Source organism: Hypomesus nipponensis, chromosome 13 (genome assembly GCF_054491055.1).
Source record: "Hypomesus nipponensis isolate SF chromosome 13, ASM5449105v1, whole genome shotgun sequence".
NCBI lineage: Eukaryota > Metazoa > Chordata > Actinopteri > Osmeriformes > Osmeridae > Hypomesus > Hypomesus nipponensis.
Genome location: NC_140373.1, coordinates 16238609 through 16299556, shown reverse-complemented (window position 1 = coordinate 16299556; position 60948 = coordinate 16238609). Strand labels below are relative to the sequence as shown.

Sequence of the window (60948 nt, the reverse complement as noted above, 5' to 3'; positions counted from 1 at the left end):
CTGCTCTGCTCAGACACACACAGACAACATGTAACTCTACATAAGGCCTACACTACACTAAATAATGCACCCCAAGTCCACAAATATGGAACCAATGTGACAGAGCTACTGTCATTTACACAGGAAGAAGAGTCGTCAGAGCAAGAAAGGGCTTGTAGTCAGCAAATGATTGGCTTTCTCGTGGCGGCTGTCAATCCCTCCCGATAACACCTGTGTCCAGACATCCTCTGAAATTAGGTGATAAGTGTTGGATGTGAAAAAAACCAACTTGTCTGTGTTTGCCACACCCAGAGATGAAATCCTGTATGTGCAGACCTTGTTTTCTTCAATTTTGATGAATTGCTCTGTAAATGTCTAACCATTTGGTGTGTAATCACAGAAAAACAGGAAAAAAATAATACAAAATGAGTACTTATATTGGTTAATGAGGTAATGCCTAATTTGCGAATATGCTAATACCATTTCAAAAACTTGTAATTCAAAAAAGGCTTGTATGTATGCATACTTTAAACTTGTAAAGTTTCATTGTGATATGAGTAAACTTTTAGGAAAAAAGCCTATTCGACTGTGGTGTCTAATGCTGTGTTCACTCCAAACACGAATTCACCTAATTCACGCGAATGAAGCGAATTTTCGCTTTGCGTTCATTTGCATGAATTACTAGGAGCCAACCATGTTTTTTCTTCGTCAACCATGTCCGAAATTACTACTATAAACCAATAAGAAGGAGTGTCGTATAGCAGAGGGTGCCCACAGACAGCTATACTCTTGCCTTCCATTTATTCTAAAACGTCAGTTACATCTCAACATTGATAAACTTTTGTGACACAGCGTTACGCGAATAGGGAAAATTCGCCTCATTAGCTCGAATTTGCATGTTGGTGTTTGGTGTGAACCCAGCAGTGTGTGTGAAATACCAGAGCGAACCTGCATCAGTAAGCTGTGTTGAAAACAGTGACCGATAACAATAGGATTGCTAGACACTTTGACGTTGTCTATGAAGTGAGTTGTGGTTATAATATACACCGTAAATAACTCTAGTTAAAAAAGCTGTTTGTTACACCATTGACATAAAACTACCAGTAGTTTCTTGGCCAAAAATAATTGTCACGCTCGCAGGAGTGATGCGCTATTGAGTTTGTTTGAGCTGGCTAAACCAATGTTTCACTTTGTGGCTAGCATTTAAATTTATTAGACAATAAAATGTATTATTATATGGCAAAGACAGTACGAGCGTTCTGATTGGCTAAAGGGTAGTCAAGCCAGCCGCGTATTGACCTCATCGCTGGTCTTCAAAATGAGCGATAGAGGAGTCAGAGTTTTACTATCCAGATGATAATGAAGACATCAACAGCGACAAGGAAATTCTTAACTTTCTAAAAGTTTAGTTATTTTGTGTTGGAATTAAAGCCATTTTAGCACAACCGTGTGGTCCGCTTTCTATCAAAAGTAATTGGTTACTAGGCAACACCTAAAACACACTGTGAGAAGCCTTGAGAGCTGAAGAAAACTACATGTTTACTATTTACAATATGAAAAGAGCTAAAAATGGCTTATAAAAACAACTTACTAACCTCGGTGGAGGTGTGGAAGAAATTTAGATTTCCTGTGTGCTTACATTATTCACTAATCAAGAGAACTAGTCATTGGATACTAGTTAGTATGTTCTCATGTAAGCTTGCTATTAATAAGAGTAGATTGTGTCTATGTGTCAGGGTTAATAGATGTTTGAGATCAGGAGAAAGTACTGGCTAAATGGTCCTTGTCATGACTACGAGGAGAGCTCCCAACTATGAACTCTGTAGTTTGAGTGGTCATGTGTTGGGAGCTGTGAATCTCTTTCTCTGAGACTGTTGTAACGTCATTACTGCCTGACTGTCACTATTTATGTTTACATTCTTGTGCCCTATAAAAGATGGTCCTCCGGCCTTCAGAGTGGAGAGAGACTTGATTGAGACCTAAGCCTGGTGTTGTGTTGTCATTTATTATTGTCAGAGGTCTGGTTTTCTCTCCCAATCTGCAGATTGATAAATACTTATTAAAATCCAAAACTCAACTGAACTTAGTCACTCCGTTTATGAAGAGACGGACAAAACACTTTCTTCATCAGAGGCCATGAGTTCCCTTAGCCTGCCTTTGGTCCCCCAGTGGCTAGACATTTCAATAGGTGTAAACCAAGCCCTGGGTACACTTCTCCGCCTTTTAGAAAGTGAGAGCACCAACGCTCGGTTTTTAAAATCTCCTATTGTGACGTCACAATAGGGAAGGTTACCTTCGCTTTCTCTGCGTTGCCCGCACAGAGAATTTGGCCCACCAATGAAAAAACGAGCTGCGAACGTGCGAGCGCGACATTGGTTTTTCCTCGAGACATCATGGCTAGCAAACAACCGAAGCAATGCAGTTAGCCCCACCTCTTTCTTCCTCGCAGCATTTAAAGCTACAGACACAGAAACAGTGTGTCCTGAGGAAAGCTCATTGTGGGACTGCTCGTAGTGCTGTAATTCTGCACCAAGACTACATTTCGGGAAATAACTTCAGATACAGTATTAGGGGACCACTAAGGCCTATATAAAAGCATTCAAAAACAGCATGTCATGGGATCTTTAAAGCCTCAGTTTGATATTTCCTGGCATGACCTCAGTAGGTAGTTTTGCTCGAGTAAGCAAACGGTTACATGAACCGGAATACCTCGATAAATTACATCTGCTCAGTTCCAAAGTCTCAACAATCAGTTGTCACAGCAAAAGTCCCCCCCAAAAATTTAGCCTACATAATCACACCCGTATTTTTTGACAAAACTGTGGGAAAACAAATATTTAAATGCTTTGAGAACACATCATAGCAGATGTGCTTCAACGTATAAGACAACAATCGTACATCCCTATGGATGACAAATTACCTTCTTTTCAGAGGAGGGTGCATGAACTGGTCCAGTCTAAATGATGAGTCCAAACTAATTTCTCACCCCAAACATTTCCTACTGTAAATCAAAAGCTTCTCATTAATGACTCATAGCTATATATTCTGCATGTTGGTACTTAAGCATTCAAAAACTGGTTGTTCCCATCCTTGATCGTGATTGGCTATATCGCGTTCCATGCCGTTGTAAAATCCAGCAAAACCTTACAGGTTGTCCTCATAACATTCTTTAACATTCCATATTACTGCGTATCGAATATTTCAAAAAAAAAAACACGGCAAAAGTGTCCATCTGGCTGTTGCGTGGCAACGATTTATGTAGGAATTATACTTTGTAGTGGCGGAAGAATGGCGGTTTATTATTAAACTATTTTGTTTCTAATTGTTTTTATTTATGAAACCATATCAAATATTTGTAGTAACAGTTTTAGAAAAGCAGTAAGCCCCGCGAGTCCGTGTTTTGCGCTGATTTTAGAACAGGTAAGGGGGTTTTCAGCACTCCGCTTTGCGTCGTGCCTAACAGCCAGATGGACACCTTTACCGTCTTTTTTAATTTGAAATATATTTGATGCGGAGTAATATGGAATGTTAAAGAATGTTATGAGGAAAACCTGTAAGGTTATGCTGGATTTTACAACGCCATGGAACGCGATATAGCCAATCACAATCAAGGATGGGGACAACCAGTTTTAGAAAAAATCTTGAGCTCTTCAAAAGTATGACAAGTGTGGCTTACTGGGTAGATTGCATTCCACATGGGTCAAGGCCTTACCACAGGGGCCCGGGATTGATTCCAGGCCGGGCCATTTCCTGCATTCCCTTCGCTCTCTCTTTGAAATGTCTCTATCAATATAGGAGTCAAGACGGAATAGGCACAAAATCTGACTATCACACAGATTTAGAAGAACTTTATGATTGAGAAGTACAGAAATGTTTTCAACCTATCAAGGCTTGTTCACCAATGCATTGCAAAAGTCAGTTGACATATTCATTAAGGTTTCTATTACAGTAAGCTGCCTACAGTACACCAAGATTTTTCTGTTTTACAAACATCTCTTGACTTAGTTATGTCAACTTGACAAGGACAAGCCAGATATTAAATAATGCACATTTGTCCCTTTACACATCAATTTAATAATACTGTCATTCAGTAGCATACAGTACACTTGTATTTGGACAGTATTTGTATTTGGACAGTTACACTGGTTTTGTTGTTTTGGATTTGTACTTTTTATTGGCTTTGTAATCAAAGATTAAGTGCAGACTCAGCTTTAATTTAATTTGCTTCCAGAAACCATGCAGGACAGAAATGTGAAATTAATGCAAATTATTCATTCATTATTCATTCATCATTACAATTTTGACATAGCTCACACTATTTATTTAAGTCCAGGATTCATTCTACACTGGTCCATACCTACCACAAAGCTCAGTATCAATAGTGTGAGGGTTTGTGAGGCTTAGTAGTTGACATAACACATAATGGCAAGCCAGCAAGCAAGCATCCTCTCAATCTCAGGTAATCCAACCGGCTATACAAGAAAGAGTTCACTAGCCATTTAGAACCAGAGAAGATTGGGGAGGAAAGTCTTTGTTAGTATGTTATACTGTTGTTACAGTTTTGCGCTTCCGACAAGAGGCTCAGTGACGACTGGGTGTATTACATTTTAGTCATTTGGAAGACAAATTGAATACAAAGCAACTTAAGTCTACATTACATTAATGAACCCACTATATATCCCTCTCATTGTTAGTTGAGCCTTCTCAAGAAGTGATCACAGTGCTTCTACTTCCTGGATCTTAGTGTCCCCGCTTTGTCAGGATCATGTCCACAACAGCTGCCAGGTTGTCGGCGTAGCCGTCAGCCTTCACCGTAGGGTGCCTCTCGTCAATGGGCCTGCATGAAATCACACACAGACAAGCATGAGCTCAGTCCCTCAGGTGGACAGGAACAAACAGCATCATTATATAGCAATTAGTAAACAAGTGGGCTGAGCATGCAGATGGTATCAGACACATTCAACACTGTAATGAAGGAATGGAGAAAGAGTACAGCTTGGCATGGATGCCTGTCCTGGCCAAATTAATGAAAGCCTTTTCCTTCACACATTAAACCAATGTGGTAACATCAAGCACTAACACACTCTGGGTGAACAGCAAAGTTAAAGGGGCAATTGACTGCAAAACCGATTTTACCTTGTCATAGTTGAATAACGACAGTTCGGTGGGTAAAATTAACATACCGTGAATATCAAAGTACATTGACACCTCTTTCCTATTCAAATCTCAAAAAGAAAAAAATTGGCTGTAAAACGCTAGCTTTTCAACAAAGCTACCGGTCCTACCTAGGACCGGTGATCGCCCTCTTATTGGCTCTGGTCTGTATCTTTGTCACGTCTCCGAATTTACATCCAGACCAGCCCAAGGTAGCGTCTATCTCCGATACTAGTTTAGCTGCGCGCTGCTCTGTGTAAGCTACTTATAAGGAATTACAAAGAAGAACGTTTTGAATTATAACAAGGATATTGAAAATGGACCACGGCCGTAAATGCTGTGTTCCAGGCTGTACAGGGAAGGCTAACACTCACAGTCTTCCCAAGGAGCCAAACATTCAACAGGCATGGCTGCTGTTGTCTTACGAGAAGATCCCGGCGAAGTTCGACACTCAATCATTCATTTGCTCTGAACATTTCACCCAAGACAGTTTTGACAACCTTGGACAATTGCAAGCAGGATTTGCTAGGAAGCTGAACCTGGAAAGAGGTGCTGTTCCGACCGTATGCTCATTGCAACCGCCTATAAGGACAGTATGATGTTGTGCTAACAGTTATTAGCAATGCCAACGTTTCCTGTATAATATTGCATACCAGGTAGAATGCTAAATAAGTTTCTACACACATCAAATGACTATAGCTAGACTAGCTGTAGTCGGCATTAGAAGGGAAGCTTCCGAAAAATAGCCAGAAAACGAACAGCAGTCTGGTTTATTGCTAATGCCTGTCTAGATAATCTATTTGAAAGAACTGGAGAAAGGCAGGTGCTTGATACAGGATACGGTAGCATTGCTAGTAACTGTTACTAGTAACACCTAGACTGTAGGCATGTAAACAAGTTTAGCTTGCTAACGCAAGAGCATAGGTAGAATGTGTGATAATTTAGCCTAGTTTATTGGCAATGGGGCTAACGTTGATTCATGTTCCTGACTGTGTTTCATTCAAATAAATAACCTGTGTAATGTAAATCTACAATTCACGATGCATGTGTGTCCAGATCTTGGTCATGTTATTTTTCAGCAAGTTATTTAGAGCTAGCTAGCTAACTGAAGCCGAGTAGAATCAGGATATGGTTTGGTTGCTAAGCTGTAGCCTAACGTTCTACCCACCCAAGTCAATCCAGTTTGCTTCAACAACAGAAGTGGAAACAAGTAATGTTATCATTTCAAATGATATATAGTCAATCTGTTGAAAACAGTGTTGTGTAGACACAATAGATTTATTTGCGCGTTTTTATTTCAAGTCTCCAACTTCGGTGTTTCAGCGAGTGCTGCTGTTGGCCGTGTTGCGTTTTTGCTCCCCAGCTTCACTCGTTGAAAACCAACCAATCAGCGCGCAGCTCATCTAAATATTAATGAGCATACCTTAAAAGGAGAAAAGCTAGTGTTTTTTCCCGGGAACATTTCAGAGGATCTGTCAGTGGGCATAGAACAGCACCCGGGCCATTTTCAACCCAACCAATGTTACATACCCTATTTGGAGACCTTAAGGAACAGTGTGAAATACCCCCAAAAATCTGCCCCAATTGCCCCTTTAAGAGACTGCCTGTGAACTTGTTCCCAACACTGGTTTCTCGGGAGAGGGGGTGTAATGTCCCTGTACTTACGGTAAGTCGCTCTGGATAAGATCGTCTGCTAAATTACTAAATGTATATTTCTTTCCAGGGGCCGAATGTACAAAGGATCGTACCCATAACAATGGGCGCAGAAACATTTGTAGCCTACAGGTGTTTCTTCACAGAGTTTGAGATTTATGAGAAAAAAAATACTTAGTGTGAGATTCTGTGTACCTCTGTGCACTTTAGAAACTGTGCGTATGCCATGTTTGGTATGTCATACGGTGACACAGTGACCGAAAGGCGGAGAGAAAGTGCATGCATTACAAATGACAGTTTTACTTGATCTACAATGAGAGTCAATTGTATAGGCTATCTACAAATTATGCCAATTATCTTGCTTTAGCGTATTTAGCCAGAAAGAAAACATGTGCATTTGGGCCACAAATGAGTTATGCCAAATGTGATTGTGGAGTGCTTTTGGAGGACATCGCCAATGGGAGATTAAGGCGAGCAGGAGTTCACTGATCGTGCAGATTTCTTGGCCCACAATGATGACTGGTTGATAAATCGTTATACATATCTGAGAGACATTCTTTTGGATCTCTGTACTGAGTGAGCTGGGCCCTGTGTTGGAATGGAAAAAATCAAGAACATTTACTGTAAAAGTTCTCTGGGACTGGGACTTTTCAGCGGGAGCTGGCAGACAGGTCGGGGATGAACCAATCCACCCTTGTGTGATGCCCGAGGTGTGGGATGACATGATCCGCCTGTCCCCAAGGTACATTAGACACCCTTACACTGCGGTTGGCCAGGCCAACCCTAAAGCGTAATATGCAGCAAAAACACTGATTACAATTGGGAAACCAGTTTTCGACTGCAAACATGTTATGATAATGGGGCACAATGGGTTGAGTAATAATTTTTTTGTAAATTCAAAACATTTTCAAATAATTGCTAGCCTAAGGCCACCAAACAAGATGCTCCTCCTATTTCACTCATTAAGATCTCTTTCACATTCAGTAAAGTTTACTTACTTCATTCATTGCTCACAAAGGGGTTAATTGAGAAGTTTATTGAAAAACCTGACAAAGTATGGGCATTTAAGGTAAAATATGGGAGTTAACGGGTTGTGGACAACAAGCTCATTCAGGTGTGCACAATCACAAGTTAAGTGGAATCTATGGAGACAAACGTGAGAATCTGAGAAAAACTTTGCATACTTTTACATGCATGCATACATTTGGCCCCAGGTGCCTATGATCCCGTCTGCCAAATAACATCCTGTGTGTCTGTTTTCTGTCATAGCACATGCTTACCCACTCCACACTGTGTTCTAGTTTTTTCAGCAATCCGCAGGCAACAGACTACATACAACAAAAACACTGAAAACAAGAGAAGCACAAACAAGAGTACTTCTCTGGATAGGGTGGAAAGAAAACAGCTGTTTTTGACTGCTTCAATTCCTAGTACTTTGTGAAATGGTGGCAGGCATCTAGCGGCCTGCCTATTTTAGTGTGGGGGGGCCACCAGTTTTGTTCTATGATGCCATTGTTTAGTTCTGTCCCTCATTGATGGATGCAAATATAGTTGTTCAATCACTTGGGGGGTTTGGCAGAATGCCATGGTCTCCCCCTCTCTCTATCAAATCAAAAGATGTCTATGCCTATCCAATTCATCGTTAGACCAGGGTCTACTGCTCACTTGTGTGAAGCAGGGCCACGCCTCCTTCAGAGTTCTGGGAGCCCCTCACCCCCGGTTACGGGCCGCCAGTCAGTCATGAATCTGCTACAGATGGGGGTTAGGCTTTGTCAGGGTCGAGGCATGCCGCTCAAAGCTCCATCAGTCCTGCCCCACAAGAAGTCTGGACAGACCTGAGGGAGCAGGAGGAGAGAAAAGGCAAGGAGGGCGGGGGGGGGGGGGGGTGCTGAACGCTGAGAGAAAGCTGAATATTAAGATGCTGGGCGCTATGTTTACACACGTCTGTCAGCCACCAGCGCTCGGGTTATATGAGCCAGTCAGCTAATGGGCCGGGTGTTGTGTCTCCTGGGGACTGGGCCCACACCCTCCACCCGGGGACTGATTGACCAAACAAGCACACACACTTACCCAGCAGCACCAGATGAACAGAGGGCCGATTGCATTACTGCCAATGATGCTGAAAGACAATCACACCATCCCTCTTTGGCCCCCAAAGCTCACAATGTTTATCCAAAACCTGCAGTGGCCGCCTTCTCTATTTCTCTATTCTAGTTATGCATGTCTGCTCGTGAGCGTGTTTGTGTGTGTATTCATTTTGAAGCTTTTCTCCTCTTTCCGTGAATAATGAAAGAGTAAGCAGGTCAATGTGACCATGCAAAATTCAGCACGATACAGATAGTGTTACATTTGAGGTAATGTTCTGAGGCGGCTCCAGGTCTCCCAGGTCAGAGAGTAACCCTCTACAGGTGCATGGTCCATATCCCATCACAGACATACTATGAATGCATAGATGAGCATAAGTGTGATGTCCAGTATGGCGGTATGGAGCAGCTAAGACCCACGGTTACATAGAGCGACACGAAAGCTACCGTACGTAGCCTCTCATCCTAAAATGGCAGTCACCTCGCCACCCTCCACCCTGTAGCCCCCCCCCCCCCATGCACACCCACACAGATAATGCTTTATCACCACACGTCATTATGTTATGTCCTCATGAATGCTGCTCACCAACGCCTGCTAATCCACTCTGATGGCTTTAATATTATAATGTATCGACTGGCTATGCCAACTGGCCTACGTGCCATGCAGGGGCCAACTGTACGCACACCATTGGCAAGGCTGTGTGCTGTGTATGTAGTGGAATAAATGGCCTCCATGTGCTTGGTCAAACATTTGTGTGGATGTATGCGTATCTGTGGAGGAGATGTAGAATACAGAATATTAATGTCCTGATGAAGTATTCAGTGTCTCTATCTCAGAGTGAGAGAGAGGCAAAGTGGGGAGGGAGGGGAAAGGAGAGAATGGATGGCAGAAAAATAGAGAGTGGGGAAAGTGGTGGTTGTGTTCAACAGCTCTGGGGCACATCCTCCTTTGTTTTCCCAGGATCGGTCAAGGTGTCCTATCACAGGGTGAATAGCATGGCAGCTTTTTATTTGTCTTATCAGTGTCACTTGTCTGCTCTACACACAAACGCACACACCGTTCCCAACTACGGGGATTAACATCTCACACGTATGTGAAAGCAGAGCTGTCACACTCACCGTATGTCTTCCCCATTTTCAGCCTTTTCACCTCGGGGGAAAGGGCTCCACCGAGCACACAGCTGACCTCACACACCAGTGATGTTACAGCAGATAAGGGGAGTTGAGTAGGCCTGAAGGCCATCCAGTCAATTGTGGGATGTGGGTGCTCCATCCCAGGAAACTCAATTTAGGTCTGAACTTTTAATTCTATGTTGATTATATTTTTAAGGACATACTGTCTGTGTGTTTCCTAAAAGCAGCTCTTGTGTTGGGAGAATGATTTGGAGAACTTAACCCTTGTGTTCTCCTCGGGTCATTCTGACCCATCAGTCATTGTGACCCACCTTCGTTTGCGACAACTTCACCGCATACAAAAACAAAGTGAAGCATTTTCTTTTAACCGTTGGGCTGTCTCAGACCCCCCACATTGCGAAGGTTAAAAGAAAATTATTTGTATTTGCTTTTTTATCGGGTAAAATTGGGTAAACACAACGATGGTTCGTTATGAACTTTTTGGTCATGTGACTCGAAGGCAGCACAAGGGTTAAAAGTGACTGCCAGCGAAAAAGAGGGGAAAACTCTCAAGCAAGTCTGTTTCCGAAGTATGTTTTTCATATCAGACTGGTTAGGGAACGTGAAGCCAAAACACATCCTCCACTTGATTGCATGGCTGAACTCTGGCAGGGAGCGTGAGACCCAGGGCCACTCCCCCACGGGGCTGAGGTGAAACCAACAATTTACAGTGTTGCTTGAGTCCTTAAGACTAAACAAGGGGAAACAAGCCAATGCATGGGAGTAATGAGAACTTAAAAACATGAGAATTTAAGGTTTGGAATAGGGTAAAGGAAACGTGAAGTGGGATTGATTCTGTAAGTGTGTGCGTGCTTGTATGCGTGTGTATTGTGTGTGGGTGGGTGGAAGAGTGTGCATGTAGAAGTAACCGAGTGTCTGAGCGTCTTGGCCTTCAGGGCTAAAATAGGATCAGTTTAACTTGCATGAAATAAAGGAGCAGAATAGTGATTGATGATGTACAGGGGTCCAGAAAGAGAGAGACCAGACCATGGACAGTTAAATTGCCTCAAGCTGTTTTTAGCATTATCCTCCCGCTTATTCTCGCTCTCCCTCTTTGTCTTTCTCTCCCCTTTCATTCACTAAACCTGATAATAATAGAATCAGGAACACAACTATAAAACATACATATTATACAACAGCCACACATATACAGTAACCACTTCCTTCTGATGATAACCTGGAGTTATGTCTTCCAAACAAGAGGGGGAGAGGGCAATCATCTCCATCTTTCTCCAGTGTTCTTCAGAGGTAGGCCTATGTTACCACTGACCAAGATGGAACTTCTATCTATGTAGCCATTAAAGAGGTAAAAGCAAGGAAAATGTTAAATAGTGTTGAGTCACCCAGTGAACAGGCTTCCTACAGAGAACAGAAAACATCTTTATGATCAGAGGACACAGGGGAATCCCCGAACACACAACATAAATAAAACCACAATCCCAAGTCCTGTGACATCTGAGCACGTGTGTGTGCTACATGTAAACTTAACCACTCAGCATCTGAGTTTGAACTCAGTCAGCCAACCATCCACTTTCAAATCCTCAAAAGTTGTGAAGCACTATAAAGTAGAATTTGTTGACAACTTTTTTTTTCTTAATCTAATTCAGACATAAGTGAATTTGATGGACAAGTGTGTGTATGCATGAGTGTGTTTGTGTATGTGTGTGCTTGCAATTTGGTGAGGGTCCAGGCAGTGTTGATCGAGTCACTGAGCACACCTCCTGTGCAGCCTGAACACACAGCAGAGGGATGAGAGAGAAAAAAGGGCCCCAGCAGAGACCAAGCAGGGCCCCAGTCCTCAGCAGCTCAAGCCAAACAGCCTGCCTGTGGTTAATTGGGGGAGGGACCGGGGTCCCCATTGAAAAGGCTAATAGCCCGAGGCCATGTATTTAAGGAGGGGTGGGGTGGTGTTGGAGGGGTGGACAGTGTTACCTTTCATCCTGCCATCTGTGGGCTTTAGCGCTCTCTCTCTTCCTCTCTCGTGTTTCTTTATGGTAGGAGTGGAAAATGACCGTCTGGGAAAGCTGGGGTTGGCTGGGCTGGTTCATTGTCTCAGCGTGGGAGACTCATCTCCCTGTGAAAAGGCTGCGGTAAATTATTGATAAGTCATAGACTTATAATGTGAGTCGGTCTTTAGAGAAGCGTCCGAGACTGGGAAGCATACCCCAGGACGCGGAGCGATGATGTCAGACTCAGGGCAGACAGAAGCTCCATAAGTCTATTACTACTCTCTTTTCTCTTCCTCCCTCATTTCTCTCTCGCCCCTCGCTAACTCGCTCTCTCTTGCCCATGTTTAATGAGCATCTCGGTAATGGTGTTGGTCACATCTCTGCTTAGGCATTGCATGAATAACTGCATATAAGGCTAGACATATAGGGATAAGGTTAAGAAGGGGGAGAGACAGGGAAAGATAGAATGACATGGGAGTATGTGCATGTGCATCCTGGGAAGGGTACCCCGATGGGCTGCTGATAAGACTGCTGTCTGGATGAGAGACATTCTCAGAATCGATTATGTGTAGATTCAGGGTGTCTCTGCCAATCCCAATCCATGGGAACAAGATGACAACAAAGAGAGGTTTGGATGTATTGTATTTTTCAGCAAGGAAGCCTGAATCCTTTGAATCAAGCATCAAATCAATAATGAAACAGATCAGCGTTCAATGTCTTTCCATCCAAGATCTTACTCCGGTTATTGGGTTGATAAGGAAGGTCAGGTCACATGGTTGGAACAGGGAGAACAACGATCCACCCAGAACTCTGAATCTGACGTCTAACCTGTCATCTCTAACAATGGTGAGGATGGGGAAAGATGTTGGTGTCCCCAAACCGCATTTACATTACATTTATTTAGCAGACGCTTACTAAAGAGAGAGAGCTATACAAAAGTGCATAGGTCACTGATCATAACAACGAGATTTTGCGGGTAGCCAAAACATAAAGCATACATTGTGAAAAGCAAATAAGCGCCAATGGGAAGAACAATAATAAGCATAATAAATAAAAGCATGTAGTCAATTAAACAACATGAACCTCAAAAAGTGCAAGAGTGTACCTGTAGAAAAAGCAAGCAACAATCATATAATTCACAGCGAGTACACAAAGTTAAATCAGTTACAATTAACCAACAAGAGCAAGAAGTACCTTATTAAGAGTCATTGTGTTCCTGGAGGAAACTAACATCAGGTCCAGCAAATAATTCCTAAGTACCGTTGTACTCCCGGAACAAGTGCGTCTTGAGCCTTTTCTTGAAGGTGGGGAGACAGTCAGTGTGTCTGATGGAGGTGGGGAGGTGATTCCACCATTGGGGGGCCAGACAGGAAAAGAGTTTGGGTTGGGAGCGGGCGCTCTTGAGAGGTGGGACCACCAGATGGTTGTCAGAAGAAGACCGTAGGTGGCGGGTGGGGGTGTAAGGCTGCAGGAGAGACTTGATGTAGTCGGGTGCAGTCCCGTTCACTGCTCGGAAGGTCAGTACCAGGGTCTTGAATCCGATACGGGCCATGATGGGAAGCCAGTGGAGGGAGATGAGGAGTGGAGTAACATGGGAGCGTCTGGGTAGATTGAAGACCTGGCGGGCTGCTGCGTTCTGAATCCTCTGGAGAGAGCGGGTTGCACATGCTGGGAGACCGGCGAGCAGCAAGTTTCAGTAGTCCAACTTGGAGGGGACAAGTGCTTGGACTAGCAGCTGGGTGGAATGCTCAGACAGGTATATCCTGATCTTCCAGATGTTGTAGAGGAAGAATCTACACAACCGGGAGACTGCAGCAATGTGAGTAGTGAGGGAGAGCTTGCCATCCATGGTAACCCAGAGGTTCCTGGCATAGGATGAAGGGGTCACCGTTGCAGACCCCAGGGTGATTGAGAGATTGTGGGTGATGGAGGGTTTGGCCGGGATAATGAGAAGTTCTGTTTTGGCGAGGTTCAGCTGGAGGTGGTACTTGGTCATCCAGGCGGAGATGTACTTTGTAACACAATCATCACACATCTGCAGAAGCTGATTCTGGCCTGTTCTGCCAAGGAGACCATGACTGGCCCTTCCATCCCTCCCTCCCTCCCCACACACACACATATATACTGTTGGCTGACGTTTACAGAGCAAATCAGCAAAGATGGCTGCTGAAATGTTTACCCTGATTTCTGTTCTTGGGACACATGTTTCAACTGATACAAGGATGAGACTTGCATTGACATGTGATAACTCATACTACCATACTAAGTAGGCCAAGTGATGATAATGCAACTACATAATGGCAGTCAATAATTTGGTCTCCTTCAATAGACTTAACCAATAAGGTGGTTGAAAGGAAGCAACATTTCAATATGACTGCCAAAAGCTAATGTTAAAATCACAGAGTACCTAACACCCTGTATTTATTCCACACACAGTGTTACGGACTGGTCCATTGAAGATGAGAGGGCAGGCAGGGCCCAAACCAGGAACGGAGAACAGGCCCCTGTGGACCTCGCCTTTCATGCCGAGAGGAAAGGACAGCATTAAAATCAATGCCCGGTTCACGCCAGAAAAAACAGGGAGAAAGTGTGGTTCAGGGCAATGGTGCCTCCCATCTTCCATCTGGTCCTGTGTTGTTCACTTAACTAACAGTTTAGCTATTACTAAAGACAGCCATGATTCAATGTACTGCTGCACAGTTCAACAGGGAAGCTAGGGTTTGCACTTCAGACACTTGCATAGACAGTTCCCATGCAGTTGATAGAAGTATTATCTCTTATTATATCGTATCCAAATTGGCCCCGGTGCGAACCTGTTCTACATGAAGGATAACTTTGTTGTGGGACGGGTAACTTTGGGTTGCACTTTATTTCAGGAGAAAACTTAGGAGAACACCCCACACACATGGCTACACCCCTCCAATTAGGGGGTCTCGCAATCTGAACAGCCTTTCTGTAACTGCCATCTTCTTCAAGGATCTGGGTAACTTTAAACATGCACATGCATGAACTGTACATTTACATGATGATCTCAGAGAGCATTAGTTTGGGTTATCGCTAGAGAATCGGACCACGCAAGGAAGGAAAGGAAATGGACTTGGGATGGAGTTGGATTAGACTCACTAAAATACACAATCTCATGGTGAATTTGTTTAAATTGTCAAATGGAGGTATGAGGTTGTTCTATACCAAGAGCAACAGGTTTGTCAAGAAAACAATATACCGTATTTTCGGAAATAAAATTGCGGTTAATACCCGATTTAAAAATGTTCTTGTGGGGGTGTGGTTTATATTTCAAAGCGGCTTATAGCATATTTTTATAAAAACAACAGTAGAAACACTTTTCGTGAATGCTAGAACCCGTTGAATAGCATTCACCCGGAGTAGCGTCACACGTGATCATTCGAATGCGGGTCTCAGTGTTCGAACATTCCAACTGAATCTTTTCCGATGGACAAAAACAATACCACAAACGCTTTAGTATGGCTTCAAAATGTACTAATGAGAAGGCTAACAAGTAACACTAACTTAGTCGTATCATTGCTACGTGTATTATGCTAGCTAACTTAAACCGGAAGCTAACTAAAGCTAGCTACCGTTGCGGAAAAATAACTTGCGCTTTGATGACCGTCGGAAATATTATGACTCATGTGTCTAAAGGTAAATAATCGTTAAAGGGGTCATTGATTGCAGAACCCAAATTACCTTGTCACAGTTGAATAACGACAGTTCAGTGCAGTGCTTGAAGTAGAGAGAAAAAAGGTGCCGGTATTCTCTTGCATTGGCAAATCATTATGAAATTGGAGATTTCTACAGTGAAAAACAAAACTTGGATTGCTGGTAAATTGTTGTTGCCTATTTATTAACAACATAAATGCATAGCCTCGGGAATATATTTTATCAGGGGGTTGGCTTAATGTTGCGCGGCGGAAGGGACGGACTGGGAGTAAAAATAGTCCCTGGACTTTTATCCAGACCAGCCCACCAGAATCGGCTCCCATATAGCTACGCCACCACAGCTGCCTGCTAATGCATGCATAGTCTGTGTTTGATGTGATGCTAGTTCGGGAGTTTGATACTTAAAGGCCAACTTTTTTGGCCTTTATTTGAGCGCAAAATCGTTTTTTGAGCCTTGTGTAAAATACAAACATTTTTTGGGGGTAAAACCTGTTTTTTTAATTGGTAAATCCTTGTCTATTAAAAGTGATGTATTTTTTCTCTCTTTATTTTTCACCCCCACCCTTATGTTTCTTATCCTCGTTTCCATCGTTATTCTTCTCCCAGTGTTCCCGATGGCCAGTCCGTTACTGGGGGGCTATCCCGTGGTGGTGGATTTTAAAGTCATACCATTTTAAATTCTCGTGCTGTCAGGGGGTGCTGCAGCACCCTCAGCACAACTAGTTCCCGCAACCATGCATAAATGTATGTATTTATTTAAACAAGTTTGAAGCTCATGATTCGTAGCCTACCCGATGTTTCTGGTTGGACTTCTACGTTTCTACATTTACATTTAGTCAGTCTTATCCAGAGCAACTTACAGTAAGTACAGGGACATTCTCCCCGAGGCAAGTAGGGCAAAGTGCCTTGCCCAAGGACACAACATCATGTGCATCGGCCGGGAATCGAACTGGCAACCTTCAGATTACTAGCCCGATGCTCTACCCGCTCAGCCACCTGACTCCCACTTGGACCTCTGTTGACGTGTCTGGCTCTGGCACACGCGTTCTTTTAGTGCCTTTCTGAAGCCAGGCTATCATAATTACTTACAAACCAACGTTGTTTAGTTTCTAGGTTTGAAAGCAGCAGTGAAAAATCTGTTTTACTCAGGCATCAGTTGATGCTGTCTAGATAACTTTTTCAAATCTAGCGTACTGGCATGCAAGAAAAGGTGCCGGTACGCAAGAAAAGGTGCCGGTACGCTTAAGAGTAAAATGTAGAGGTGCCGGTACTGCGTACCGGTGAGTACCGGCCCACTTCGAGCACTGGTTCAGTGGGTAAAAAGGACATACAGTGAAGTCCATTGACACCTCTTTCTTATGTAAATCTCACAATATTGTAGCGACCCGCACAGACAGATGTGTGTGGCATGTTGGGCTGTTGAGTTTGAGCTCTCTCTTACACTTGGGTTTCAAGAGAGCTGGTCGCGATTGTTCTGTGTGTCCTACGATTCTGTTAGTTGATTTGGCATAGGCTACGGCCAAACAGTAGCCTGTGTAAACTTAATAATTAATAATTGATATAGATTCTGTAACGTCATCGCATGCCTGTTGCTTTCGGATCAAGGCTGGTTGTTACATTGGTGTCAGAAGTAAAAAAGTAGGGAAATGTAGTCAGCTAGCTAGCTGACTTCTGTGGTTAGCTGCCGTGGCCGAACAGGAGTTGATTATGCTTCGAGGGTAGGGATGGGTATCGTTAATTTTTATCAATATCGATACCATTTTCGAGACTGCTTAACGATTCGAGTCTTTATCGATACCACTATCGATACTTTTCTATTTCTTAGGGGAACGTTCAAGGGGAACGTGTTGCTCTCAGGAGGAAGCTGGCTAAAAGGAGCAAATAGGCACAATGGATCCTGACTCTGGCTATATCTAAATCTGTCCACAACCTGGATGAGTAACTAGACTGTGATTGGTTGGTTGACGAAGTGACAATGTCAAGCTCATCGACTTTATGAAAAGTTGAACACGTTTCAACAAAAGGCACCTGATATAGCTAAATGACCGGCTAACCAAACCTTCCTTATCTTATCCCTATTTTCTTCTGTCTCTGTTTTTGTTCAACACGATGTTTAAGCATCTCACAGAGACATGCTCGCGGTGGCTATGTTTTGAATGATCAACAGTGAGGGGGGAGGCTTGTCTATACTCACACACTGTGCTCGTAAATAATTTTTGCAGTTTGTGCACACATCACATTTTAGGGGCATATGCGAGTGAAATAGTTGCACTGTTGAGCCCTGAATTGGATTATTATTGTCAACGACAGAGATCGCTACAAAGTTGTGGTGCGCTCACCATAGGATTGTCCTGCAAAGGCAGCTGGAGTTTGCACCATTGCGACTCGGAGACAGTCGAAGTACTGCTTTTTATCTTTATCTGATGCACAATGTTGAGGTGCTTCCCCCCCCCCCCCCTTTACAAGAAATTACTTTGGAACATATATTGCACTTTGTTTCGTCTTTATCTTTGGCTTTAATAAAATGTAGCCAAGCCTTTGACCGTTTTGTGCGCTCTGCCATCGTAGCTAGCAACAAAATGATAAATGAAGCGAGGTAGCGCGTGAGGCAATAAAGTTCTTCTTTGTTTAGTTTAAAGGCGGTTGGCAGGCCATTCAATTGAATTTAGTCATTTTATTAGTCAAACGTTGTATGTTTGTGCACCAGCGATTTGATTTAAATAACATTACTTATTTCTCGAGACAACATTACATTATATTACTTGGTCTCGATAGCGGTATCGATAAGCTTGGACCTTATTGATCTTCGGGTTTTGAGAAATTTGGAACCGGGTCCTTACAGAACCGGTTCTCGATACCCATCCCTATTCGAGGGACTCCGAAAGTGAAAGTGGCGGACGATTACGGCCAAGGAGGTGCGTGTGCATGGACGTTGGAGGATATGATATGGCTGAGAAGATCGCCGCGGCGTCGGAACTCAGAGGCCGCTTGAGGGAGGACGTTAGGGCAATGGCGGCTGAAGCGGGCATGGGTGCTTCTTCAACTGTGCTTCGCGGATTCTGGTGGGCGGACTGAAGTGTTGACGTCGACGTTTCGGCGGGACGAGGAATCTGGGGCTCGGATGGTAAACTAACATGGCGGCGCCTAGTCCCCGCTATCTTCCGTGTCTGTTTAGACCCCAAAGTATTCCGGTAAAGCGGATTGGGAAGCTTTTCATGCTCAGTTTGAACTGTTGGCTTTTTTTCTGGGGTGGTCAGATGAAGATAGGGCACTGCAGTTGGCTCTATGCCTCACGGATGATGCTCTGGCCTGTTTGCTATTGCTTGGCCCCGAGGACAGACATGACTATGGCGCTTTAGTTGGAGCCCTGAGAAGGCGCTATGGACAGTGTGTACAGCCTGGGCTGCTGCACTCCGAACTGAGTGGTAGACGCAGGCAGCCTGGAGAGTCTCTGCGGGTGCTGGCTAATGACATTGAGAGCCTCTCTCGTCGGGCATATGCTCACATGCCCCCCTCCGTGCAGAACGAGCTGGCACGCGACTAGTTCATACAGGCGCTCTCTCCTACGGAGCTGCGCATACAGACCCAGCTTGCTCATCCTGAGTCACTGCAGGTAGCCTTGGAGATGGCTTTGGAGAAGGAACTGGTGGGGGCTGGGGCTTCAGCTGGGGCTGTGATGGGGTTGCACGGGGACAGACCCTCTGTGCGGGCTGGGGGTAAGAGCAGCCCAGAGCCGGAAAGGCCTGCATGGGTGCCTGAGATGACAGAGCTGATTCGGGCTGTGTCACTAGCACAGTCACAGGTGAGCTGGCACCCATGAAAGGGAAGGGAGTGATGACTCTGACAGTGGGGGCAGGTCTGTGCGTCATCCTGTGTGGGTGGCACCTGTGCAGGACCCTTGTATCCTGGGATTGGACTTTATTAGGGCTACAGGCTGCCAGTTAGACCTACATGGGGGCACACTGAGCTTTCAGGAAGGGCCAGAAGTCACCATGGCTCCCCCTAATGTTACATTCACTCAATCCATTGAACCCTTCACTCCAACGGTTAAAGCAGCAGAGACTCATGGCCGCCCCGGCCCCCCCACGTCTGTGTGTGACTGTTCCCCTACTCCCCTGGCACCTACGGCTGTGTGTTACATCCCTCCAGCTGCCTCCAAGACACATCCCTTGATGAGCCTGGGCTGGAGATTTTAATGAGCAAAATAGGAAGAGCATCTTGTTTGGTGCCTTAGGCTAACAGTTATGGAGTTAAATGTTTTGGATTTACAAAAAAATATCAACCCAGGGTGCCTTTCTTTACATTTGGGAGACCGATTTTCGCTGCAAATTGCGCTGAAATGTTGGCCTGGTCAACCGCAGTGTAAGGGAATGATGTACATTGGGGACAGGAAGATTCCACACCTCAGGCATCACACGACTGAGGGTGGATTAGGGTTAGGTACCAAAACCTGGTTCCACTATGGAACCGGTTCCTACGCAACCGGTAGGAATTGGACCGGATTAGAACGCAAATTTTGGTTTCTCAATTCGGTTCCACTTAATGTATGGTTGTCCCGTATTTTCCGAGTTGTCTTCACTGCAGTGTCCCATGCAAATCATCCCACCCGCTTTCTGTAAAGACGCATCCCTTTTGCCCCTGATTGGGTCATACACGCTGCCATTGTTGGTTTGGTCGTGAACCTGAAACAAACCAATCACATCAGTCAGAGGAAGGCGGGTCTACTGGCGGAGAGTCGATTTGAAAGAATGCCGGAGGCAGCTCTAGATACCCCTCCCCAAACTTTGTTGGCCTATGTTTATTATCGTCATAGCTGTGTATTCAGCTATGACGATATGACCACTTGAGTTGTGATAGAGAGAGACTGAGGTTATCTATTCACACTGATTTCAATAGCAGATATATTTTTATAATGTCCACGTATCAATGTTAATATTTTTATGAAAACATGCTTTAAGTTGTGATTTACCAGCACTGCCACGTCATCAGTCCTGTGGTCATTGTGGCCCCGAGAGGTGTGGCCCCCGCTGCGGCAAGCGTCCCTTGTTTTTCTGTATTGAAGGTGGCAACCCTAGTGTCGACTGAAATATTTTTCCTCTGTCACTCCGAAACAGATGTAAAAATATCACACTTTCTCTGTAGTCTACCATTAGCTAGCTACCGTAAATGTAGGATACTTTTAAAATGCCATATTTTCCCTCTGGGCTCACCAAAACGGATGTTGAAGCATTAACCTTTCACTGCACGTGATTGCTTGTAAAAATATTACACTTGCTCTGCTATATCGTTAGCTAGCTTTTAGTGCATTTAAAATGCCTAAAGCGAAGCGGTCGAAAGTGTGGCTGTATTCACAGGCAAGGATTCCTACATCACAAAATGTAACAAATGTTTCAAAACGATTACATGCAAAGGGGAAGCATGTCGAATTTATTGAAACATGCGGCGACACACAGGATACTTCTTAAAGCAGAGGGATGCACCGTGTTCGACCATAGCTGACATTGAACAATGAAAATAAGGGAGATTTCCCGGAATCCATTGTTCCACCAGAAACAAAATGTATGTGTAATAATAATAATAATAATGTGATCTACAAGAAAAACCGAAGGATGATGCAAACACAAATCCCTTATTTTAGTGGCATAATTGGTTGTCAGTCAAAAGCCCAACCAATTATCAGCGCTGCACTAATTTAGACAAACCCTTTTAATTTTAAGTTCCCCTCACGCTCAGTGTGCAGAAAGCAGCCGATTACGAGAGACCTAAACCGAAGAAACAGAAGTTAATGTTCTAATGTTATTAAAACGGTGATTTAATATCAGTGATATAGCCTGGCTTCCAGACCAACTCATCCCCGCCCACAAAAAAATGTGGTCGGGAAGTTGGGTCTGGGGGGGCACTTTTGGGGAAAAACTATGTACGAACAGGAGCTGTTCGGACCAATGAAATTGTCAGGGCGGGCTTTATACGATGATGGACAGATGATCAACAGTAACGTAATCAACAACATCACCAAAGAACGCTTGGGTTGAATTTGTTTTCAACAAACAACATATTACGTTGCTCTGATTGGTTGTAGGTCTATCCAATTAAGCGAAGAGGCATTTGTTTTACGTGTTCGGTTGAAACACGCCACATAGTCACAGCCCAACGGAGAGTTATTCTGACTAGAATTATGAGTATGACAACGTCAGGCTACCAGTGATAGTTTGTTCCTTTGAATCGGTGAGTAAACTCACAAAAGTTGTTAGCCACATATGAATTCTTAGCTAGCTGAAGCTAGATGAAAGATTAGCCACATACAATTTCTTAGCTAGCTCAAGCTAGATAACAGAGCGACCACGTCGCTATAAATTTGCTGAATGTGAAAATTAATATTATGTAATATTAATATTCTATTGTGTAGTCAGTATTCTATTGTGTAGTAAGCCTATTTAGTTACTTTCATGATGCGTAATGTTAATTGCAACTTGATTTCTTCCTACTTTATTCTTTTCTTTCTGCATCACGTGTGCAGTATGTGTGCATGTGTGTGTGCCGCCATTACGTACTTGGGTGAAGGCACAAATCGGACGGTGTTGGATTGGTGAGCTTTCGTCTTGTTAATGAAAACGTGCTCTGTTGGTGCAGTTGTGTATTAAAATAATCGTAGATAATGGATAATTGATGTTCGTATGTTAAATAATGTTGATTATAATTATTCCTGTTTTATATAAAAGGTTGGGGTTTTTTCTTGGGAGCTGATCATCTTTGAACATTCAACACCTTTGATGGTGAGTTAACCCTGTCACAAACGTGACAGGTTACATATAATTTGGGCCTACATGGCTGCTTGTCAGGTAGTGGAAGGTGGTCTCCCATTTAGTCAAATATCGGCATAATGTCCTCGGTTTTGGTTGGTGGGTAATTCTGTGATTTCGGTCGTCGCACATCACACATCGACTCTACTCTACTTGAAGTTCACTTCCTGCTACTTTTTCCCTGTTACTCCCGCCCGCCACTGCAACTGTCTTCTTCTTCGATAGTAGCCTAAGCTACTGTCTGTATTCTGTCACCTGCTTACTGGAGGTCTAGCAACCCAAGTGCAAGCCACTTCACGGACACAGATAGTTGCTTGTTCTGAGTTAGAACAATCAGAGCGTAAAAATACAGGATATTTTTCGGGAAAATACTAAAACGTGAAGACAGCGGGAAAAGAGCTAAAATACGTGAGAAACCTGGAAAAAACGGGAGGGTTGACAGCTATGTGTTCGACAGCTTGCGAACATCAGTCCCGGGGACAGCCTCCCCAATTTGTCTGCACTTTCAAACTCATACCTGTTTGTACAGGCTTTTTTGACACCATCTGAGAGTTTTCTCCTGTGCCAGTGACATGCCGTAAGTCAGGAGAGGTGTCGTATCTTGACAGAGAAGGCAAATATGGTCATTTTTCTGCAAAAGAACTGCTAAAGTTTGAAGCTGGTTTAGTTAGCACACCAACTCAACATTTATTTTGTTGTTACTTTTTAATAGTGTAACTGTTATTTATTGTTAAATTATTGTAGTTGTGTGTTAGGTGACTTAGATATACTTATTTTATATTTAAGTAGGCTACTTTAAAACCTTAACGTATTGTTAAATTTAAATAATTTTAAATAAAATAAAAACAATAAAATAACCTTTCTTTATGTCATTTTTCATTTTTTCAAGAATAGGAATTGTTTTAAAAGTACTGGTTTGGCATCAGAATTGTGATTACAATAGGGTGGATTGGCTTATCCCTGACCTGTCTGCCAGCTCCCAGTTGTAGAGAACTTTTACAGTTGATTTGCTTGACTTTTGTTGGCCATTCCAAAACAGGGCCCAGCTCACTAAGTACAGAGATCCAAAAGAATGGCTCTCGGATATCTATAACGATTTATCAACCTGACATCACTGTGGGCCATTAAATGGCACAATCCCTGAATTTCCACTCGCCTTAATCTCCCATTGGCAGTGTCTTCCAAAAGCTCTAAAGCACTGTGCACCGTTAGTATATGACAAATCACATTTGGAATCTCATTTGTGGCCCAATAGACCTTTCCATTTGTGGCCCTTTCTGGCCAAATAGACTAAAGCGAGATAATTGGCATAATGTGTAGATAGCCTATACAATTTACTCCCATTGTAGATCAAGTAGGTGTGGGCGGTATACCGGTATGAACGCAAATACCGGTATTGCGTTGTGGTATGATATGGATTTTGCCATATCATGGATATCACGATATATTAATAAATGTATTAGTAAAGTGTTTTTGTTTGGTATAAAATATAAGTCAAGTGATACTGTCTAGTGGGCTAGTTCAAATTTGTATCTTTTACAAAAAAAACACGCAGAATGGACGCAGCACGCATTGTGCCAGCCAATGAAAGTCAACAAACAAGCTGTCGCAACTTCAGAGGAAGCAAACATTCATATGAGTAAACTGCTTTTGTTGGCAAGTGTAAGCAAGCGTTAATGATGTCTGAAAATAACGCCAAATAATGGGGTTGATTTGACAAAGAAGAATTGGTTAAAAAGAAATTGTGCCTCTGTCGTTTGGAAATTATTTGGTTTCAAGTTATCCAACATCGACCAACAAACAGTAGCCTACTCTCTAAGTTGTGTCGTCGAATTGTGCAAGCGAAAGGTGGAAACGCAAGCAATCTCTTTCACCACCTGGGGGGTATTCGTCGTAGCTCGCTAAGCAGTTTAGCGAGCTAATTTTCAGGCTAAGATAAAACACGCCCCTATTTTTGGTTCGTGGAAGCAAGTTTAGATAAATCACCATAGTAACATATCAATTAGCACTAACCTGCTCGAGAGCAGGCTAACGTAAGTGTAGCTGGATGAGCTTGCCACACCCCCGGAAAATAATTGGCAGCTCCCTTTTTGAGAGACCCAGCTGACCAAGGAGATATAGTTCGATTAACTTTCCATACCAATATAGTTCTTCACGATCGCCAAGATCCTTTATTTCACACGGATGAGTTCTTGTTTGAGCGATATCGATTCAGCCGACAAGGACTCATTTATTTGCAAGACCTTCTCGGGCCGTACATTGCAAATATCACACGCCGCAGCAAGCTATGCTTTATGAGCTTAGGCTGCTGTATGTGAATATGTAACGCTATGTTCTAAGAAATGTCTTATCTGTTGTGCCTGTGCTTTTTATGTTTCACTGTGGGAGAGTGGGAAACGTCATATCGATTCCTTTTTATGTCTTGACGTGAAGAAATGGACAATAAAGCTACTTGAAACTTTTACTGTGCTTCAGACTCTCTGCATAGCCTTGAGGTTTTTCGCGTCAGGTAGGCTACATTTTTATACAGTATAGGCGATGCAGAAAACATTGGCAAAGCCACAGCATGCGTTGCTGTAAGAAAAGTGTACTTGGCGCTTAACCAGCTGATGAATCAATTCATCATATTCCTGGCGATGCCCCAGTCAATGAAATCAAAGAGGGATTTACACATAGGCCTACATGCATATACACATACATAGGGTGATATCAGGTAAAATGGGCCATTTAAGGTTTGGGGGTCCCAGCCCTGACAAGTAACAGGGGATTTGATTGCTTTATGGTTGCTATGGTGGGCGGGCCAATAATTCAAACAAGACTGCACCAGAAAGCTGCATGGTAAGTAGCCTGGCATACCAAATCTAATTAAACTATTATAAGGATGATAAATCTTTTTTTTTTTTTAAACATGCACATAAAAAAACTATGAATATCTGTCTTGATGGCATCAATCACAAATAATGTTGTTAGTTTGGTATATGAACATATTTTTTGAAAACGTTATGTTTTTCTTGGTGGTCCAATTTACCTTAACCCACTGAGGTAAAATGGGCAACATGGTTTCAGATAAAATGGGCCATCATCTGTGTCACTCACAAACACACATACACGTGTTGGAGTGTGTGTGAGGGTGTGTGTGTGTGTCACACCATGACCCCCCCCAACAGTAATAATGGTAGTAGATATTTTATGTACAGTGAGTATGGCGAAGGAGAAGGAAGCGAGAGGAGAGGAGAAAGGGAGAAGGAAAGAGAGACAAAAAAGAGAGTAGGAGCAAGGACCAGAGAGGAAAGGATACAAAGATGAAACAGGGATGGAAAGGAAGGCCAAACAATTACAATCTGTGGAAAGAGGAGAGGATGAAGGGGGCCTTAGATTAGTACATGGAGGGAGAGAAGAAAGGAATTACAGTGAGTGTGCACCTCTTATCAAGAGCATGGGGTGTGCCACAATCAACACTGCAAAGACGCATCAGTGGAAAGGTGACTGGCAGTGAACATGTGTCAGGGCAGAAGCCCTACCTTCCACAGGAGGCAGAAAGGGAGCTTGCTGCCACCATCAACACATTGGCGCAGAGGGGGTTTCCCTTCACAAAACGTGATGTCCGGCAAGTGGCCTTTGATTTTGCAGCCAAGAACAACATTTCTGGTTTCTCCAAGACAGCAGGGAGGGCCGGATATTATTGGTTTAAGAACTTTCTAAAGCACAACCCAGAGCTTTGGATGTGCAAGCCAGAGGTCCTGTCTGCAGCACGGGCTGCTGGACTCAACAAAGAGGTGGTTAGCCAGTGGTTTAACCAGTATGAGAGCCTTTTGGTCAAGCTGGGTATTGAGGGCACACCGTCACATATATATGAAACTGTGACGAGTCTTGGCTTCAGGATCATTTTTTTAAAATTATGGCACATATGAATATGTTTGTTTAATGCAGTTTAAATGTTTTGTGGCTGTATAAGCAACTGTGTTTTAAAAGTAAATTTGATGATAAATTACAATTTCCCTTTGCAGTTTCACTGGCCCATTTTACCTGAACAGCTGGTCCATTTTACCTGAAAATGCTTGTGCCAAAAAAGTTGGCACAGCTGATGTTTCAAGAACTGTAGGGCCTAAATAATTTTATTACATCATTAAAAAAAAAAAGATCAAAAACAGTCATTAGTAATCATAAAAATACATGCAAAAGGCATATATGGTATTGTATTATTGTCCCAAACGATTTACCAAAAAGTGGCCCATTTTACCTGATATCACCCTAGTACATGCGCTTTCAGTAGGCCTACATATATCCTCATAAGTGTCTATGAATTTGTATCAATTATACTCTTTGTTTTTATACTTATTCTGAAAAAGTTGATATCATAATTTTCGCTAGCAAGATCTAATTCGATGATTAATTTCCATTAAGCCTACTGCCAGCAGGCACATTTAAAGAAATGTGATCTGATTGATCGGGGTAATAAGGCACTAAAGATGAGCCATTTTACCAAAATACGCATTTAGTTTATCGGCAATTTTTTTGCCAAGATGCCTGTCTTGCTCTGGCAGCGGTGGCGGTGTTTGACTTAGCCATGATAATATACTTATGCGTCTTCGTAGAGACTCATTATAATAGTTTGCTCAGATGGCGAGAATATCACCGCTCTCTCTTTCGTCTTTTCCGCCATCATACCGTTAGAAAATCACGGTTTTGGTGATCGACCTTTCCTGCCTTTTGAAGTGTGGCGTGCTCGTGCACTTGCCCTGATAAGTTTAGCCTGATAAAAATTAACCACATGATTTGGATGCGGATCAGCCGTCAACGAACCGATATTTGCGGTTCTCAGTTAGCTCGCTAATGTTAACGGGCTAAAGGGACAATGGATTAGCTTAGCTTCAACTCTTACGACGAACGGGCCCCTGAAAGCCATGCATATGCGTGAAAATGAATCTACCAGAATGCATTTGACAAATCCAATGCCAGGTTGGTTAGAATTGTGAAATGTATGTTTATTGTAGGCCAACAGAATCGAGTAATCAGCCATGTAATAATTGTTTATAGCTAGAGCTAACTCGACAAATATTTTCATTTTTTTTGCAATCCCATAAACGTAGGCTACTGTTGAATGCATACGCTACTGAGAAGTCGATCTTCTGTGGCAATTAAACACTGCAAAATTTGGAAAATTCAACTCATGTGACAGTGACACACCGGAGTTACCCAATCCAAATCCGTCCAAGTGTATGGTAGATTAGCCGCTGCAGTGCGGATTGCATTGTCATGACATTTTAAGAATAACTAATATATTTTGATAAATACCGATACCGTCAGTGCTTACAAATTATACCGTGATAAACATTTTAGGCCATACCGCCCAGCCCTAAGATCAAGTAAAACTGTCATTTGTCATGCATGCACTTTCTCTCTGCCTTTTGGTCACTTTCTGTTACGGTATCACATCTCAAAACATTCGTAGGTGCGCAGAAGGTCCGAAGATTTTCAAGCCACTTTATAAATCTGATACTCTGTGTAGAAACCATAGACTGTAAATAGAATGGCTCTGAAAAGGCAAAACATAGCCCCCTGGTGGCTGGCTGCAGTATAGGTCATAAGTCCCGCCCACTCCATGTTAGCGGATGTGGCCCAACAAAAAAATCTAATTGCACGTCACTTATTATTTTTCCCAAAGATGGTTTCTGTCATTTTCGGTAGTTCTCATCACACTGATGTTTGTTCAAATACCAATTTTTCGTATTTGTCTGTTTTTAATTTGTTATTTGACAACATAAAAAGGGGTTAGTGTGTACTTGCTATTGGGTCGGGCAAGTGTATGGGTGGGACCTTGATACTGCGGCTCCACCACACATCACTATTGCCCAGACTCTGGCTCCAAATGACAACACCAGCACAAGATGGCAGCACCCCCTGCTGACCGCACGAGAATTTTAAATGATATGACTTGAAAATCCACCACCTCCCCGCAACATTGAGCCCCCCAGCACCCCCCTGATAAAATATGTTCCTGCGGCTATGCCCGTATCCAGGATATTTTGGCTTCATTTTTGTACAGTGGGAGGAAGAGGAGACGCGTCATCTTTTTACAATATATGGTAGAAACACCCATACACATGTTTCTGCGCCCATTTTCATCCATGACGCCTGGGACACACTGACTGCGAAGCACCCGGAAGCGCCACGATCGGTTACGAATCAGTGTTCACTTTAGACGTGCATTTCTCTGCGCCGGTCACCAAGCCTTTGACCTTCTTTCCTTTTTTACATTGAAAGCTGACATAGGCTTCATTTAGGCAACTTGCTGCTCCAACAGCCATCGCAACAGCATCCCAACGTAATGTGGCAACGTTTGTCTTTTTTGCCATAGGCTAGTCTATGGCAAATAGGCTAGTCTTTGTAAAATAGGCTGTGGGTCATACAACGCCATGTAGGCCTCCACATTTTTGCAGACTTTAGCTAAGGGAATTACCCACTATTCACAGCGTTGTGACATGAAACACGAGGGTTACCATGGGAAGCCTGGAAGCGAGAAAAAAATCCCATCAAACCCGCATCATAAGACAAGAGAGAAGAAGAACAGTAAATAATCCCCCAGGATCACAACGACTCTTACTGAGAGGCTTGTTGCTCTTGTTGGTTTGTTGTAACCGTCTTTAAATTAATGTACTCGCTGTGAAATGTATTATTATATACATTTACATTTATTCATTTAGCAGACGTTTTTATCCAAAGCGACTTCCAAGAGAGCTTTACAAAGTGCATAGGTCACTGATAATAACAAGATAGCCCCAAAACATTGCGAGTAGCCAAAACATGAAGCACATATTGTGAACAACCAAAATAAGTGCCAAAGGGAAGAACCATAAGAGCATGTAGTTAAACAAGTTACAATTAAACAACATGAACCGCTATAAGTGCAAGTGTACCTGTAGAAAAACAAGCAACAATAAAAACAATATATCACAGATAGTACAAAAATTTGAATCAGTTACCACTAACCACAAGAGCAACAAGTCTCTAAGCAAGAGTCATCGTGATCCTTGAGGAAACTAACATCGGGTCAAGCAAACCATTCCTTAAGTACCGTTGCACTCCCAGAACGAGTGCGTCTTGAGATTTTTCTTGAAGGTGGAGAGACAGTCAGTGTCTCTGATGGAGGTAGGGAGTTGATTCCACCACTGGGGGGCTAGACAGGAGAAGAGCTTGTGTTGGGACTGGTCAGTTTTGAGCGGTGGGACCAACAGGCGGTTGTCTGATGAAGACCGTAGGTGGCGGGTGGGGGTGTAAGGCTGCAGGAGAGACTCGATGTAGTCGGGTGCAGGCCCGTTCACTGCTCGGAAGGTCAGTACCAGGGTTTTGAATCTAATATGGGCTGTCATGGGAAGCCAGTGGAGAGAGATGAGGAACGGGGTAACATGGGAGCGTCTGGGTAGATTATAGACCAGGCAGACCGCTGCATTCTGAATCCTCTGAAGAGGGCGGGTTGCGCATGCTGGGAGACCAGCGAGCAGCAAGTTGCAGTAGTCCAACTTGGAGAGGACAAGTGCTTGGACTAGCAGCTGGGTGGAGTATTGCTTGCTTTTTCTACTGGTGCACTTCTGAGGTTCTTGCTGTTTAATTGTAACTACATGCTATTATTGTTCTTCCTTTTGGGACTTATTTGGTTTCACAATGTATGCTTCATGTTTGGCTACCCACAATGTTTGGGGCTATCTCGTTGTTATGATAAGTGACCTATGCCCTTTTCTAAAACTCTCTTGGAAGTCGCTTTAGATAAGCGTCTGCTAAATGCATAAATGTAAATAAACAAGCATGCGGGAAAGGAGCAACCAACCCAGACGTAAACATAGTTAGAATTAAAAGTTAACATTTAAGCACAAAGCTCACTGATGGTGAATATAGCCAGTGTGTAGGTGTTCCTTTGATGATTAATTTAAAATATGCTTTCATCAGATTTGATCCAACAACATTACATTTCTTTTGCCAAAAATGCAACCAAGTGCTGTCCCTTTCCAATGTATTGCATTTTGACCCCTTGCAGCCTCTTCCACTCAATAACTTCCTAGGTGACATCAAGTAGGCCCAAGTCTGTGAGGGTTCAGGGCTTAGGGTTTAGGGGAGACATTGGGATTGGGCCTTAGTGTCGTAATTATCTGCCCAAATGTGTCCAAAACTGAAACATTCAAGTAAAATATAATAATATTCATAGTTAAATACATTCGGCAAATATACCAATATGAATGAGTCCAACGCGTCCATTCTATTTGTTTCAAAGCAATCTTCCCCTCTTTCACAACACTATTATGGAAAATGTCATCGATTGCAGCGACTGCGCAGCAAAGCACGTCTTATCAGTTAATATGAGACAGTAGAAGAGTGAAGTGAATGCAAAAACCAATTTGCTAAATAAAACACAACTTCCCGAGCGGAGCACAAAAGAGAAAGACAAAAGAAAAGAGTAAACAAGTAGTTACCAAACTGAAACTACATAAGGAAACGTCCTTTTTCTCTCCTCTGGTTTCCAATGATGTGGCAGCTAGCACAAGTGTTGTTAGCATGTTAAACACTTCCCATAGCATCTCCTGACCCGGGCACAGATGACAACATCCATAACGATATTGTATGACCCAACGATAACAAAAGCAATGTTGAAACTGCCTTTCTCCCACATAATGTAAGTGACCATCTTTCCCATCAACATGATTTGACTAATACACTACTAGATGATGACCCAGTACTCTGGCCAAAACCACTGTTAATAAAGATCGCTGCTCGCGAATGAGGAAAGGGACAGTTAAATTTAAGGACATAATTTCCCCCAAAAATATGTTTCTATTTTTATATAATATTTGTTGGCTTTTTTCTCCAATGCCGGATCCATCGTGGGTAAGGGGATGAGCTGAAGCTGCAGATGGCAGCAAACAGACTTGTGCAGGACTGTTGCATTCTGCTGGTGGCAGAGACCTGGCTCCACTCACTCGAGAGCTTCTATCCTCGTGCAATAAGGCTTGTCAACAGCTTACCCAAACCATCCATCTCCCACCCGGCCCGCCCCGCCCCCATGGTCTGCACCCTTAACACTATCCTGAAACTTTTGATGCACCTCAATGTATATTTATTTATCTATTTATTAATTGTTATTTATTATTATTTAGCTGTTGCAGTTAATGTCCACAGCACCTTAAGTTTTATCTGTTGCTGCTTCTACTGTCTCGTTTTTGTGACAATGACAAATAAAGCACTTTGAACTTAACTTTTTCATTATGTTTTTCCTCTGGGAGCTAATGGCAGCCCCTAGACCAGTACTGTAAAAAGTTGTGAAATTTGGTTTGTTGAAACTGCAGAGCATTAGTAACTACCATAGCAAACATGGGCCATGTGAGACAGTAGGTGGCGCTACAGGCCATGCCCCAATATGTCAATTTTCAAAGTGATGCCATTTGCAGGCCATAAGTCCCAAAATTCAGAAATGTTGTACTTATGCCTTTCTGCTTATGAGGAACAAAAAAGCCTCAAGAACCTATATTGGATTGGAACCATATTGGATTTTTCGGTACAATTCATAGATGCCACCTACGTTACTTCCAAATAGAACGCCGCCATATTCAAGACCGATCTCTCCCGGTATGACCGCCCACACTACCCATTTGAATGAGAAAGAGACAGATATCTTGAGAAAATTTCCATTTTAGGCTCCGATCCTTATTTGTTTTCTTTTGTCCCTTATCTGCCCCAGGCTTGCCCCAATTGGCGTTCCATGATAGATCTTCAAACATTTATCTTGTGCATAACCCCTCCCCATACAGTGGGGATAGCTTGAAGGCCTTCAAGAGTACGGATGCTTATCAATATGCTGTGGCTGGATGGATGAAAGAAATCCGAGATTCTGGCTATCTTCAGCAGGCTCAAATCTACAAAAAGCAGTGAAATACAACATTGTGAACACACTGCCAGTGAGCGACCTGAGTCTGACTCTGAGGCAAATGCCAAAACAGTGGAACGGGGGACCAAGACATGGCTGCCGCTTAAGCCTATGCGGGCGACCCATTCTCACTCAAATTTCAAAACTTTTGTGACCCAAATCAAAATTCTGATGGGAATTGTTTTTTCTCTTAAAGGCTGTCCTCCTCGACCTTTTTGGTGCAGAATTCACCGAGATGAAATTATCAACTACACCGAAACACAGATGGAGAAAGTTAGCAACTTTAAAATCTGTTAAATAGACGTAATGAGTGCCACTGCACATAACGTTAAGCAATATTCAGGGCTCCAGACTAACTTTTAACCTTGGTTGCACTGGTGCGCAAAACTTTTTTATTTAGGTGCACCAGCACAAAATTTTGGTGCACCCACATTTTTCCACTTTTCCTCGCCACAATTTCAAGGTCATCTTTTTATCACTAAGATGTCAATAAGGTGTAGGTTAATATTTTTTTAATCTGAAGCACATTAATACTGTATATACAAATATTAATATTTTAACTGCTTCACTGAGCTGCCAAACTAAAACATTTTAAGCAAAATATAACATTTAAAAATAGAAAGCGCTACTGTTTAAAAGTGTTTCACTGAACTGACCTAACATTTCATGGCTCAAAGTCTTATAGCGGGTTTCCCCTTGCTGTCGCATGCCCGTCAGATGACCAACACCTGTAATTTGGCCTTCTTGCCCTTTTGCCTTGGCTAAACCAGCTTGCCACACTCTCTCTAGCATCAAAATCCCAGCTACATGGGTTAGCTCCATATCTCGGGGGTGGGCAATTAATTTTTACAAGGGGGTCACATATGAAACCTGAAATGTGTTGGAGGGCCGCATCAATGATAACTTAAACCTAATTCTGCTCACTATTCATTTTCTCCCATTGAAAAAAGGTGTAAAGTATATATATATTAGCTGCTACTGGTTATCAGAAGAATAAGGATATTCTGTAAATATTTATTTAAATATTTTAAATGTTGGTGTAGGTCAAATAGGAAAAGACTAGAGAAGTAACAGTAAAAACAAAAACAATCATTACATCAGTGTTTCATTTAATTTGTAACTAGTTAATCTTCACAAACACTGAAAAGTTGTTTTGCAGTATGTTAAAGATATGCAATTGATCAACTTCATACAAAAAGCAATAGGTCATTTTGTTCTGTGAGAGAAATCCAGTGGGCTTGAACAAGTGCATCAAAATCTGTCTGAATGTCTGACGTGGATATGCGAAGGACAGCAGGCAGGTGATGATCTATGGAGGACCAAACCTGCCATATTTACAAATGAATGAATGAATAAATAAATGTCCACATCCATGCATTTAGACAGAAATAAACGAATATATATATTAATTAATGCACAATTGTCAATCAATAGTTACATATATTTTACATTTATGTATTTATTTATTTTGTATTCATTTATGTATTGATTTATTCATTCATTCATTCATTTATATATTTATTTATTTATTTATTCATTTATTCATTCATTCATTCATTGTTCCCAATATGATAATGAGAGGAGGCCAGTAGGCGTGGAAACTGGTGTTCAGACATTGCAATCAATCCAGAGCCATAGATTCAATCTAGCTAACGCCTGGGACACACTGGCTGCGAAGCGCCCTGGAGCGCCACAATATACTACGAATGGCGCGATGCTGTTCACACCAGACGCGCATTTCTCCACGCCGGTCACCAAGCCTTTCACCTTCTCTGAGATTTTCTTTTCTACATGTAAAGCTGACATGTACATAAACATGGCATAGGCTACAGGCTATTTAGGCAACTTGTTGCTCCAAGAATAACCGTCGCAACGGCATCCCATTCCCAACATAACGTGGTAACGTTTGGCTTTTGTTGCCGTAGTCTTTGTAAAATATGTGCTATGGGGCATACAACTCCATTTAGGACTAAGCTACTTTTCATCTTCGATGATTAACTTTGTGTCGTCAATCTTCACAAATTTCTCTTCTGCTTGATTGGGGGCTATATGCCAGATTGTCTATCTCGCTCTTACACACAGGACAAATGTGTTGGTTTGACAATCAACAATCAGGATTTTTTATTTTAAAATGTTTACGTTTTTATCGGGGTAAACACATGGTTGGCCGGTCAGCGTAGTGAAGTTGGGTGTTAAGTGATAGCCCACAACTAACGTAGTAAAATCTTTATAACATGTTTGTTTATCCAAATATCATATATGGTGAATTTGTTTTCAACAAGGTCGGCCAGCCTGTCCATGTAGGCTATGTTGTCCATGACAGCAAGGATGGATGTAAGGCTACATAATCGAATACAAAGCGTGGAAAACGATTAGCCAATGGTGTGTTATTTATTCATTCATTCATTTTTAAAGGTGACATGACATGAAAAATTCATTTTATGAGGTTATTTAACATTAATATGATTTCCCCTAGCCTGCCTTTGGTCCCCCAGTGGCTAGAATTTTCGATAAGTGTAAACCAAGCCCTGCGTGTTCTTCTCCGCCTTTGACAAAATGAAGGCTCTGTTTGAAAATCTCCCCCTAGTGACGTAGATAGGGGGAAGGTTACCTCCCCTCTCTCTGTTTTGCCCGACCAGATCATCTAGCCCGGCCATGAGAAACTCCGACACAACTTCCCAAAGTGTTGTATGTCTGCACCAAACATTTCCTCAACTTGAGCCAACTCAAAGCTGGCCTTGCTGAAATTAAATTCTGGATCATTACTAAATCTCCTTGGTCAAGCTACAAACCTTGGACAAGTAAGTTAACTAACGCTTTATCATTTTGTTGCTTTACTGTATATGGTTACCTAGCTTGCTACCCTTATAATGTGGCTGTAACATTAGCTCTGCAGCTAACAGCGCAGTTACTGTTGCTAACGTAAAGATAAATGGCAATTACCACGGCCAATCAGAGGCAAAGACCCGCCCAATCTCTGTCTCTGATTGGTTTAGACCACAATATGATCCAACCATGAGTGTTAGTTCCGTCAAAGGAGAACAAACGCTTCGTTCCTGGAGAGGCAGCGGATGCGAGGAGGTTAGGTGCACCCTAGGACATTTTTTAGTTGCACCCCTACAAATTTTGGTCGCATATGCGACCAAATTGGTCGCACTCTAGAGCCCTGAACATGGCATTTTATTTTGTTTGAGGTTCAACTCTCCAGTGGGGCAAGTACATTTCTCTTCCACTTGCCCTACAAAAAAATCCACTTGTCCTGGACGATGACACGGTCGGTCACGGTTGGTCATGGAATGCACAGCAATGGCGCAAGAAAATAGGTGCGTTCGACATGACCCGACTTCATGCGGCGCCGCAGCCGGCTGCAGGCGGCTGACTTGAAAAAGTGCATTCTGGTTAGACTTTTTGTCCAACTTGAGACGGCGCCGAGGATACGTCACTGTGACGTCGCCATCAAAGTACCGTGAGATCTATACGAGAACTGCCGGCTGTGTAGCCGAGCGCATTTTCTCAAGAGCAACTGCACGGGTTGAAGTGACGACACAGCTATTTCATGATTGGCCAGACTCACACACGACAACTTTGACGCGTGTTTTGTAATATTCGGACACCTTTCGCCAACGCTCAAAAAGGTTTAATTTAATAAAAAATGTGTTGAAGAAAGGGTTTTAGTCAGCCTCTTCACTAACGGAAACACTGAGTTTAATTATAAAAACTGTAAAGTAAGCAAAACAGCGCTTGATCGGCCATGACTGACATCAACGCAGCAAACCACAAGAAGCTGGAATGTCCGACTTCGCAGAGCCGTTTCAGAGAATGTCTAATATAGAGAGAACTGCCACTCTCGAGAAACTTCCGGGTTCTGAACTGGTTGAAGTTCCAAGTGGAAGACGAGACTGGGAAAGAAGGCTTTGGAGCTCCTCATAGTGGAGACACTCAAACACACCCCGGCAGCCCATTCAAAACAAGCCAGGTGAATGAATCATGATTGCAGCGTCCATATCCAATCTTTCACATGGCTATGTGACAAAAAACTAGAATCACATAATATTTTTGTTGATCTATATTATTTTAGATGTGATTTCTTATGACTTGTATAGCCCCTTTCATACGTGCAATTATGTTGATAGGACACTTAACTTATTTTGTGTCATTGTCAGGGCCAACACGCAGGACCTGTAGAGGGGACTGACATAAGATTTTAATTCACTGTTTGGCACTTTGTTTGAAATAAAATGACTGAATGTTACATGGAAATGCTGCCTTGTTTATGATTAGCTTGAGGTAGGCTACACATCACACAAACGTAGTCCTCCTAAAGTTGGCACATATAGGCAAAGGTCCACATTTATGGACTATAAATATCATTACACTCAGTTCAGAAATATTGAAAACTACGGACATCTGGGCACTTGAGCCACTCCCTGTTATTATTAGGAAACACAACACAACTATTACTGTAAAACTAAATATTTAGGATTTATAAATTAATTTAACACAATCAATTATCTTTGATAGAGCGTGCCTGTTCTTATCCACTTCTTCGTTGTTTCTCCTCACCTCAATCCGGTGACCTTCGTCCAGTTGCATAGCAATTGTCTCTGCCTAGCATGGCTAGCTTGATTGTATTCTCCATGTGTGCCTTTGTTGTGAATGTTATAAAAAGCAAGCACGGGAACCAAAATAAGGCATTGACATGACTGCATCCAGCTAACCAGGCCTTTCTGTTGTAGCTTACCAATTGTGGGAGAAACCTCTGTGTATGATTTACCTCTACCCTTTTCGCTCGCCTGTTATGTAATTTTGATGTCAGGTTGAGCCAAACTCTTATTTTTATTTTCTCCACTAAAGTTCTCTTCTCAAAAGGATTTTGGAGAGAATATCTGACAGAATTTGATTTGATCAGTCGCAAAATCACTTCTATACTCTGCTTGGGGCTCTAAATTCCAGCGCCATTCAGGCATCATTTTTGAGGATGCTGATTGGTTAAATATGTGTTTCTTGTTAGCAACAGTCAGCAATTCACCTATCGCCAGCATGTTTGTAGGCATTTCGATGGATGCTTTTTCTAGCGCCCCAGATGTCGAGCATGAAGTAAATTGATCCCAAAACAGAATTTTACTACATATATACACAACACTTTATTGTGTATTCTTAACACAGTCATGCTTAAAATGAGTAATTATTGTATTGTATATATTATATATTACATGAAAAACAAACATCTAAGACACTTTTCACCTGGGAGGACGGCGCCCGAGCGCCCTCTATTGACCAGCCGTCACTGTTGACATTATGTTTTGAATATGCTTCTGATCTTTTTATGATTCATGCAGTTCACTGTGTTTGAGTGATGTGGTGCATCTATGCACTGCATCTTTGTTTAGGGAGAATCTAGCAGTGTTGGGAATAACATAACTCCACTACTTTTGGCGGTAACTAGTAATGTAACTAATTACTTTTTTCAATTAAATAAGGCAGTTACATTACTGAAATTTAAATGGCTCGTTATCTTGCATGAATTCCCCAATTTCCTGTTTTTCTTTCTAACTTCAACAAGTTTACGGCGACGCAGTGCATGAACGAATCAACCCGGATTTTAGACTAGCCCACACAATGGCTGACAGTTCGGACCGTGCAAGCTTTTTGTCATGGAAATATCGACAAAATGTTTCCCTTGTCCAGATCAAGGACAAAAATATACTGGTTAGTTGTAGTGTGTGTGCAGGTGCGAGAACTTTATCCACTGCAAAGAATAGTAATTATAATCTCCACAAGCACCTCGTCAAACAACATGCTTCTACAAAGCTAATCGCGAAAGAACCCAGTGCTAGCTCCGCTGATCAAGCAGTCGGAGACACTCCATCAAAACAGCGGAGGCTTGATTTTAAACAGAAGTATTTCCAGTCTCTAAGCCAGGCAGAACTAAACAGACTGATTGCCAGGTATGTTGTCAAGACATGCGACTTATGTCAACAGTTGGGTCCGTTGCCTTCAGGCAACTAATTAGCAACATACAATGATATAACATTTTACAGTTGTCTTGTCACACACTGTGCCACTGCAACGCTAAAATAGCTATCTGTGTGCATTAATTTGGTAATAGAAGCAGGGAATTCAAAGTAACGCAAACGTCACTTTCCCTTGTAACAAATTATTTTTCTATGCAGTAACTAGTAAAGTAATGCAGTTACTTCTGAAATAAGTAACTAGTAACTGTAACTAATTAGGCCTACTCATTTTCGGTAACGTCCCAACACTGGAATCCAGTCAGTCCAACTTTAGTTTTGGAGTCTGTTGGCTGATTGATCTATGACTTGATCACAGGCAGTGTTTGCAAAACCATACTCCTGTTGTCTCTGAGCAACAAAATCCCCATATTATACCTGTAGGTATATGCTAAATGTGTGTCCTCCAGACTGTAAGAAGAAAGGCATCTTGCATAGTTGACCTTATCGTATGGAGAAAAAAAAAACATGGGAGCAGACACTCAGACGACTCAAGGGGCATGGTATTCCACATCAGATTATAGGTCTTCTTTGTCCTGCCCGTCCTGTCTGTGCTTTTAATAAGCATGCAATGTATGTCAACTAATTTTCAAATTAAATGTGAGCAAAATTGATTTAGCTGTAGGTTATTTGTATACACTGACCCTACTTTATATCTTGCCATACAAAATACAGAATTTCATAGACACCCTTCTGTTTGGAAAACCTTCTCCCGAGCTGCATTTTCACACCTCTTACGTGTTTAAGCTATATTTGTTGTGTTGGTGAAGTTACTGTAGCACCCTTGTGAAATCCAACATTACCTAGCATATTGTCCTGAGGTGCTGAATTTAAGTTGAATCTTTCCACTGCTTTTTCTGCAAGAATGCTTTCCTTGCTGTCAACATTTTGCAATTGACTCTTGATGAAGAAAGTGTTTTGTCCGTCTCTTCATAAACGGAGTGACTAAGTTCAGTTGAGTTCTGGTATTTTTTTAAAAGTATTTATCAATCTGCAGATTGGGAGAGAAAACCAGACCTCAAATGACAACACAACACCAGGCTTAGGTCTCAATCAAGTCTCTCTCCGCTCTGAAGGCCCGAGGACCATCTTTTATAGGGCACAAGAATGTAAACATAGATAGTGACAGTCAGGCAGTAATGACGTTACAACAGTCTCAGAGAAAGAGATTCACAGCTCCCAACACATGACCACTCAAACTACAGAGTTCATAGTTGGAGCTCTCCTTGTAGTCATGACAAGGACCATTTAGCCAGTACTTTCTCCTGATCTCAAACATCTATTAACCCTGACACAGACACAATCTACTCTTATTAATAGCAAGCTTACATGAGAACATACTAACTAGTATCCAATTCTCTTGATTAGTGAATAATGTAAGCACACAGGAAATCTAAATTTCTTCCACACTCTGAACAAACTTGACCAACAAGCTTCAGTAAATGGGTAGATGGTTTGGTTTGCTACCTACATGCATACAGCATGATTGCAACTACTTGTGGCCTTGAATACACTTCTAGCAATACAATGAATTGTGCACATGCGTGTATTATGCTAATGAGGTTTGTTTTCCAACTGGCCAAGTGTGTAGACATGTCAATATGTATTGATAGGTGTTACTGATGTGGTATACCTACTCTTGGCTAAAACAATTACGTATGTCATTGATTCATGTCATTATTATATGTTTAGGCAACACAATCTCAACAATACTGTACATTTATTTGAACAATGTTCTGCACATTTCATTATCACTTAACTGTTGACTTGCTCTGATGACTAATAGCAGTGCAATAATATAACAAATATGCTAGTTTAAGTGTAATGTTGCAATGTTTCTTTAGAAAATAACTGAATCACCCATTTGTTTTACTTGTTTCCATACATTTGAAACCCAGTCACCCACTGACAATATACCGGCTCACCAAAATCCACATGTGAATGTTTACGTCCTACTTTACTCGCCTTGAATATCGGGGTATAAGATTGGTGGATTTTATGAAGGTGTCATGTATATGAGCTCTTATTGGATGCGGACCATAGTTGTCCGGAAAACATGCCTGTGTCGATAAAGAAACAAAATGTTTGTTCCTTGAAAAATGTGCAAGAACTGGACATGCCAATACATTTTTTTAAGGGTTGTAGAAAGGTTTTTAAAGCGATACAGAAAAATCCAGCTCCTCCGTCGCCAGGGATCATTCAAATGCACGATTTTGATCGTCGGCCAACCACCTATATGTAGTCAGCCTGCTGTACTTACATGAGCTTTGCCCTAGCCCAGTTGCCCACATAACTCTTGTCAATTGTTCATTGACTGAGATTCCAGAAAAAGATTAATTTAGGGACGGTTCCAATATCCATGGATTTCAAAACATTTATGGACAACTTTGAAAACAGTGTCGCGGTTCAAATGTATTGATGTTGGGTGATATGTTTTGGGACTACTTCTAAACCTCATGCGGCCGCCACACCTTAGTATGGTCTGCGCTGGGAGAGAGGGAAACAGCATGGATGGGGATAGTGTGTGGGCAGAGAAAGCAGTAGTAGTTCATAACCTACACACACTTCCTTGAGTTAAGTGTATCCTCCCTTTCATAAAGTTATTGTTGCTCCGTGTCTCTGTTCGGTGGTGATAGGAAGCGGGATGATTAAATAATTTGTTGTAATGAACCAACGAAACGTGAGGATAGCAGAAGACAAGGAATATATTAATCCACCAGTCATTTTTACATTGAAACTATGGAGGCATCCATAGGATACATGTGGTACATGTGTACACTCCTCCGTTGTACACCCAAAAATATTGGGCGAGTTTTCAAACATTTTGGGCTGGTTTTGAGCACTAGTTGGACTGGAAATGTTTGCCAGAACTGGCAACCTGAACTCAAGTGGGATGTCATTCCCAGTCCTGAGTCAAATCTTTTAAAGAATGGATCTCTGGTCCAACGAGAGCACAGGTGGCCTTACAGAACACGCTTCAAAGTTATCACTTTCAAAAGGGGGGCTTTTGACCACATCAGGCCAACATGTCTGAAAGTTGGAATGCTTGCGTTATTGCTCATGGGGAACAAAAAAAGTCTCAAGAACCCATAATGTTGGCAGCATGAATTTTGTTGGGGGGGGTTTTTCCACAGTGACAACTTGTGAAGAATATTAAAAAATGACTTCAAATCAGCCATTGCTCCAACTGTCTTGAAATGTTGTGAGCATGTATGAAATACAAGTCTGTGTCATGTCAATTTTGTAATGGTTTGCAATGTTGAGGAGGAATGTGTCAGGGAGGGCTGCTTTTTGTAGACAAGAGTCTGCTGAAGATAGCCAGTATATAGGATCTTTCAAACCAAGCCCATTTCATTTGTCATTTTCCTGACAAAGCGACCTACGTTAGCCAGGCTCGTTTCACTCGGTCAGCGTATTTAAAGGTCTCTGACAGTCAGAATCACTGTTTACAGGCAAAGGGCGAGTTGGTCTTTGGTCAGATGTGTATATCAGAATCAGAATCAGAGTCATCTTTATTGGCCAAGTACATTTCCACATACAAGGAATTTTTCCTGGGTTTAATCGCTCTCAATGTACTTAAACTGAAAAATATGCATGCAACAGTTTAGGATAATAAATAAATATAATATATAATATAATAATAAAATTTTATAATCTGTCAACTGTTCACTAGAGTGACGGCAAGGGGGAAAAAACTGTTCCTGTGTCTGGTGGTTTTTGTGTACATAGTTCTGTAGCGCCTGCAAGAGGGGAGGAGCTGGAACAGATGATGTCCAGGGTGTGAGGGTCTGCAATGATTTTCCCTGCCCGTTTCCTGGCTCTGGATGTGTACAGGTCCTGGATGGTGGGCAGGTCAGCACCAATAATCCTTTCTGCAGACCTGACTGTCCGTTGTAATCTGTTCCTGTCTAGTTTAGTGGCAGAACCAAACCAGACAGTAATGGATGAGCAGAGAACAGACTCAATGACTGCAGTGTAAAACTGGATCAGCAGCTCCTGAGGCAGGTTGTACTTCCTGAGCTGGCGCAGGAAGTACATCCTCTGCTGGGCCTTTTTGAGGACTGTATTGATGTTTGGCTCCCACTTCAGGTTCTGGGAGATTGTGGAACCCAGAAACCTGAAGGATTCCACAGCAGACACAGTGCTGTTCAGTATGGTGAGGGGGGGCAGTGATGGGGGGCTCCTCCTGAAGTCCACTATCATCTTTACAGTTTTGAGCGAGTTCAACTCCAGGTTGTAGCGACTGCACCACAGGGCCAGATGTTCAACTTCCCTCCGGTATGCAGACTCATATATTTATATATCATATTGACCAATTTAAAGCTAAATACTCTTGCCAGAGCCTGGAATCGAGCCAAATGTTTGGTGTGACTTTGCATGGCCGGATCTCCATCAGTTCAACACATTTGAATTCAAGTTCAAGTAATGCCATTGCATTTCACAGTCAAAACTGTAGTTTATGTCAAGTGTAGATGTAAAAAGCTTCATTTTTCACAACTGACATGGATCCTTTCTTCACTTTTACAGGTCTGGAGGGTCATGCAGAGGCCTGCTCAACAGAGTTCAACAGAGGATGCTGAGAGAAAAACTGATCCCTTGCTGGACTGCCCCCCTCTAGCTGGACAGAATCAGAATCAGGACAGCTTCTCTTCAGCCCTGACCCCAGGACAGCTTCATCCAGCTGGCCTGCCCTGACTGACTGCCTGCAGGCCCTGCTTGCCCCTGCCTGTGGGCCCTGCTTGCCCCTGCCTGCAGGCCCTGCTTGCACCTGCCTGCAGGCCCTGCTTGCCCCTGCCTGCAGGCCCTGCTTGCCCCTCCAGAGACAGTCACCCCACAGACACAGTAGCTCTGCAGACTGCTTTTTTGAGGACATCGATGAAAAAGGACAAACCAGCATTTTTTACTTTGATGAAGGTCTAAATGTTTAATCCTTTCCATGCCAAGCTGCTGACTTTTAGTGTCTTAAGTAATGAAACCAGTTCAAGTTATAGACTTTTGACTTGAATCCAATGATTAGTCATCTGAATAAAAACCCCTCAAGAGAAGTACTGCTTCTTGGATGATTTGTGCTCCACATCAGTACATCTCACACATTTGCCTTTGTTTCCATGGGATTCATGGAATTGCCCGTTTCGGTAACACTTTATTTGAAGGGGTGTGAATAAGAGTGACATGACACTGTCATGTCACTGTCGTAAACATGACATGACACATGAAAGGATGTTCATGAATATTTATGAATGTTGTCATCCGGTAAATTATGTCATTTCTTATGCAAGGTTGACATTGTTTGTGATGTCTTTGTTATGACAACTTGACATTAGCTTGGACAACATCACCTGTCACTGTCTTTTTTATGACAACTTGACATAACTGAGACAAAATAACCTATTATAAACATATAATTGAAGGCCTAATTATCAAACTTGAAAAAATAATTTACCTTTATTTGAGGTGTTGTCTTGCTGTTGCCTCTCCAATGCACCTGTTGTCACTTTAATTTGCACCAAAACAGGTGACAATTGATTCACAATTGCTTATACTTCCTAACTGGACAGATTGATATCCCTGAAGTTTAAATGACAATTTTATATTGTGGTGATTACCTGTTCCATACATGTTTTAGAGCAGTGTATTTAGCTTTATGTGTTAGCATTAAAAACTACTGTCATATGGGGTTGGTTTTGACAATGGGGTTGGTTTTGACACGCTGTCATGAGACCATTTTAATTGTGTCATGAATATTTTCCTTGACCTCAACTACAGTGGTAAAATTTTCACTCGTCATAAAGATGTAATTAAGTGTTGATAAACTGTCATATGCTTTTATAATAGTGTCAAGCATATTTTCATTGACCGCAACTACAGTGATAACATTTTCACTCGTCATAAAGATATCATTAAGTGTTATTACACTGTCATATGCTTTTATAACAGTGTCATGAATATTTTCCTTGACCTCAACTACAGTGGTAACATTTTCACTCGCCATAAAGACGTCATTAAGTGTTATTACACTGTCATATGCTTTTATAACAGTGTCAAGAATATTTTCCTTGACCGCAACTAGTGGTAACATTTTCACTCGTCATAAAGATGTAATTAAGTGTTATTACACTGTCATATGCTTTTATAACAGTGTCAAGAACATTTTCCTTGACCGCAACTACAGTGGTAACATTTTCATCCGTCACAAAGAAGTCATTAAATTAGTCAAATGCCGTCATAAAGGTGGCATTAGGTCTGTCAAATAGATTTCCTTTATTGCAATAAACTTTTTGCACAATATTAAAGGACCAGCACAAATAGATTGTGGGCCATAATAGCTAGCAAACATAATTAACAAATGTAAGCAAACTAACTCGTTTTCCTCAAACAGAGGGTTCCAACATTGTCCTAACGTACTTTTTGTACATAATTTTTAACAATACTTATCATTTAGCAGACGCTTTTACATGTGTTCATTAACCCTAACAACAAAAAGCACACACAAAAACAAGGGAACCATGTTCTATCAAAGGTTCTTAAGTACATTATTGGATGCAGTTTTCCACTTTTCTTTTTTGCTGTGATCATTTCAGCCATCTCTTTTGTTACAGCCCTCTTGCAGCGCTCTGCAAACGCAGAAATGTTCTCACTATTTTTGTCTCCAGCGAGCAGGGTTTCGAAGATGTCCGGAAATCAATATACATTTAAACATACATGCTGGCTTCGGGTATGCTGAAGCTACATTACCGATAAAAATATAATAGAATGTGGGCCAAGTCAGAATGGCTGTCAAACATCATTACCAAATTTAAAGTACAATAAGTAGGCTACCCCTAAATCTAGCAAGCTAACGTAAATTAGAGACATGCTTAATTTACCACCGCAACCCATTGTTGCGATTGCATTTCACCAAATGCATGCTTAGATTACATTTTGCACACCTCATCCTCCTCTTCAGTATGCCCCATTTCTGCATCCATTTAACTATTTTTATTTTGTTCCTCTTTGTATCAGAATGCCTTATATTTTTTTGAAGTGCTTGGAATAATCCTGCCATTAAAACAGTAATTTCGAATCCAAAAACCTATATGTCTCTGATCCGGATTTCCTTGAATGTCGCACCCAAAATGTTTGTCTATCCGTTTGACATGAAAGTACGTCATTAGGCTAGCTAGCTAAGCTAACTCTGTAAGCCTTATCAACGGGCGTTAGCTAGTAGTTCTGCTTAATTGTTTCCTCTTCGAGCGAGCTCATTTTAAACAGCGAGGTTAGCCAAAGTTACCTGAGGGACTGTAAGATTACTAATGGAGCTGACATTACACAATGATTGTGTTCTTCACTTTGTACAACTCTTGCTACCTAGATGGAAACACGTTTCAATAAACGACCACGTGGTGGGAGGGTGGAGGAGGAAAAAGTTAAAGGGGCAATTGACTGTTTTTTGGGGGTATTTCACACTGTTCCTTAAGGTCTCCAAATAGGGTATGTAACATTGGTTGGGTTGAAAATGGCCCGGGTGCTGTTCTATGCCCACTGACAGATCCTCTGAAATGTTCCCGGGAAAAAACACTAGCTTTTCTCCTTTTATGGTATGCTCATTAACATTTAGATGAGCTGCACGCTGATTGGTTGGTTTTCAACGAGTGAAGCTGGGGAGCAAAAACGCCACACGGCCAACAGCAGCACTCACTGAAACACCGAAGATGGAGACTTTAAATAAAAACGTGCAAATAAATCTATTGTGTCTACACAACACTGTTTTCAACATATTGACTATATATCATTTGAAATGATAACATTACTTGTTTCCACTTCTGTTGTTGAAGCAAACTGGATTGACTTGGGTGGGTAGAATGTTAGGCTACAGCTTAGCAACCAAACCATATCCTGATTCTACTCGGCTTCAGTTAGCTAGCTAGCTCTAAATAACTTGCTGAAAAGTAACATGACCAAGTTCTGGACAAACATACATCGTGAATTGTAGATTTACATTACACAGGTTATTTATTTGAATGAAACACAGTCAGGAACATGAATCAACGTTAGCCCCATTGCCAATAAACTAGGCTAAATTATCACACATTCTACCTATGCTCTTGCGTTAACTAGCAAGCTAAACTTGTTTACATGCCTACAGTCTAGGTGTTACTAGTAAAAGTTACTAGCAATGCTACCGTATCCTGTATCAAGCACCTGCCTTTCTCCAGTTCTTTCAAATAGATTACCTAGACAGGCGTTAGCAATAAGCCAGACTGCTGTTCGTTTTCTGGCTATTTTTCGGAAGCTTCCCTTCTAATGCCGACTACAGCTAGTCTAGCTAGAGTCATTTGATGTGTGTAGAAACTTATTTAGCATTCTACCTGGTATGCTATATCATACAGGAAACGTTAGCATTGCTAATAACTGTTAGCACACCATCATACTGTCCTTATAGGCGGTTGCAATGAGCATACGGTCGGAACAGCACCTCTTTCCAGGTTCAGCTTCCTAGCAAATCCTGCTTGCAATTGTCCAAGGTTGTCAAAACTGTCTTGGGTGAAATGTTCAGAGCAAATGAATGATTGTGTGTCGAACTTCGCCGGGATCTTCTCATAAGACAACAGCAGCCATACCTGTTGAATGTTTGGCTCCTTGGGAAGACTGTGAGTGTTAGCCTTCCCTGTACAGCCTGGAACACAGCATTTACGGCCGTGGTCCATTTTCAATATCCTTGTTATAATTCAAAACGTTCTTCTTTGTAATTCCTTATAAGTAGCTTACACAGAGCAGCGCGCAGCTAAACTAGTATCGGAGATAGACGCTACCTCGGGCTGGTCTGGATGTAAATTCTGGGGCGTGACAAAGATACAGACCAGAGCCAATAAGAGGGCGATCACCGGTCCTACGTAGGACTGGTAGCTTTGTAGAAAAGCTAGCGTTTTACAGCCAAATTTTTTCTTTTTGAGATTTGAATAGGAAAGAGGTGTCAATGGACTCACGGTATGTTCATTTTACCCACCGAACTGTCGTTATTCAACTATGACAAGGTAAATCGGTTTTGCAGTCAATTTCCCCTTTAAGGAAAATTAAGACGAGATTGAAGTGGAGAAAGTGAACTGGGACCAGCCACAGGAAGAGGACCAGCCACATGAAGATGTCTCTGTTCGACCAGGCAAAAACAAGCAGGCGAAAGTTTCCCAGAGGAAATAATGTAAGTCATTTTGTGTTACAGTACTATCCAGCAAAACTTAAATTTAAAACCGGCCACTAGCTCAGTAAATAAATAAATTGCGAGCTGCTTATATTTTGTCTATGGCTGTTAAATCTTTGGCAGCAGCCAACCTGTGTTTAATATTTTCATTTATTAAGAAGTCCTTTGGCTGACAGTAGCACATCCACAAGTCATAGTTTGGGCCATTCCTAGTAATTAATTTACTGGTTTAGTCCAGAAAAGCATAAACACAATGTTGTTTATTTTACTACATTTTATAACAGCTTGTTACCCTGTTACTGTACAGTTCTCTGCCTGCACTGTATGCGGCAAGAGACGTTCTTATGAAAAGGCTTAATATATATTCAGTAAGATCTGTTTACCCCCCAAAGTCTAGCAGTGGCACCAACAGGAGCGTTGGAGTTGGTGAAACTCAAAGAACAAGCGAAACTGGATCACCAGAGAATTCTTCAAGACCATGTTAAAAACCGGAAGTAGGCCAACAGAGACCTAAAAACAGACAAGGACTTTTTGCTTTCCCAAATTAAGGGAGCCCCCGGGGTGCCTGCATCAACTAGCAAGTCAGGTACTATGGCAATAACGTTATTCATGCAGTACTAGATGTTAGGATGGATGAGAGAGCAAAATAATCTGGGTTTTCATTATATATTATTAAACTTAAGATAGTACCCAATAGACAATAATATGGATCATTGTTTATGATCATAGTCTACATATAGTATGTAAAACTCTTACTTGGAAGTCGCTTTGGATAACAGCATCTGCTAAATAAATAAATAAATATAGAGTGAGCCTACATAAAAAAGGCTTAATTTGAGGTTTTTGAGCTTTGTTTACTTATACACCTGTCTGCTTGTCCACCTACCCCTTCACCCCACCCCTTCTCACAGGCTCTAAAAAGACTGCTCAGTTTCCTTCCTCATTTTCAACTTCAACGTCTCCTGCCCCCTCCTCAGACTCAAGCTCCTCATCATCCTCAGAGGAGGAAAAAGAAGACCAAGAAGTCAAAGAAACACAAAGATTCACACAGCCGTTCAAGAAGTACGTACAGGCTTTGATTGTCTTTATATTCACATTGTTTCTTGCTACTTTGTATTGAGTGCCAAATCCACAATACATTTATTATTATTTTAAGTGACCACAACGGATGGAGTCATCCTCCGCTACAAGAATGCCCTGAAGTGATTCAGTAAATTTGGATCAATGAAAAAGGCCTTCGCCAAGATAAACGTGGACCGCAACACCACTGCAAGAACAGCTATAATTGCTAAACTAGCCATCACATTTCCGGACATCTTCGAGACCCCGCTCCCTGGAGACGAAAATAGTTTGCAGAGCGCTGCAGGAGGGCTGTAACGAAAGAGATGTCTGAAACGATCACAGCAAAAAAGAAATGTGGAAAACTGCTTCCAATAATGTACAAGTACACTTAAGAACCTTTGATAGAACATGGTTCTCCTGTTTTAGTGTGCTTTTTTGTTGTTAGGGTTAATGAATACATGTAAAAGTGTCTGCTAAATGATAATTGTTAAAACATGTTATGTACAAAAAGTACGTAAGGACAATATTGGAACCCTCTGTTTGAGGAAAGCAAGTTAGTTTGCTTAAATTTGTTCCCGGTAATGTTTGCTAGCCATAATGGCCCACATTCTATTTTTGCTGGTCCTTTTATATTGTACGAAAGGTTTATTGCAATAAAGGGAATCTCTTGTATTTAAAAGCATTTGACAGACTTAATGCCACCTTTATGACAGCATTTGACTAATTTAATGACTTCTTTATGACGGATGAAAATGTTACCACTAGTTGCGTTCAAGGAAAATGTTCTTGACACTATTATAAAAGCATATGACAGTGTATCAACACTTAATGACATCTTTATGACGAGTGAAAATGTTACCACTGTAGTTGAGGTCAAGGAAAATATTCATGACACAATTATAACCCTAACCCTTATTCAAGTTTGATGATTAGGCCTTCAATGATATGTTTATAAGAGGTTATTCTATCTCAGTTAATGTCAAGATGTCATAACAAAGACACTGACAGGTTATTTTGTCTCAGTTAATGTCAAGTTGTCATGACAAAGACATTGACAGGTAATGTTGTCCAAGCTAATGTCAAGTTGTCATAACAAAGACATCACAAACAATGTTAACCTTGCCTAAGAAATGACATAATTTACCGAATGACACCTAATGACAACATTCATAAACATTCATGAACATCCTTTCATGTGTCATGTCATGTTTACGACAGTGACATGACAGTGTCATGTCACTCTTATTCACACCCCTTCAAATAAAGTGTTACCGAGTGCGCTCTAGTGGCTAGATATAATTTGTTTATCTACTTGCAGGCACGTACAGTAAATACACAGGTCATGCACCGACCTGTATTTGCCAGTCCTGACTAGGATGCCCTTCATCCCACAGTGTTGGGCTCCTCCAACATCATTGACCAGGTCATCACCAATCATCAGAGCCTTTCAGATAGAGAGGGAAAGGTGGAGACAGAGGTAAGAAGAGTCAGTAGACAGAGAAAAGGTGGACGGTGAGAGAGAATAGATGGAGAGAAAGAGAGCAGCGATAAGATAGGGGTGAAGAAAGGAAGGTAGAGTGAAAAAGAGAGATTACTTATATACTGCTATAAGCATTTTACATGTATTCCCTGAAGAAAAAAAAAGTCATGCACCTCCTGTGGTTGAATTCCCATGTTGTTCAAAACACTCTGGAAAAACATGGGGGCAGGCTTTCCAATGACCTCAGCTTTGACATCACATGCGTACTGAAAGGAGATAAAAAATGTAAAGGGCCAACATTGACATTGCATTGAACTGTGCATGTAGCCTATTTAGGTTGTACAGTAAGTAAAGGGCCAACCTCCAATGCCTTCATGTAGACACCAACATCCAATTTCAAGCCATCTGTCTCTTTGTAGTACCTCCTGTTAAACAGGATTAGCATATTAGTCTGGGGTTTGCTGAGTCCAGCCAAATTGTTGTTGTTTTAGTCAGGGTGTTTTACAATGATACTACTAAATGTCACCTGATGTTAACATTAATTCAAAGCTCCATCAAATTCCTTACCCCCTTCCCAGAGAAAAGAGCAAGGGTTTCTCCAGTCCTATGAGGACCCGAAAAGCACCATTCAAATTCTGGTAGGAGAATTTTTCTGCTGCATCACCTATAACCACACAGTTGGGGTTGGTTTTGTCCAGACTGTCAAACTCTGGGACAACACCTGCAATACACCAAAAATGTGCTCACAATCACGTTGCAAACATAATGCTATGCTAAATTTGGTAGGTTGGTTATGTAGTACCATCATGAACCAGCAGATGGGGCCGCAGTCCCTGCTCCTTCAACACAGCCGCAGCAGCAGGAGCTGGGGAGAACACTTCAGAGACTGAAATGTCAAAGCCCATCCTCTGAAGCTTTGCCACAAACTTCTCCCGATGGGCCTGGGTCTCGTTGGTGCAGAAGTGAACCTTAAGGTCGGATTCCTTGAGCCTGGTGTGCGACAATATATACGATTGTAGAATACAGTGTGTGCCGCTGACAAAAATGCAACTTTAGACCTGTGTCTCAAATGTAAGTTGTCTTAACGTTGACCTCAACACTATACCTTTTCACGGCATTAACCGAACCTGAAATTGCCACTCCTCCGTCTTCTCCACTGTCGTATAAAACGCCACACATATCCAAAACAACCCCTTTCAGACTTTTACTGGTGCTTTCCCAGCTACTATCGTCCATGGCGAATATAGTTATTAAGACGATAAGCATGCGCACAAGCCGGGGCTCTTGGGATTTGTAGTTTTAATCTGTAACGTTCTTGTCATAATTGAAGAAAGAGGCTTGTTTGTATGGAAGTTTGACTATTTATTCAAATATAAATGCATTTTTCTAATGGAAATTGTGGAAAGTGGCAATACAATCTGCAATTCAGTCGAAATTATTTTGAATACATTTGTTTATGAAAGCTTAATAAGTTGTATTTCATATTGCCAGGGCAGTATTCAAATAGATTTTTTCAAATGGCAATTCAATGTGCAAAGTGGCAATGCAATCCGCAATTCAAATAGAAATGCATTTTTGAAATGGCAATTCAGTGAACACAGTTACAATGCATCTGCAATTCAGTTAGATTTATTTTTAAGACAATTTTAAATGAAAGCTTAATACGGGAACCAAGTAAAAGTAGTGTTTTCAAATATATATATTTTTGGCCATTTCCTGCTTATTTAGGCTTAAAAGAACATCTTAGCATTTAGACTTTTGAAATTGTATTTTGTATTTTATTTCATAGCATGTCCACTGTAGTGGACCACAGGATCATTTAGTGTGAAAAGGTAGTCAAATTTAGAAAATAAAAAAACTGAACATATTATAGCTGTAAAGTGACAATACGGGTTGTAGGGTCATCTTGACAGTCAGGAAGCCCATGTGAATCTATTATGATGAAGGAAAAAAACATAAGTAAATGAAACTGGTGCGAGGTTTTGGTCCTGATGGACTGCAACCTTCTGCCTAAGGGGAGTAGCTGAAACAGAGTGTCCAGGGTGGGAAAAGTCTGCCACAATCTTTTCCTCGCTCGCCACAGGGTCTTCGAGGTGTGCATGTCTTCAAGGGTAGGCAGATTGCAGCCAATCACCTTCTCAGCAGAGCAGATGATACGCTGCAGTCTTGGCCTTGGCAGCAGCGTACCAGATGGTGATGGAGGAGGTGAGGATGGACTCAATGATGGCTGTATAGAAGTGCACCATCATTGTCTTTGGCAGGTTTAATTTCTTCAGCTGCCATAGGAAGTAGATCCTCTGTTGTGCTTTCTAGGTGAGGGAGCTAATGTGCAGTTCTCACTTGAGGTCCTGGGAGAGGATAGTGCCCAGGAAACGGAAGGATTCCACAGTGTTCACTGGGGAGTCGCACAGGGTTATGGGGTTGAGTGGGGCTGTATTCTTCCTGAAGTCCACAACAATCTCCACTGTCTTAAGAGCATTGAGCTCTAAGTTGTTCTGGCTACACCAGGTCACCAGGTTGTCAGCTTCCCACCTGTAATCAGACTCGTCCCCGTCAGAGATGAGCCCAATGAGGGTGGTGTCGTCCGAAAACTTCAGAAGTTTGACAGACAGATGACTGGAGGTGCAGCTGTTGGTGGACAAGGAGAAGAGCAGAGGGGAAAGGACGCAGCTCTGAGGAGATCTGGTGCTGATGGACCAAGGCCAAATCCCAATACTCTCCTTTACCCCGAGCCCTTAAGCCCAATTTATACTTAGGTCGCAGAAACGTTTGAAAAGGTCGCCAACAGAAATGGCGTCACGGTCGACACTTTGAACCGTCGCTTCAAAAGTGACTCGACTCCTACTCCAACTTTTCTACCAGGAGCTACCATCTACTGGCGCTGATGTCGTCACATAGTGTCGCGCAAGTGTGATTGGCTAGATAGACGGCACGCGTCGTTGACTGCATTGTTTTGAATTTCTAGTGAACGCTCAACAGCTGTTTAAGATGGAAGGAATAAAGGAGAGATTGGCAGAGCAAGTTAGAACATATCCACACCTTTATAATGCCTCTCAAAATTAGCTACAGCCATTTTCTTTGATCGATCACCTAGGCTACAAAGCATAAACAATGTAACCATAGCTATGTGTTTGCCGAAGTATAAATGCAGCAGCCTGAGCGACACTTTTTTTCCGTGTACGACCATTTCAAAAGTGTCGGCGACATAACTATAAATTAGGCCTTAGTTTACCCCTAGCCCTTGGCCCTTGAAACTGAGGGGTAAGGGCTACATATCCTTAAGAAATGGGACGCAACTTGGTTACAGGTACGTCATCTAGCACGTATCGATATCTCCAAAGCAAGTAGTGTTATCCACTGATATTAGACTAAATTGGCTGCTATCTTGAGTTTACTTAAAACTGTAGACATGCTAGAAAAAGAAATGCGGGACTGTTGTGCAATTCAGCACTGTAACATTAGCGTACCAAACTAGCGATTTTTAGAAACGTTTCAATTAGGAAAATGGTTGCAAATATACAGTCATGGCCGAAATTGTTGGCACCCCAGAAATGTTTCCAGAAAATCAAGTATTTCTCACAGAAAAGTATTGCAGTAACACATGTTTTGCTATCCACATGTTTATTCCCTTTGTGTGTATTGGAACAAAACAAAAAAAGGGAGAAAAAAAGCAAATTGGACATAATGTCACACAAAACTCCAAAAATTGGCTGGTCAAAATTCTTGGCACCCTTTCAAAATTGTTGATAAATAAGATTGTTTCAAGCATGTGATGCTCCTTCAAACTCACCTGGGGCAAGTAACAGGTGTGGGCAATATAAAAATCACACCTGGGAGCAGATAAAAAGGAGAGAAGTTCACTTAGCTTTGATTGTGTGTGCCACACTAAGCATGGACAACAGAAAGAGTAGAAGAGAACTGTCTGAGGACTTGAGAACCAAAATTGTGGAAAAATATCAACAATCTCAAGGTTACAAGTCCATCTCCAGAGATCTAGATGTGCCTTTGTCCACAGTGCGCAACATTATCAAGAAGTTTGCAATCCACGGCACTGTAGCTAATCTCCCTGGGCGTGGACGGAAGAGAAAAATTGATGAAAGGTTGCAACGCAGGATAGTCTGGATGGTGGATAAGCAGCCCCAAACAAGTTCCAAAGAAATTCAAGCTGTCCTGCAGGCTCAGGGAGCATCAGTGTCAGCGCGAACTATCCGTCGACATTTAAATGAAATGAAACGCTATGGCAGGAGACCCAGGAGGACCCCACTGCTGACACAGAGACATAAAAAAGCAAGACTACAGTTTGCCAAAATGTACTTGAGTAAGCCAAAATCCTTCTGGGAAAACGTCTTGTGGACAGATGAGACCAAGATAGAGCTTTTTGGTAAAGCAATTCATTCTACTGTTTACCGAAAAAAGAATGAGGCCTACAAAGAAAAGAACACAGTACCTACAGTAAAATATGGTGGAGGTTCAATTATATTTTGGGGTTGTTTTGCTGCCTCTGGCACTGGGTGCCTTGAATGCGTGCAAGGCATCATGAAATCTGAGGATTACCAAAGGATTTGGGGTCGCACTGTACAACCCAGTGTCAGAAAGCTGGGTTTGCGTCTGAGATCTTGGGTCTTCCAGCAGGACAATGACCCCAAACATACATCAAAAAGCACCCAAAAATGGATAGCAACAAAGCGCTGGAGAGTTCTAAAGTGGCCAGCAATGAGTCCAGATCTAAATCCCATTAAACACCTGTGGGGAGATCTTAAAATTGCTGTTGGGAAAAGGCACCCTTCCAATAAGAGAGACCTGGAGCAGTTTGCAAAGGAAGAGTGGTCCAAAATTCCGGATGAGAGGTGTAAGAATCTTATTGATGGTTATAGGAATCGACTGATTTCAGTAATTTTTTCCAAAGGGTGTGCAACTAAATATTAAGTTAAGGGTGCCAAGAATTTTGACCGCCCATTTTGGGAGTTTTGTGTGACATTATGTCCAATTTGCTTTTTTTCCTCCCTTTTTTTTGTTGTTGTTCCAATACACACAAAGGGAATAAACATGTGTATAGCAAAACGTGTTACTGCAATACTTTTCTGTGAGAAATACTTGATTTTCCGGAAACATTTCTGGGGTGCCAACAATTTCGGCCATGACTGTATATGTCCAGGACTGTGTATAACACAAACAAGACTGTCAATTTTTTTATCAATTAATTAAGCCGAAAATATTACATTTATCGGACTCTCTGGATGATCTGGCCGCCATTGCTGCCGGTCGCGCAGTATTCACATAGCCCTAGGTCTCAAGTAAGCTCCCAATCTTAAATGGGTTTTAGTCTAAGCCCTACCCCTAGCTCAAAAAGAGTTTTGGGACACCACTAGCTCTCACGGGAACGAGCAAAACTAAGGGGAAGGGGTAAGGGGAGTATTGGGATTCGGCCCAAGAGTCAGAGACGTGTTCCTAGCTTAACGCATTGCTTCCTGTCAGACAGGAAGTCTATGATCCAACTGCAAGTGGAGTCGAGTACGTTCAGCTGGGAGAGCTGTTGGAACTATTTCATGGCATCACTTCTAATCTTAGGCATAACAGATACATATAACATAAATAACCCTTAGCCTGGTACTAAATAAAACCTACGTGCTACTACTGGCCCAAAGGGGGCAAACATTTTCCTGATCCTGTCTGTCTGTCTCTGTGTCTGTATCATCTGAGCCTCCTGCATCATCTTCCTCTTCTTCAACATCTTCTTCTATCTCAGGCTCAAACTCATCCTCATCTCTCTCATCATCTGACAGCTCCAAATCTGAATTTCCCTCAACCATCTGGAAAAGAATCCTCTCTGCTTCAGTTCTGTTTCCTACAACAATTTTACATTAAGATGATCTTGGTGTCCACTATAATTGACATTCATGAAAGGGCTATTATTTCAAACAAAAAATAATTTAACTGCTTTCAAAACTAAAACTGTATTTCCTCAGCAGTTAAACAATAAAATATACAATTATCATAGTAAAAACGAATAGATAAACAATATTTGACTTATCTTTCCATAAAATGTGCTTGCGGCAATGGCAGACATTTAGGATGGAAAGAAAAAGGAAGTTACCGAAGTCCTACCCTATTTCATTACGTATCAATGGAAAGCCCAGGAAGTCCTCTTTTGAATACAACAGGGATTGATACAGTAGCTCAAAAGAATAAAGCTATATGCATGTGAACAAAATGTCCAGTATAGAGCACAAAAGTTATTGGGCGGGGTCTCAGGAGGATATGCTCGCGTGAAGTTGGGTTGAGAGCCAGAGTCAACTTAGGGTCAATAATATGTTGAACCCGTAAAAATCGCTTTGCATCCTTAGAAATCATTTTGCATCCGTAGAAAACGTTTTGCATCTGTAGAAATAGTTTTGTATCCGTATAAAAACATTTGCATAGAGAAGACAACGCAAGCACTTGGCATAACATAACATAAGTACACAGAACATAATTTACATCTATGCTGAGCTTAAATAAGTGAAACTTCCTAAATATACAAATAGCAATACATAATTGACTATACTAACCCTAATACTAAAACTTCCTAAATTACATGTATAACAATAAATAATACACTATACTAACCCTAAATGCACATAAAACCTATTTCAACCCTATAACCTATTCTAACCTAAGTGGAGTACAGTACAATAGTGCAAAATTGCAGATCAGTGACTAACTATGTCAATGACCATACAGGAATCTGGTGGCAAGGTACAGTAAGGTACAGTAGTGCAATGTTACTGATAGTGCAACCAGTAGCTGAAAGTGACAGTGTATAAGTGACTAGTGTGCAGTAAATCAATGTCCAGGTCAGTGACCATTCAGAAGCCTGATGGCCCTTGGGTAGAAACTGTTGTCCAGTCTGCGTGTGCGCAACGGGATGCTGCAGTAACGCCTGCCAGAAGGCAACGGGGTAAAGAGACTGAAGGATGGGTGGGAACAGTCTCTTAGAATCCTGCCGGCTTTCCTTAGGCAACGTGTGTGGTTGGTGTCCTGTAGGCCTGGGAGCTTCCTGCCGATGATGAACTCAGCAAAACAGATCACACTTCGTAGGGCCTTGCGGTCCCTGTCTGTGCAGCTCCCATACCACACTGTAATACAACCAGTCAGAATGCTCTCTATAGTGCATCTGTAAAAGTTAGTGAGGATGACTGAGTCCATACCAAGCTTCTTCAGTCTCCTCAGGAAGAAGAGGCGCTTACGGGCTGATTTGACCACCAGGTTGTTGCTGATGTTCACCCCGAGGAAGTTGAAACAGCTGACCTTCTCCACTTCAGATCCATTGATGAGTAGGGGTGCATGCTCATCCTCCTGCCGCCTCCAATCCACCTTATTCTCAGGGGGTCTAATGTAGAAATGATTATGGGTGCAACTTCCGGTGAGTAGCGGAAGTTGCGGTTTGCCATACGTTAGTCCCAGCCAGCCGTCAACAGTGATTCTTTCTAAAGTAATTTCAACTGTAATTTCACTAAAACTGGTTTGTTTTTAAACATTTGTTGTCATTTGATTGTTATCATCATTGTTATAAAAATGTCATTGCGGAGCTCTGGTAGGCTACCTGTTGCGCTGTTCGCGGCTTTACTAGCTAACAACCAGATTTAGCTAAATCTGTAGCTTCAACGACAGTGTGTTGAACACACACCCACAACAAAAAGGGATTGTTCTTGTGACAAACGGTACAGTTTCCTTCGCCTACCAACATATGAGGACTACAAAACAATGTAGCTGAAAAACCTAGCCTTGAAGAGACCACCAAAAACACTATCGTATGTGTACTCATTTCATTTTGTGGACAAAAAGCCGACGGAGGAAATCCACATCCTACTTTGTGTTTAGGCTACGAAAAACCTCCACAGATTCAGTTGCAGTACTGTCAGTAAAGGTGGGATGCAAGTGTTCATATAGGAATTTTTGTGGGTTAGTAGTGTGCTGGTCCAGCTACACATGAGCACCCAGCCGTTTCGATTTCAACTGACGATGAAACCCAGGACCGGTGATCTTTGAGGCTCTGACTAGGCTCTATGTCTGCTTTAAGGTAAGTAAGGTTGTGTCCCACCTCCTTTATTAAAACTAGTGCTGTCAGTTTAACGCGTTATTAACGGCGTTAACGCAAACCCAAATTAACGGCGTCAATTTTCTTATCGCGCGATTAACGCTCTTTTTGGCCTTGCAGACTTTGTAGTTTTTTTCACATGCTGTTGCAACAATTACCGACTTTAGAAAAACTACAACACCACACCGGATCTAGCTAGACCGGAAACAAAACAACAGGCGCGCCACAAACACAGCCGGCTAAAGAGAAACAAACACTTGTTTGGCTTGCGAGCCGGCTAAAGAGTAGTAGCAGAGCCCGTTTACGGATATTAGACATTCTCTTGTAGTAGGCTAACGTTACGTTTTGAGTGGATGGCGAGTGCGAGATGCCGAAATGGATGCCAATAAGATTCTGAATGGAGAGTTTACTTTTAAAAAGTTGCCAAATGGTTCCATTGACAAGACCAGTGATCTGTGTGTTTTGTCGTTGTAAACTGAGCTATCATCGCAGCACGTCCAGTCTGAAATACCACTTGATGGCCAAGCACACAGCTGATGCGAATTCTCCGCCCCCTCGTCAAAGCCAGGCGATTGCAATGTTGTTTTCAATAAAAAAAATATTGGCACGAAGCAATCCGAACCACTTTTCCATGTTGATAAGAGCATTAAAATTTGAAAAAAAGAATGTGACAAAAAGAAATCAAGGGACATTGAGAATAGATTAAAATGTGCGATTAATTGTGATTAATCGCGAGTTAACTATGACATTAATGCGATTAATCGCGATTAAATATTGTAATCGTTTGACAGCACTAATTAAAACGCGACCAACTTTATCGCTGTGGAGGTACCAACTACTGATAAGACTCAGAGCTTTTCAGGTTATTTATCGCTTCACCGTCCGTAGCAACAGAGTTAATAAAGTAGCTAAATATGGTATTGTACATTATTTGAGGCCACTTTTTCAGGTCGGCCTCGCATCCCTCGATAGTAGAAGGCAGAGGTATGATCAAACTGTCCAGATAGTGGTGTAACAGGCTGTGTTCCCACATGTTTAATTTCGCATCAGAATTGGCTTAACACAATGACTGTTTATGAGCGTTACCCTGACAATCGCCGGCTGCGGAAGTCAGGCCCATAATTCAGGAAAGGGATCATGGGAGCTAGGAATAAGGTGGATAGTCCACAATCATCTCCTTGGTCTTGCTGATGTTGAGAGAGGTTTTTGTCCTGACACCATGATGTCAGGGTGTCAACCTCCTCTCTGTAGGCTGACTCGTCACTGTCAGAGATGAGGCCCACGATGGTTGTGTCGTCAGCAAACTTAACAAGGAGGTTGGAGCTGTGCGTTGCCGCACAGTCGTGAGTGAACAAGGAGAACAGGAGAGGGCTGAGCACACAGCCCTACCTGTGTTGGGGTACCTGTGTTGGTGATCAGTACAGATGAGGTGCTGTCACGGATTCTCACCACCTGTGGCCTCCCCGTCAGGAAGGTGAAGATCCACTTGCAGAGGGAGGTGCTTAAGGCCGATATATGCTTCTGCGTTTTTCGAAAAACGGACACATGGGAACGCCCTCGTCTCCGTGGAACGCCCTCTACGAGCTCTCCGGCAGCCCTCGGAGAGCTTGACGTGCACTTCTTGAATTTTCTAACTATCCGTCGTAATTTCGGAGAGCTACGGAGACCCCCTTGGCTGTGATTGGTCCGTAAGAACCGCTTGCGTCAGGGGCGGGGTTGCTGTGATAAACAGGACGAACAGAATCGTTTCACTGCCATTCCCTTACATTTTTACAATTCATATTTCAGCTAAACGGTATATGTAAATCAGCATCAGAATTCAAATGTGACAAGAAATGGGCAGTGTAGTTGCTGAAAATGTGCATATTTTATTGATGAAAAGGTTCATTTGTAAATTTGCTCAGACTTCTCGGTAACCTAGGTAAATAAACACTCGACTAAGTCTTACAAAAAACCATTGCGCCACCTACTCTTCTGGCGGTGAATTGTTTTCAGCACCCACAGCCTACGGAGAACCATAAAGGCAGTCTATCCGTCCGTATCCGTGCGCCCGCCCATCCGTAAACGGAGACGCAGAAGCATATTTTGGCCTTTAGTCCCAGGTCCACAAGCTTGGAGACCAGTCTGGAGGGGATAATGGTGTTGAATGCTGAGCTGTAGTCAATAAACAGCATCCTCACATACGTATTCCCCCTGTCCACGTGGGAGAGAGTGGTGTGCATAGTCAGAGGGATGGCATCGTCTGTAGACCTGTTGGACCGGTATGCACACTGCATAGGGTCCAGGGTGGGGGGCAGTGAGGAGCAGATGAATGATTTGACTAGCCGCTCAAAGCACTTCATGATGACAGAGGACCGTGCTATCGGGCGATAGTCATTTAAACATGTGACCTTGGTGTTCTTGGGCACAGGGATAATGGTGGTCCTCTTGAAGCAGGTGGGGAGTACAGACAAGTTAAGGGAGAGTTTGATGATTTCACTAAAGACCCCTGCCAGCTGGTCAGCGCAGCCCCTGAGGGCCCTACCTGAAATGCCGTCTGAGCCAGGTGCCTTGCGAAGGATGATCTTCTTAAAGCAAAGCCTCACCTCAGCTACAGTTAGTGTTGGCACACCACTGGCTTGTCCTTCAGGTAGCTCCACTGCAGGGGGGTCACTGTCCCTCTCAAAGCGAGCGTAGAAGGAATTCAGCTTGTCTGGCAGTAGGACAGAGGACTGGGTCTCATTGTAGCCTCTCCCTTTGTAGTCAGTAATGGCTTTA

The 60948-nt window shown here is 42.2% G+C and overlaps 1 protein-coding gene and 1 long non-coding RNA gene across 5 annotated transcripts; one reads left to right on the top strand and one right to left on the bottom strand.

Moving 5' to 3' along the window:
* Nucleotides 1–3812: 3812 nt before the first annotated feature.
* lhpp (phospholysine phosphohistidine inorganic pyrophosphate phosphatase) lies at nucleotides 3813–51395 on the bottom strand. 4 transcript variants are annotated; one of them, XM_084669888.1, is made up of 8 exons: nucleotides 51220–51375; nucleotides 50917–51104; nucleotides 50682–50835; nucleotides 50476–50539; nucleotides 50288–50380; nucleotides 49987–50078; nucleotides 8857–8905; nucleotides 3813–4816 (listed from the first exon to the last, which is right to left on the bottom strand). In XM_084669888.1, the coding sequence occupies exons 1-8, from the start codon at nucleotides 51348–51350 to the stop codon at nucleotides 4808–4810; spliced, it is 780 nt and encodes a 259-aa protein (XP_084526014.1). In that variant the 5' UTR covers nucleotides 51351–51375; the 3' UTR covers nucleotides 3813–4807. The 4 variants fall into 4 exon arrangements, with proteins under 4 accessions (XP_084526014.1, XP_084526013.1, XP_084526015.1 ...); XM_084669887.1 differs by lacking the exon at nucleotides 8857–8905 and having other exon boundaries at nucleotides 51220–51395; XM_084669889.1 differs by lacking the exons at nucleotides 3813–4816; nucleotides 8857–8905 and adding an exon at nucleotides 41898–42302.
* Nucleotides 47355–48869, top strand: LOC146260433 (uncharacterized). The gene is made up of 3 exons (XR_014729502.1): nucleotides 47355–48158; nucleotides 48484–48634; nucleotides 48729–48869. It is a non-coding gene; the product is annotated as an uncharacterized LOC146260433 (long non-coding RNA).
* Nucleotides 51396–60948: the final 9553 nt, after the last annotated feature.

Coding starts and splice junctions, on each gene's coding strand:
- lhpp (XM_084669886.1), bottom strand. CDS start 51,350: ATGGACGATAGTAGCTGGGAAAGCACCAGTAAAAGTCTGAAAGGGGTT. Junction 51,105..51,219: donor TCGGTTAATGCCGTGAAAAG/GTATAGTGTTGA, acceptor GTCGCACACCAG/GCTCAAGGAATCCGACCTTA. Junction 50,079..50,287: donor TGGGAATTCAACCACAGGAG/GTGCATGACTTT, acceptor TCTATCTGAAAG/GCTCTGATGATTGGTGATGA.